A 72,089-nucleotide genomic window follows, 5' to 3' on the forward strand; every position below is an offset into this window, starting at 1 on the left:
TATTTGTAGTATTTTGTATAACATCATTCAGTTATGCCAGCATCATTTGTTGAAGATGCTTATATTTGATCTTTTGTCAAAAATCAGGTATACAAAGGTACATTGATTAATATCAGGTTTTAAATTTCATTTGTCTGCCTTTGTATATGTGAGCCAATACAAGTGGTTTTTAGGACTTTGGCTATGTAATAGAGCTTGAAGTAGGGGATGGTGATACCTTCTTAAGTTACTTTATTATACAGCATCAATTTGACTATCCAGGGTCTTTTCTGTTTCCAATACTGTTGAGGGGGACTGGCGTGAACAAACCACATTAGTCTGCAAAGATTCCACATCTTTTCATTTTCTGAGGAAACAAAAATAGAAATCCTTTTCCCCAGTAACTTGTCCTTCATCTTAAATTTTGGAGTCAAAGCATTTTTTTATTTAATTTATTATTTAACATTTCGATCCCAGTTCCTCCTCCCACCCTCCATCCATCCATCCCTACTTCCCTTCCTTTTACCCTCTCTGCACTTTCACATGCCCTCTAACCACCGTCCCCTCCAATCCCCCACCCCAATTCCATATGTAGGGGAATGCCATCCAGTTGGGGTCATGTAGATCTGACAGGTTATGTGAAGTAGGGACTAGTGCTTCTCTCCTGTCTCTAGATTAAGGGAGTTATCCCTCCATGGGGTATATGTTTGCAAAGTCCTTTTGTGCACCAGGGATACATCCTGGCTCCACTGTCTGAGGTTTCTTAGACTGCTCAGTCCTTCTGGCTGAGAACCATATTCAGGGGGGCCTGAGTCAGTCCCATGCTGGCTTCCCAGCTATCAGTCTAGTGGCCATTAGCTCCTCCTTCTTCAGGTAAGCTGTCTGTTTGTGTTTCTGCCGCCTGGTCTTCTTCTCTCCATCTGCATCTGGTTTCTAGTTCGACTCAGTGTTTATGTATGGGTGTTTGATACTCTTTCCAACAGGCATTAGTTGAGAGCTCCATGGAGAAGTTAGTTCTTTATCTCACTCTCCAGGAAGGGCATTTATGATAACCTTTTCACAGAAGCTCAAATTGTTAGTTGGGAGCAGTCTTGTAGTTATCTAGAACTTTCTTTGTGTTCAATTTTATCTTCAAACCAATATTGGCTCCCTCTTTTATGTTCTCTCTCTGTGTCTCTGTCTCTCTCTCTCTCTCTTGCCTATCTTCTATTGCAACCCGACTCAATATACCTGGTCGCACATGTTTTCCTTTCCTCCCCCTCATTTTCTACTACTCTCTCCATTCGCACCCCCCCCAATTCACATGAGCTTTGGGGAACTTGTCCCTTCCCAGTTCTGTGAGGGACTTTATATGAATCTCTTAGACTACACCTTCTATCCTAGTTCCTCTGGTGAGGTGAATTATAGGATGGTGATCCTTTGCTCTAGGTCTAAAATCCATATATGAGTGTGTACATACTGTGTTCCTCTTTTTGTGACTGGGTTATCTCATTCAGGATGATTTCTTCAAGTGCCATCCACTTGCCTGAGAATTTCAAGATATCATTATTTTTTTCTGCAGAGTAGAATTCCATTGTGTAGACGTGCCACATCTTTATTAACCATTCTTCAATTGAGGGGCATCTAGGTTGCTTCCATGTTCTTGCTATTACAAATAGTGCTGCTATGAACATAGTTGAACAGATGTCTTTGTTGCATGGATGTGAATACATTGGGTATATGCCTAAGAGGGGGATTGCCAGGTCCTGTGGTAAACTAATTCCCATTTTCCTGAGGAACCGACATACTGATCTCCAAAATGGCTGTATGAGTTTTCACTCCCACCAGCAGTGGAGGAGTGTTCCACTTTCTCCACATCCTCTCCAACATAAGTCATCACTGGTGTTTCTAATTTTAGCCATTCTGGCAGGGGTAAGATGGTATCACAAAGTTGTTTTGATTTGCATTTCCCTGGTAGCTAAGGATGTGGAGCATTTTCTTAAGTATCTTTCAACCTTTTTGATTTCCTCTATTGAGAATTCTTTCTTCAGTTCTGTACCCCATTTTTTAATAGGGTTATTTGATGTTTTGTTGACTAGTTTCTTGAGTTCTTTGTATATTTTGGAATTCAGCCCTTTGTCGGATATAGGATTGGTGAAAATCGTTTCCCAGTCTGTGGGCTGCCATTTAGACTTGTCCACTGTGTCCTTTGCCTTACAGAATCTTCGAAGTTTGAAGACGTCCCATTTATTAATTTTTGTCTTTCAGTGTCTGGGCCCCTGGAGTTATGTTCAAGAAGCTGTCTCCTATAGCAATTTCTTCAAGCATACCTCCTAATTTCTCTTCTAAAAGGTTCAATGTGGCTGGATTGATGTTGAGGTCTTTGATCCATTTGGACTTGAGTTTTGTGCATGGCGACTGACATGGGTCTATCTGCAGTCTTCTACACACCCTCATCCAATTGTGCCAGCACAATTTGTTGAAGATGCTGTCCTTGCCCCATTGTATAATTTTAGCTGTTTTGTCAAAAATCAGGTGTTCATAGGTGTGTGGATTAATATTAGGATTTTCAATTCGATTCCATTGGTCTACCTGTCTATTTTTATGCCAATACCAGGCTGTTTTCAGAACTATAGCTCTGTAGTAGAGCTTAAAGTCAGGAATAGTTATGCCTCCTGAAGTCCTTTTATTGTATAGGGTTGTGTTGCCTATCCGGGTTCTTTTGTTTTTCCATATAAAGTTGATTTTTATTCTTTCAAGGTTGGTGAAGAATTGTGGTGGGATTATAATGGGGGATTGCATTGAATCTGTTGATTGCTTTTGGCAAGATTTCCATTTTTACTATATTTATCCTACCTATCCAAGAGCATGGGAGATCTTTCCATTTTCTGATATCTTCTTTAATTTCTTTCTTTAGAGTCACAAAGTTCTTATTATATAGGTCTTATACTTGTTTGGTATGCGTTACACCAAGATACCTTATGTTGCTTGTGGCTATTGTAAAGGGTGATGTTTCTCTGATTACTTTCTCTGTCTCTTTGCCGTCTGAAAAAAAGTAGGGCTACTGATTTTTTTTAGTTTATCTTGTATCCTGCTAGTTTGTTGAAGGTGTTTATCAACTGTAGGACTTCCCTGGTAGAGTTTATCGGGTCGCTTATGTAAACTATCTTATCGTCTGCAAATAGAGACAGTTTGACTTCTTCCTTACCAATTTGGATCCCCTTGATCTCCTTTTGTTGTCTTATAGCATTAGCTAGAACTTCTAGTACGATATTGAAGAGATATGGAGAGAGAGGACAGCCTTGTCTTGTTCCTGATTTTAGAGGAATTGGCTTAAGTTTCTCTCCATTCAGTTTGATGTTGGCAGTTGGTTTGCTGTATATTGCTCTTATTATGTTTAGGTATGTTCCTGTTATCCCTGACGTCTCCAAGACCTTTATCATGAAAGGGTCTTGAATTTTGTCGGAGGCTTTTCTGCATCTAGGGAGATAATTATATAGTTTTTCTTTATCTGTTTGTTTATATGGTGGATCACGTTGATAGATTTTCATATGTTAAACCATCCCTGCATCCCAGGTATGAAGCCTACTTGGTCATGGTGGATGATTTATCTGATGTATTCTTGAATTCGGTTTGCCATTATTTTATTGGATGTTCTTCAGGGATATTGGTCTGTAGTTTTCTTTCTTAGTTGTGTCTTTGTGAGGTTTGGGTACCAAAGATATTGTGGCCACATAAAAAGAGTTTGGCAATGAACCTTCTGTTTCTATCTTATGGAAGAGTTTGAGGAGTTTTGGTATTAGTTCTTCCTTGAATGTCTGATAGAATTCTGCGCTAAATCCATCTGGCCCTGGACTTTATTTTGTTGGAAGGCTTTCGATGACTGCTTCTATTTCATTGTGGGTTATAGGTCTATTTAAGTTGTTTGTCTGTTCTTGATTTAATTTTGGTAAGTGATAGTTATCCAGAAACTTGTCCATTTCCTTTGAATTTTCAATTTTTGTGGAATACAGATTTTCAATGTATGACCTGAAAATTGTCTGTTGTTACGTTCCCCTTTTTGATTCTGATTTTGTTAGGTTGCATGTTCTGTCTCTGCTTTTTCGTTAATTTGGATAACGGTTTGTCTATCTTGTTGATTTTCTCAAAAAAAAAAACTCTTTGTTGCATTGGTTTTTTTGTATTGTTTTCCTAGTTTCTATTTTGATGGTTTCAGCCCTGAAGTTGAGTATTTCCTGGCATCTACTCCTGCGGGGTGAATTCTCTTATCTCTGTTCTAATGTTTTCAGTTGGGTTGTTAATTCTCTTATGTGACTATCCTCTGTTTTCTTCATATGGGCACTTAGTGCAATGAACTTCCCTCGTAGCACTGCATTCAAGGTGTCCCATGATTTCAGGTATGTTGTATCCTCATTCTCATTGAATATTAGAAAGTCTTTAATATCTTTCTTTATTTCTTCTTTGACCCAGGAGTGGTACAATTGCTCATTGTTCAGTTTCCATGAGTTTGCAGGTTTTCTGCTATTTGTATTGTTGTTGAATTCCAATTTTAAAGCATGGTGGTCCGATAAGATACAGGGGACTATTCCTATTCTCTTCTATCTGTTGAGGTTTTTATGTGGTTGATTTTAGAGAATGTTCCATGTGGAGCAGAGAAGATGGTAATTCTTTTGTCTTTGGATGGAATGTTCTATAGATGTCTGTTAACCCCAGTTGAGACATAACTTCTGTTAATTCTTTTGTTTCTTTGTTGAGTTTCTGATTTGTGGTCCTTTCTAGTGTTGAGAGTGTTATATTGAATTCTCACACAATAAGTGTTTGAGGTTTTATATGAGCTTTGATTTTTAGTAGTGTTTCTTTTATGAATGTGGGTGCCTTTGTATTAGGGGCATAGATGTTCAGAACTGGGACTTTATGTTTTTCGATTTCTCCCGCGATGAATATGAAATGACCATCTTCATCTCTTTTGATTAATTTTGTTTTGAAGTCTAACTTGTTAGATATTAGGATAGCTATGCCTGCTTGCTTCTTATTTCCATTTGATTGGAAAATATTTTCCCAACCCTTTACCCTGATGTAATGTCTATCTTTGAAGTTTAGATGTGTTTCTTGTATGCAGCAGAAGGATGGATTCTGTCTTTGTATCCATTCTGTTAGCCTGTGTCTTTTTATTGGTGAGTTAAGACCATTAATGTTGAGGGTGAGTAAGAACCATTGATTGTTCATGCTTGTTTGATTTAGGTTTGTTTTTGGCAGTGGTATTGTGAATAAATTAGTTCTGTTTCACCCTTGGTTTCTGGTGTAGTTGGATTATCTGTTGCCTACATTTTTGTGGGCGTAGTTACCTTCTTTGGGTTGGAGTTTTCCTTCCAATACTTTCTGTAGGGCTGGATTTGTAGATACTTATTGGGAAAATGTGGTTTTGTCATTAAATATCTTGTTCTCTCCATCTATAGTGATTGAGAGTTTGGCTGGATATAGTATCCTAGGCTGGCATCCGTGTTCTTTTAATACTTTTAGAACATCTATCCAGGACCTTCTGGCCTTCAGGGTTTCCATGGAGAAGTCAGGTTTAATTTTGATAGGTTTGCCTATATATGTTACCTGTCATTTTTCCTTTGCTGTTCTTAATATTCTTTCTTTATTCTCTATGCTAGGTGTTTTGGTTATTATATGTCAAGGGGTCTTTTTTCATTGTTCCTGCCTATTTGGGGTTCGGTATGCTTCTTGTACCTTCATGGGCATGTCCTTCTTCCGATTTGGAAAGTTTTCCTCGATGATTTTGTTGAATATGTATTTGGCACCTTTGAGCTGGGCTTCCTCACCTTCCTCTATGCCTATTATTCTTAGGTTTGGCCTTTTCATGGTGTCCCATATTTTCTGGATGCTTTGTGTTAAGGATTTGTTGGATTTATGAATTTCTTTGGTCGATGAATCTATTTCTTCTAGTTTATCTTCTGCGCCTGAGATTCTCTCTTCCATCTCTTGAATTCTATTGGTTATGCTTGTGTCCGTAGTTGCCAATTTTTTGCCCAGCTTTTCAATTTCCAACATTCCTTCCGTTTGTGTTGCCTTTATTTTCTCTGTTTCAAGTTTCAATTCTTCAAGTGTTTCCTTCACTTGCTTAATTGTTTTTTCTTGGCTTTCTGTACTTTCCTTAAGGAATTTGTTCATTTCTTCCACTTTTTTGTTTGTTTTTTCCTCCATTTCTTAAGGGATTTTCTCACATCATCTTTGATGGTCTCTATCATTTTTATAATGGTAATTTTTATGTCATACCCTTCTGCTTCCTCTGCTGTGTTGTTGTGTTCCATTCTAGTTGGTGTAGATTCCCTAGATTCTGGTGGTGTCATGTTTGTCTTTCTGTTGTTAGGTGTTCTCTTGTATTGCCTTCTTCCCATAGCTTCTTCCAGTAGGTGTTGGTGGTGTCCCCCCCCCTCTCTATGGTACTTCCCCGTTGGGTTTATGTGGGTCTGAGATTCAATATCTGTAGCTCTGTGTCGTCCAAGCTCTCTAGGAGGTTTCTCCGCAGACAGGGATCCAGGGATTTGGTCAAGGATGAGGATCCAGAAGAAGATGCCAGCAGGTACTCACAGTGGTCCTCTGGCCAATAGCTCTGGCCAATAGCTCTGGCCAATAGCTCTGGCCAATAGCTCTGGCCAATAGCTGGCAGAAGAGGACAAGGTCTGCTGGAACTTGAGAAGGTTTTGCAGGATAGTCAGATCTCACTGGAAACTGGCACTCTCCAGCTGAGACCTCGTTCTTTGGCAGAGGCCAGGATTTGGGGTCAAGTATCTTGCCAGCAGGAACTCAGAGTGGAACCGCAGAGATAGGCAGACCTCTGGGAAGGGCCCGGGACCCCAGCAGAGTATTGGAGGCGGGGTCAGAGACTAAGCTGGTGGAAATTACAGGTGGTCCCGCGTGGATAGTCAGGTCCCCTTTGTTCAGACTTGCTCAGAGAAGTCTCCAAAGTAGGGTGGACTCTTGGCTCCACCCTCTGTCCCAGTGCTCAACCAGAGTGTCAGGACCGTGGGTGGGGTAGGGCACAGGGTAGGGGGGGTAGGCTGGCATTGGGGATGTGTGAGGGTGTATCAGATCTCCAAGGGTTCTCTCGATGGGCACCAGAGACAGGAACAGCAGGATCAGGGACCAACCCGGGGAGTTCGGGTGGGGGAGGTGGGAAAGAGGTTGTAGGGAACAGGCAGCCCTGATTGGGCCCAGACTCACCTCTGGCCAATAGCTGGCAGAAGAGGAAAAGGGCTGAGATGGAACTTGAGAAGGTTTTGCAGGATAGTCGGATCTCACTGGAAAATGGCGCTCTCCAGCTGAGACCTCGTCTTCATTCTCGTTGAATTCTAGTAAATCAATAATTTATTTCACTATTTCTTCCTTGACCTGAGAATGGGACAATTGCTCATTGTTCAATATGCATGACTTTGTAGGGTTTCTACAATTTTTGTTCTAATTGAATTCCAACTTTAGAGCATGGTGACCTGATTTTTTCTCTCTGTTGAGGTTTGTTATGTTACCTAGTATGTAGTTGGTTTTAGAGAAGGTTTCCTGTGGAGCCGAGAAGGTATATTCTCTTGTGTTTGGATGAAATATTCTATAGATGTCTGATGAACCCATTTGGGAGAGAAATTCTGGTAATTGTTTTGTCTCTTTGTACTAATTAAGTCTGTTGGTCTTGTATAGTGGTGAAAGTTGGGTGATGAAGTCTCACACTATGAGTGTGCGAGGTTTTATGTGAGAAAATGTGTTTTAGCAGTGCTGGATTTTTCATGTGATGGATATGAAAATACCTTCGTCATCTATTGATTTATTTTGGTTTGAAATCAAAGTTTTTAGATATTAGGATAATTATACCTGCTTGCTTCTTGTTTCCATTTAATTGGAAGACATCTTACGAACCTTTTACCCTGATGTAATGTCTTACTTTGAAGCTCAGATATGTTTCTTGTATGTATTAGAATGATAGATTCTGTCATCATATCTTTTTTTTTTGTCTCTATAGTGATTGAGAGTTTTGCTGACTATATTGGCCTGTTTTGGTATTCATTAACTATTATTATTTGTACAACATCTATCCAGGACATTGGGAGTTTCCATGGATAAATCAGGGATAATATTGATAGGTGTGCTTTTATATGTTACTTGGGCTTTTCCTTCTATGCCCTTAATATATTTTTCTTTATTTTGTATGTTACTTGTTTGGAGAATTATGTAGCTAGGGAACTTTTTTAGGTCCAACCTATTTGCTGTTTGCTATGCTTCTAGTACTTTCAGTACTAGTGGCATGTGCTTCTTCAGATTGGGAAAGGTTTCGTCAATTATTTTGTTGAATGTGCTTTCTGCACCTTTGAGCTTGGCATCTTCAAATTCTGCTGTGACTCTTCTAGTTTTTTTTCACTTTGTCCCACATTTCTTAGAGATTTTTGGCTAAGGATTTGTTGGGTTTAAGATTTTCTTTCACTAATGAATCTATTTCTTCTAGATTATCTTCAGGGTATGATATTCTCTCTTTTATCTTTTGTATTCTGTTGCTTATGCTTGCATTTGTAGTACTTGATAGTTTACTCAATTTTTCTGTTTCCAGTATTCCCTCCATTTGTGTTTTATGTATTGTATCTATTTCATTTTTCAGGTCTTTAACATTTAATCTATTTGCTACATCTGTTTCGTGTTTTCTTCTGTTTTTTCTAGGAATTCCTTACTTTCTTCAAGAGATTTATTCATTTCTTACATTTTTTGGTTTGGTCTTTTCCTGTATTTCTTTCTATTTTGTTCTTTGTTCCATTTCTTTAGTGGACGTTCTCATATCCTTCTTGAGTGACTCTATCATTTTTATGAAGTTGTCTGTTAAGTTGTTCTCTTCTGCTTAATCTGCTTTGGCGTTTTCAGGTCTAGTATGTGTAGAGTTGCTACATTCTGGTGGTAACATGCTGGTCTTTGTATTGTTGGATATTTTCTTATGCTATCTTCTCATCTCTTCTTCCAGTGGGTATAGTTGGGATTACATCTCTTTCCATCCTTCCCTCTTGGTGGGTATATGTGGCTCAAGTGTTCCATGTCTGCACATCGGGATGATCAGAGCTCTTGCTGCTTTCTAAATAAGAGGCCACAGAAGGACTTATGATGTGAGGAAGGCAGAATTTGAGCGGTCTCTAGCATTCAGCCAGAGTGCAAGCAAAGAGGCTCAAAGATCAGAGTTTTGGCAAAGGGGCCCAAGGATACAGTGAAGGCAAGATGCAGATTTGTGCTCCGGGGATAGGTACATCCAGTAGGCTCAGAGCTGACCCAGGAAGTTCCAAGTAGATGGATAGGATATGAGACCTTTTCTGGAACAATTTTCACCCCCAACAGTGGCACAACAGGACAAATTGTGAGGTGAAGGCAGGCAGAGGTGGTATATGGACCATAACTTGGAAGTAAGCAGTAAGGAAAAGGGAATTGGGGGGGGGACGAGATGTGGAGGTAAAACAGGTATTTCTCAGGGAAGGATGTGGGAAGATTCAGCCTGTCTGGGCCCCAGACTCACCTCAGGTGGAGGGAATTCAACGTGTCTCAAAGATCAGGTGAGTGCAGGCTGAATCTCGTTCTTCATGAATAGGTTGTTCGAGGTGTTCAAAGGCCAACCAGGAAGTTCCAAGAAGATGGAGGTGACATTGTCTTTGCTCTGGCCAAGGGCTCACCACTACCAGTGTGTCCATTAGGTCCAAGAATCCCAACTATGTATTCTTTTCATACTTATTTGTGTTCTTTTATATTATGCTTACTGTAACCTTACATTAATAGTTTCTTGAGTCAGATTTTGGGAGTTGATGATGCAACATCATCTCATTACTTCATCATTTAGCTATGTAAATAGATCATTAAATCAGCGATAGGTTTAGGACTTTGGTGCCACCTCGACAGTGTTAATATAAAATAACAACTAATTAATAATCAATTTAATTTTTTAAATACATCATTATACCAGGAAGAGATCAGTCTGACTACTCTATGTGGGATTTAAATATGCACCACCATGTCTTCATTCAATCATTTTTCAGTATATGTTAATTATTTAAAGCGATGAAGATGTTCTTCATGACTGAAGTCTTGGCTTTCCTACCTGGGAGTTAATCGCGGGGCATTATTTATCTAAGTACTACTTCCTCGACAATCACTGAGATTGGTTCCGTCTTATGGAAGTTAAGTATGCAGGACTATCCAATTATTAACTTATTTGTTTGTGTAAATAATGATGGTGTCATCCGACATTTGGCTGCCATGCCATTGACACAGCAGATCAGTAGCAGAAGCAGTGCCCAGAGAATGACGGACATTGCGTTATCCAGTTAATACTGATTAAATAACTGTAGATTTTTAACGATCGAATGATTACATGATTTAAAATAAGTGTGTTGTTTCACATCATCAGTTTCTGAGAGCTTGCAACAGAACTGACCTATGAAGGACACAGTCACCACTAATTTTAAAAATGAAATAACTGAATAATCTACTGATCATTGAATCTCATCTAATGAACTCTGTCAGGATGCTAACATGACACACAACCAACAATAAATGACTCAAAATAACCATATTAGAAAGCACGGTACAGGACTTAATAGAGAACTATAAATTGAGGAATCCAAAATGACTGAAAGAAACATAAGAGAGTGCACAAAATCCTTAGTCATCAGCCAAATGCAAATCTAAACAAACCAGGGGTTCAAGTTCCTCCAAATGTAATAGAATGAGGAGGAGTTTATTTCATTTTCAACAAAGAGAAAAGGAATGTGGTAGAGGCGATTAATTGCATTGTTTCCATTGTAGAAATTAGAAAATCGAGCATAGAAAACAGGTTTAAAATACTCATCAGTGTACTTGAATGGCATAATGATGCTTTTTTTTTTCATGATTATGTCACTATAGGCATGTGGTAACTTGAGAGATTGGTAAAAATATATAACTCAAAAGAAAGAGCCCTGCTTTGTTTTTGTGAGAAATTCATTGAGGCTGTAAGTTTAGTTAATCGGTGGGTATGCTACTTTTAGCAGGTGGGAGGGGCACTAGAATGTGACAGAACGTTGGAACATAAATAGTGCCTGGCAACCCTTCTTGCACTCTGTATCCTGGTGTCATGGGCCAAGTACCAGAAAGCAGCTTCGAGGAAGTGTTTTCATGGGACATTACAGCCTCCCAAGATAAGTATCCCCTAAAAATTTTGATGACAGCATTTGATTCGCAAATATCTGTCAGGGACAAAGTTAGGAAAGTTGTAGACATGGGCAGAGCATTTTCAGAATGATCTATATATCTTCCAGAGAGGTAGGGATGCTGGATTATTGAGTCCAGAAGATTGAATGCTGCTGTCTGAGAAGTAGAAGGACTTCAACAAAGCCAAAAAGGTGGTCTGGTTTTGACTACATGCTATTCCTCCCCGTCTTCACATTGGTTGTGATCTACGATGAGAAGAAGTAGTGGCACAAGGAGGTCAGTACCATCACTGAGACCTCGCAACAGGATGACTGGTTACCAAATTCAAGATTACCTAATTATAGGAGAACATAGTCTGTGGAGAAACAGTTCAAAGGCTTCTGTTTATGGATGCTCTCTCTCCTAAGAAGTAAAACTATGGAACAAAAGGTAATAAGACTCGCAATTGTCAATCAAAAGCTGAGTTTTCCATTGTTAACTTCCTTCAGGAAGGTGATAATCCATTTGTTAGAGTAGACTTAGCAATTATTGGATTTCAGTCCATCTCTTTTGAGGTAGCCGTCCAACCTTAAATATGTGATATCTTCTTAAAACTTTGCATACACAATGACATTTAAGCATTTAAACATTTTACTAAACTCTGTGATTAAATAAGGGATGAACCTGGGAGTTTCACACAATCATGTGGGAGTCAATTGAGACACAATTGTGTCGAGTATGGCATACCATTTCATTGTCTGATTAAGTTGTTGTTTGATTATTAAAATAGGAGATTAGATAATCCATGATCAGTGGACTGTGGTTCCACGACGTGGGAGGCAATTATTATAGACATCCCAAATATCAAATATGTAGTGAAAATATTTAAATTAGTCACGACAGCATCGTTCTCGGGTCTGGTTTGGAGCCTCCTTACGGAAGTGTATGATGTTACATGAACTCAATAATTGATTATTTAATAATATAAAACAATGATTATATCATCCATGACACCTGGAATTTTTTGCCACAGATCATCTAATTATATGCTTAACGTAATTAAATTGACAATTCATGTTAATACCTAAGATAATGTAAATATGTGTATAGCTATGTAAACCAAAAATCCTCCTTTATATGAAGAGACCTGTAAAGCTCCCTCTTGTGGCTAATGTGCAATATCATCACATTTTATGATTCATTTATTCAATTGAGGATGATGACATGCTTCATGAATGGAGTCAGGCCATGATTCCCTCCAAGTGAAATGCTATATCACCTCTTTTTTTTGACAGCTATTAAGGACTTATTTATTTAATTCTTTAAATTATTTAAACCACAGACAATGCCATCGCCGATTATGATTAGGGTGCAAATATCTGTCAGGGACAAAGTTAGGAAAGTTGTAGACATGGGCAGAGCACTTTCTGAATGATCTATCATCACCCAGAGTACTAGGGATGCTGGATGATTGAGTCCCGAAGATTGCATGGTGCCCCCGAGAAGTACAAGGACTTCACCAAGGTCGGCATGGTGGTCTGGGTGTTGACTGCCTGCTCTTTCTCCACATCTTCACATCGGATGTGATCGAAGATGAGAAGACATAGTGGCACAAGGAGGTTGATACCTTCACTGAGAACTCGCAAGAGGATGACGACCCAGAACATGCAAGGACATCTCTCTTTCATCCTTGCTGGTGATGCCCCTTCTGCAGCCATCTTTTCAGCTGATATCAACATTTTGGTTAATACTGCTATGCCAGGAATGGGACCATTATCTCAGGTCCTGCCGCACCAAAACAGTGATTCAGGCGCTGGTGATGAGGTCAGGCCAAAAGAATTCATCAGGCAACACAGTGTGATTATTTGTGTTATTCAGTGATTCCTTATTATGTAATAGTAGATTTTTAACAATAGAATGATTACATGATTTACAGAAAACTGTATTGCTTCACATCATCATTTTCTGAGAAGTTGCAACAGAACTCACCCCTGAAGGACACAGTGTCCACCGATTTTAAAAATGAAATAACTGAATAATATCCTGATCAGGGAATCTCATCTAATGAACTCTGACAGGCTGATAACACGACACAGCACCAAAAATAAGTAACTCTAAATAACCATATTAGAAAGCGGGGTACAGAACTTAATAGAGAACTGTCAACTGAGGAATCTAAAATGACTGAAAGAAACATAAGACAGTGCTCTAAATCCTTTGTCATGAGCCAAATGCAAATCTATAATTCAATGAATAAACATTAAACTAGTGGATGGTTTTTTCTACGTGAAGCCTAAAGATTGCTCAATACTGAGAAGTTACTGAGATGTTAATCATAGATTTGAACAATAAAATGAATGAAGAGATACTTTCTTATAATTTACCCCTAGAGAGATAACAAAATGATATCAACATTGATTTAAATAAATAAATAATGAAATCACAAGAGACAGTTTAATACCAACAAGGTGGCTCCTGACTCCACTCTTCCTGGAGTAGAAAAAGACAGATTTGAATAATGAAATAATCAGATAGTTACATCGTCTGTCACACTTGATTCACACAAGGTGGGACCAAATTTCAGGGTTCTCAGATTATATAATGAAACAATTTAATAATTACATTTTTACAAATGTAAATCGTTGACCTTTTTCATATCATCAATTTCTAGGCAGACTTGTCAGATATGAAAAAGTATGCCCATGATAACAGGATATAGAATGCAAGCAGGGATGCCAGGCAAGATTTATGATCCAACATTCTGTCACATTCTATTGCACCTCCCACATGCTAAAATTAGAATACCCACCTTGCAGCCCAACTGGTTTTCTCACAAAAACAAAGCAGAGCTCATTTTTGAGTTGTACATATTTACCAGTCTCTCACGCTACAACATGCCTACAGCGATTTAAGCATGAAAACTGTGGCAAGCCACAGCCCTGAGGTGGTGTGTAGCTGGATGCCATGTAGTCTGACTTCAGCTGTAAACAAGCCAGCCCCAAGGTTGTGCCTGGGTGGATGCCAGGTAAGTCGAGCTCAGCTGTAAACAAGCCTTTTTTAGAAGTGCTTGATAGATCTCGTGTGCTTCCTCCTTCTGTGGCCTACCCAGGATCGCCAGGTGGTGTGAGCTGACTGGGCAGTGAACACATATTTAAGGGCTTGCTGGGGCTGGGAGGAGCAGAAGCTGATGTACAAAGTTCCTAAAGAAAGTGCTTCAAGCAGAGTCGTGGTCCTGTTTCCTTGCTGGCAGAGGTAGACGCCAGAGAAAACAAAAGCATCGTTATGCAACTCAAGTACTTTGATGACTATTCAAACCTATTTTCTATGCTTCTATTTTCTCATTTCCAGGTTGGAAACAATACCATTAATCGGCTCTACCATAATCCTTTTCTATTTACAGAAAAGAAAACAAACTTCTCTTCATTCTCTTACCTTTTGAACAGCTTTATCACATAGTTTCTCGGAGTAGTTCTGATTTGCATTTGGCTGGTGTCTAAGGATTTTGAGCACTGTCTTATGGGTCTTTCTGTCGTTTGTGATTCCTTAATTGATAATTCCCTATTAAGTCCTGTACCACAATTTCTAACATGGTTATTTAGAGTTGGTGGGTCACGTTATCAGCCCGAGAGCGTTCATTAGCTAAGACTCTCCGATCATGAGATTATTAAATTATTCAAGTCTGAAAATCGGTGTTGACTGTGTCCTTCATGGGTCAGTTATTTTGCAAACTCTCAGGAACTGATGATGTGAAACAATAGAGATGTTTAAATCATTTAATCATTCGGTCGATAAAAATCTATTATTATGTAATGAGTACAGTACTCACTGGATATCACAGTGTCCATCATCCTCTGGTCACTAGTTCTAGGACCAATCTCCTGCTGTGTCCATCGAACAGCAGCCAAACCCATAACGGATGACACCATCATTCTTTACCTGATCCAATAAGTCAATAATTGGCTAGTCCTGCATACTTAATTTTCATAAGATGGAACCAAACTCCAGGAACTTAGATAATTAAATGATATCACACGATTATCTCCCAGGGAGGATTGGCCAGACTCCAGTCATGAAGGACAACATGTTCATAGAATTCAATAATTAACATATAATGCAAAATAATTGAAAAATTACATGGTGGTGCATATTTAAATCCCGCATGGAGAAGTCAGATTGATCTCATCCTGGAATAATGATTTATTTAAGAAAGTAAATTGATAATAAATTAGTTGGTGTTTTATATTAACTCTGACAAGATGGCACCAAAGTCATAAAGCTACAGCTGATGTAATGATCTATTTAAATGGCTAAATAATCATGTAATGAGATGATGTTACAACATCAACTCCCAAGATCTCACTGCAAATGGGACTTATGGTTCATAACATCATCGTTATTTTAAATACGTTAATTAAATGATGAATTATTACTTAATTTCCTAATTGTACAGTTCAATAATAGTCTTCGATGATGTGATTGTCTGCATGCCTGACTCCCATAAGGAGGCTCAAAACTCCAGTGATCAGTGAATAAATAAGGACAGAATTTCATATTTCAATGACAAAATTTGAACAAGTGGATCATGTTGGATACCCGACTCCTACATAGTTGCTCAAATCTAAAGTTATCATTGAGTTTTAATTATAGAGTTGAACAAAACAAATGAATGAATAATGAGATAATTTCTCATAATTCACTCATACAGAGATATCAAAATGATATCACAATTGATTTAAATAAATAAATAAATAATGAAGTCACAGTAGACAATTAACACCAGAAAGGTGGACCCAGACCTCACTCTTCCTGGAATAGAGAAACACAGATTTGAGAAATGAAATAATCAGATATTAAATCGTCTGTCACAATTGAATGATACAAGGTGGCGCCAAACTTCAGGGTTCACTGCTTTTATTATGAAACAATTTAAGAATTACATCTTTAAATATGGAAGTGCTAAAAATTTTTTGTATCATGGATTCCTGAGCAGACATGCCAGACATGATAATGTACGGTGTCATCACGGATTTTTATAATTCCATGAGTCAATAATCTGATAATCATACGGACTTGCCTGATGAACTCTGCTGGCCTGGCATCGTCACCCATGCCTGAATCTCTGTTGTGGTGCGGAACGACCTGACAGGACGGGCCCGTACCTGGCGAAGCAATAGTAGCTAAAAATGTTGCTGTCAGCTGGAAAGATGGCTGCAGCAGGGGCCTCAACAGCAGAGCTGAGAGATGTTCTTCTGAATTCTGGGTCTTCATCCTTTTGCAAGGTCTTGGTGATGGTGCCACCCACTTTGTGCCCTTACTTCGTCTAATTGTAGATCACAACCAATGTGAAGATGTGGAGGAAAAGCAGGGAGTCAACAGGATACAGAATGCAAGCAAGGTTGCCAGGCAATTTTATGAACCAACAGTTGGTCACATTCTAGTGCCCCTCCCACATGCTAAAAGGAGTATACCATCGATGAAGTAACTTTACAGCCTCACTGACTTACTCACAAAATCAAAGCAGGGCTCTTTCTTTTGAGTTATACATATTTACCGTACTCTCAAGCTACAACCTGCCTATAGTGACATAAGCATGAAAATGAAAGCATCATTATGCCATTCAAGTACAATGATGAGTATTTTAATCATTTTTTCTATGCTTCAATTTTCTAATTTCTAGAATGGAAGCAATACAATTAATGGCCTCTACCATAAACGTTTTCTCTTTATTGAAAAAAAAATGCTCGTCTTCATTCTCTGACTTTTAGAGGAGCTTGATCCCATGGTTTGTCAGCGTTGTTGCGATTTTCATTGGGAAGATGACTAAGGATTTTGAGCAGTGTCTTATGTTTCTTTCAGTCATTTTGGATTCCTCAATTGACAGTTCTCTATTAAGTCCTGTACCCTGATTTCTAATATGGTTATTTTGAGTTATTTGCTGTTGGTGGTGTGTCATGTAATCAGCCCGACAGAGTTCATTAGGTGAGACTTCCTGATCAGGAGATTATTCTGTTATTCCATTTTTAAAATCGGTGTTCACTGTGTCCTCGATGGGTCAGTTCTGTTGCAACCTCTCAGAAACTGGTGATGTGAAATAATACAGTTTTTTTAAACTGGGAAATCATTTGATTGTTAAAAATCTACTATTATGTTATCAGTAATCACTGGAGAACGCAGTGTCCCTCATTCTCTGGGCACTGCTTCTGGTACCGACCTCCTTCTGTGTCAATCACTCAGCATCCAAATGATGGATGACACCGTCATTACATCCGCAATCAAATAATAAACTTTTTTCTTAATTGAAATTAAAATAAGCTCCTCTTCATTCTCTGACCTTTAGAGGAGCTTGATATCATGGTTTCTCTGCGTTGTTTAGATTTGCATTGGGCTCATGACTAAGGATTTTGAGTAGTGTCTTATATGGTGTAGGGACTAAGATTTTTCTTCTGTATCTATGTTAAGGGAGTATCCCTTCATGGAAGATGTGATCTGAAAGTCCTTATGTGCACCAGAGATACATCCTGGTTTCAGTCTCCATGGTCGCTTAGACTGTCCAGGCATTGTTAGACTCATGTTTAGTGGGTCCTATTCAGTCCCATGATGGATTCCCAGTTATCAGTTTGGTGGCCCATTACCTCCATTTTGTTCAGATAGATGTGTTACTGCAGCCTGGTCTTGTCTTCTCTCTCTCTCTGCATCTGGATTCCAGTTATTCTAAGTGTTTACTTGTGGCTGTTTCCTTCTGTTTTCATCAGCTACTAGATGAGGACTCTATTCTGGTGAATAAGTTACCCATCAGTCTCATTATCAGGGAAGGCCATTTATCGTAGCCTTTCCACTGTTCCTCAAACTGTTAGTTGGGGTCAGACTTTTAGATCTCTGGACATTTATCTAGGTTCAGTTTTCTCTTTAAACCTATTATGGCTCCTTCTTTTATGGTTTATCTCTGTGTCTCTCATTCTATCTCTGTCTCTTTCACTCTCTCCCTTTTCTCTCGTTTATTCCTTCCCTGATGCAATCTTCCCACGTGCTTTTCTCTCCTCCTCTTCTGTTTCTCCTAGGTCCTTCTCTATTCGTTGTCCCTTCCAACACCCCATATGCTCAGGAGATCTTGTCCCTTTCCTATTCTGTGAGGGACCTTATATGACCCTCTAGGAATACGTCTTGTATCCTAGTTTCTCTGCCATAGTGAATTTTATACTGGTGATCCTTTGCACTATGTCTAAAATCCATATATGAGTGAGTACATACCATGATACCATGCTCCCCTTTTTCTGACTTGGTAACCTCATTCAGGATGGTTTCTTCAAGTTCAATCCATTTGTCTGTGGATTTCAAGATTCCAGTGTGTGTGTGTGTGTGTGTGTGTGTGTGTGTGTGTGTGTGTGTTTGTGTGTGTGTTTGTGTGTGTGTGTGTGTGTGTTTGTGTGTGTTTGCAGCATAGTATTCCATTGTGGAAATGTGCCCCATCTTCTTTATCCATTCTACAGCTGAAGGTCATTTAGGTTACTTCAATGTTCTTGTTATTACAAATAATGCTGCTCTGAACATAGGTGAACACATGTCTTCATTGCATGGATGTGGATTATTTGGCTATATTCCTAAGAGCGGGATTGCCAGGTAATGTGGTAGAGTGATTCCCATTTTTCTGAGGAATTGCAACACTGATCGACAAAACGGTTGTACATGTTCGCATTCTCACATGCAGTGGAGGAGTGTTCCCCTATTGCCACATCCTCTCCAGCATAAGTTGTCATTTGTGTTTTTAATTTTAGCCATTTTGGCTGCAGTAAGATATCTCAGAGTTGTTTTGATTTCATTTCCCTTATAACTAAGCATTGTGAGCACTTTCTTAAGTTTCTTTCAGCCATTTTGGATTCCTCTATTGAGAATTCTCTCCTCTGTGTTTTTTTATTCAACTTTTAATAGTTTTATCTTTTAAAACTGGCATATCCTGTATTGTTTCAAGCATTGGAGAAGAGAGGCCTATATATAGCCACAGATAAAGTACAAATCTCGGATACTGGACATTTTTTAGGCTCCAAGATCTTACCAGATAAGATTGTGCCGCAGAGATTTGAAATCAGAAAGGATTTTCTACATACTCTTAATGATTTTCAAAAGTTATTGGGGGACATATATTGGCTCAGACCTTTTCTAAAAATTCCCTCCACCGAGCTTAAGCCTTTGTTTGATGTGTTGGAGGGAGATAGCCACATTGCATCCCCAAGAGAATTGACTCCCGCCGCAAGACAGGCTTTACTAAAGGTGGAAGCAGCCATACAGATGGCTCAATTGTCACGCATAGAGGAAAATAAACCGATTACTCTATGCGTGTTCAGGACAAAAGGTCTTCCGACCGCAGTATTATGGCAACAAGGTCCTTTATTATGGATACACCCTAATGCTTCTCCCATGAAAGTTATTGATTGGTACCCGGGCGCGGTGGCCCAACTGGCCATGAGAGGATTAAAGCCCTCCGTCATGCACTTCGGCATTGAACCTAATTTGCTGATTGTACCCTATAATGCTGTACAGGTTGCCACCCTTGCCACTACTTCAAATGATTGGGCTATTTTGGTCACAACCTTTGTTGGAAAGATAGACAATCATTATCCTAAACATCCACTTTTACAATTTGCCCTTAACCAGCCTATGATTTTTCCAAAAATTACCTCAAGTCATCCTATTAAAAATGTACTGGTGGTGTATACTGATGGGTCTAAGACAGGATTGGGAGCTTTTGTGGTGGAGGGCAAAATATACTCCAAACAATTTCAGGAAACATTGCCTCAAGTGGTGGAATGCATGGTAGTTTTGGAAGTACTACAAAGGTTTCAAGGTCCATTGAACATCGTGTCAGATTCATCTTATGTAGTTAACGCTGTAAAATTGTTAGAAACGGCTGGCATTATAAAAATGACCAGCAAGGTTGCAATCATTTTTCTGGACATCCAAAATTGTCTGCTTGCTAGAGGGCAGCCTTCTTTATTACTCACATAAGGGCAAATTCCGGGATACCAGGACCCATGGCCTTAGGTAATGATTTGGCTGACAAAGCAACTAGATTGGTTGCCATGGTTCTAGCCCCGCCACTAGAGGCTGCCAAGGAATTTCACAAGAATTTTCATGTGACTTCTGAAACCCTGCGACGCCATTTTTCAATCACTAGGAAGGAGGCTCATGAGATTGTTGTCAATTGTCAACATTGTTGTCAGTTTCTAGCTGCACCCCATTTTGGAATTAATCCTCCAGGCATTCATCCCTTACAGGTTTGGCAGATGGATGTGACCCATGTCTCATCCTTTGGAAAGTTACAATATGTGCATGTATCAATAGACACCTGCTCTGGCGTTCTCCATGCCACACCACTCACTGGGGAGAAAAACTCCCACGTGATTCAACACTGTCTTGAGGCATGGAGTGCCTGGGGTAAGCCTAAATGTTTAAAAACTGACAATGGGCCTGCCTATACTTCTCAAAAATTCAGACAGTTTTGTGCACAAATGCAAGTCACACATGTCACGGGCTTGCCATATAATCCTCAAGGACAAGGCATTATTGAGCGTGCACATCGCACACTCAAATCATATCTCCTTAAGCAAAAAGGGGGAATAATGATGGGTTTGCCCCCTGTGCCACGGGTGGCTATAGCAATGGCACTTTTCACCATGAATTTTTTAAACATGGATGAACATGGTCGGTCTACGGCAGAGCGACATTTCTCAGACCCATGTCGACCTAAGGAACTGGTAAAATGGAAAGATGTGTTAACCAATGAATGGAAAGGCCCGGATCCTATTCTAATAAGATCCAGGGGAGCTGTTTGTGTTTTCCCACAGAAAGTAGAAAATCCTTTCTGGGTCCCAGAAAGACTCACTCGGATGGTCCTGGAGCAGAAAGATGTGGAGACCTGAGGACAAGAAAAAGGGGAGCCGACTGCTCCCCCTGATGTCACTGATGATACTCAGCATCCCTGTTGTCCAAGGGGAGCCTCGTTGGGGAATCATGTCAATGTTCCCACTTCCAATGCCAGTGATGTATAATGTATAATTCTTTGCCACCAATAGGGAGCTGGGTCTAGCCTTTTTGCCTAAGGACAGTTTCGGAGGCTCTGGATAAACAGACTTCAGCCAATACTCAAATTCAGGGGGGCTTGATGTTGGTGAACCAACGTATAGATTTAGTACAGGAGCATTTGGACATATTATGGCAATTGGCCCAATTGGGCTGTGAGCAGAAGCTCCCTGGTTTATGTGTCACCTCCATTCAATATGAAAATTTTACCAAAGCAGCTAATTTGTCTAAGAGTCTTTCTCAGTTCATGTTACAGAATTGGACCGCAGAATTTGAACAGACCCTCCGAGAATTGAGGACCACTATTATCCAGATTAATTCCACCCGCATCGATCTGTCCCTGATGGAGGGCCTATCATCTTGGATTGCCTCGGCTGTTTCCTATTTTAAGGAATGGGTGGGGGTGGGGTTATTCTTTGCAGCCATCTGCTCTGGTCTGCTGTTGCTTCTTTGGCTGGTTTGCAAAACTCAGGAATCAGGCAAAAAGAGATAAGGTGGTTATCGCCCAGGCACTTACCGCAATTGATAGTGGAACGTCAGCTGATGTTTGGCTGTCTATGCTTAACAATAGGCCGCCGGCTGGATAGCTCTTGCACACCCGGAGCCTAGGCTCATTTCACAGGGTAGAGTGTCTGGCTTGAGCAGCCCATGAGGGATGTTGAGCAAGGCATCACACAGAGAGTTGCTCAATAGGCAGGCCTCTCTGGGAGGCATGTTGTCCTGCATAAGGGTTGCCTGCCCTAGTTCCCCTTTCCCAGAAAAATGGCAGAGGACAGGTTGGGAGTGCCTCGGGTCAAGCTAACAGCCTGATGGCGACTCTTGTACACGGTCTTAATGTTTATTTGGGAAGGTACGACCTCTGCCTCTATCCCTCAACATATGGGTGACCTATTTGCTTGTGAAAATATAAAGCCTTATCATTAAATAAGAAAAAAGGTTAGATGTAGGGAGCCGTCCCTACATTCTCCATTACAAGATGGTGCTGGCATCCGGCTGGCAGTTGGCATAAATAAGCCTGTGCGCGTGTGCAAGGAGATTTCTGCCGCGCCTCTCCCGTGGCGTCATTTGGCCTGATGAGCGAGCAACCAGTCAGGGAGTGACACGTCCTAAGCGAGGCTGAGTTTCTATATAAGGGTGTGGGTTTTTGCTCCCGGGGTCTTCGCTCTGCAGTTGGTGTAAGCTTATGCTCTGCCTCTCAAGAAGCATTAAAGCTATTATCGCAGAAGGATCCTATCTGTATGCCGCGTCATTCTTGCTGGCGAGACGGTAGCGTGGGACACAGGTTAGCCAAATAAGACTTGTTTATGACAGAGACACTCACCATTGGGAAAGTGGAAGGCAGAAGCCAGCACCATCTTTAAGGCATGGCACCTTGCAGCTCTCTACAGTTCCCCATTTTTGTTTTATTAATGCAACAGGCAAGGGTAGTGTTCTGATCTCCAGTAACTTAGTGGATATTGTAAAGACACTGAATCCTGGTAGTCAGCCAAGTCAGTGGAACACCCGTCTGGTATCTTTTTCCTGGAGGTTGGGTCTCAGACTCCAACCCACATGCAACCATAATTGCCCTTCTCAGAGTTGCTTGAGTCCTTCCGGAGACAATTTGGAGTGTAGTGCTAAGCCATACAACCTGAGAGTGAAGGATCAATTCTTATTCACGACTATAAGCCATGCCTGGGGGTACTACCCTGCGTCAATGGCTGTAAATGCCTGGAAAACCATAGCTGCATGCTGCCTCTGAGCAAGCCTCAGCCTGCAAAGGCACCACAGGCCCAGAAGGGAGATAAGCAGCCAGAGTATAGCTATGTCTCCCATTCCCTCCCATTCTTTCAGGTGGTTCATGGCTTAAGTGATTCATGTAGATAGTACCTCTGCAACCGAGATGTCGAACCGGGTGTAATACACATGCATGATGGAAAGTCTCTGGTCATGCATTAACTTATCAAATTGCCTAAAAATACTGAGAAAGCTGGTTAGGCATATTGGTAGTCACTGAATACCTTTGATATGGCACAGAGGTCACACATAGCTCTGTCATCTTCCATTCACATCCTATTTGTGCCAACAGCTACAAAGTGTCTATTTGCTCCTGCACCAGATCAATTCTTTGCTTCATGATCATAAGGCCTCCTTTAACTGAGCACCAATTGTGGACTGAGCATCCAAGTTGGTAGCCACATTCTTGGACAATTCATTTAACTTAGAAGCTGCCTGTACTGGTGTGCTCATAGCCACGGCAGCCGTGACTGAACCACAACTGCAAAAGAGCCCAATATGGCTGCTGTAATGCCAAAATCTCTCTGACGTCTAAACAGTGTCATAGCACTCGGGGCATCAACATGCATGGGAATCCATCTGCTAGCTTGAGGAGGCTTAGGATTGAATCATTCACCAAAACGCTCAGTGGCAGACCAAGCAAATTCAGCCACCCCATGAACTACGCCCCTTTTCATAAGGAAATGGGACAAATCTGTGCAGCTGCCATTAATGCCACACAAGAGCCAGAGATCAAAAGGGTTGGAAATATCCACCTGCTGCGTATCCCGATCAGTAAAGTTTCTCCCAGCAAAGGTTTTATTGAAGATAGTACTAATTCTTGGTGAGAAGATAAAATATCCCTTGCTCTCCCAAACAACTTCTTTTGATTGACATCCCGTCCAGGGAAGGAATCCACCTCCTTGTTTACTCAAACAATGAGGGGCCCACTTAGGCTGATGGGGTCCTGGCTTATCAAACTCACTTTTAGCAGGCCACCATCCACTTACCCAGGAGGCGTTGACCAACCTAATAGGGCCTCCCGTGGTGGGCACATCAAGCCAAGCTGCAGATTGATTAAATAACATAATGCACTGACTCTTATCACTAATATCACATAAAGGCAGGCCACCATCCACTTACCCAGGAGGCGTTGACCAACCTAATAGGGCCTCCCGTAGTGGGCACATCAAGCCAAGCTGCAGATTGATTAAATAACATAATGCACTGACTCTTATCACTAATATCACATAAAGGCATAGGCATCCTGTTAAAACAAAACTCCTATTTTCATTTATACTAGCAATCTCACTATCATAAGGCAAATAATGTAACTCTAAGCTTCATCTACACTGGTGGCCAAATCAGGCTGATGATCAACAGCAACAGCAGGCTCTTCATGTTTGTTGCACTTTCTTACAATCCTCTCTGGGACCCACAACAATTCTTGGCGATCCTGGGGGAAAGCACAAACAGACCCTCTCACCCTTGCCAACACCGTGTCAGGACCATGCCATAACCCGGTGATCACATCTTTCCATTTCACATAGCCTTTTAGGCTCCCTCCTTGCTGCTGATGACGATCAGCAGCAGAAAGGCCATCAACATCCAAAATTAATAAAATAAAGGTAAAAAGGGCTAAAGATATTCTTTCCTTGGGAGTTCGGCCTTGGCCTACTCCCCCCTTTTGTTTTATTAAGCATTCATTCTTTTAGGGTGCGATGAGCTCACTCTACAATCCCTTGTCCTTGAGGATTGTAGGGTAATCGATGGACAAGCTGAACTTCCATTTGTTTGCAAAAGGAAGTAAATCTCTGAGACGTATAGGCTGGCCCATTATCAGTTTTTAGCTGTTGCGGTTTTCTCCAAGCCGCCCAGTCTTCCAGGTAGTGTCCAATGATATTGTGGGCTTTTTCTCCACTGAAAGGCGTAGCATGTACCACACCTGAACAAGTATCCACAGACACATGTACATATTTCAAAGCTCTGAATTTCTGAAATATGCATGATATCCATCTGCCATATCTTTAGAGGCATTAACCCCCTAGGGTTTACCCCCACAACAAGTGGGTGTTGGTATATTATACAATGTGGACAGTTCAAAACCACCTGTCTCTTGACAAATGGAATTTCTGTTGAAGAGTCCTTGCATTCACATGAAATTGCTGATGGAATTGCCTAGCCTGATCTAAAGATGAGCTGTAAAAAATATATTCCACCATTGTGCATTCATCAACAATGTAATTTCCTTCACTTAAGGGCCCAGGCAGGCAAACCTGTATGAACTCTAATATGATGAATATAAAAGCATTTCTTTCTCAACCTAATAAATCTTTGTAACGCTTGTAAGAGTGAACAAACAACACTACTAATTTTAGTAGGGCCTGCTAATTCCAAAATTTTTACAGCATTCACCACATATGCTGAATCTGACATCAAATTAAATGCAAATGGGCAAATTTTGAATACTTCAACGACAATTTTCAATTCCACAATGTGAGGGGATCCTGCCTGAAATTGACACAACACAGGAGGTTTATTTGCAATCATATATGCCCCACAACCAGTTTTTGAAACATCAGTAAAAACATTTGTTTGGCACTCTACTAAGTGGGACTCAGGAAGTTACTTTTGGAAAAATCACAGGATGTTCCAAAAAAAATATTAAATGATGTTTTCGATAATGATTATCTATCATTCCTTCAAACCCACATTGCAATATGGCCCAATTATCGATAGTGCCACACAAGATCTTAACCTGGTGACCGTAATAAGGCACCATAAGTAGCACTGGGGGGCAGTCCAAAAAATTGAATGTTTGGTTGAATTCCACTATGAGGCAAACTAGCGACTGCTGTGGGATAACGTTCTATTGCTTTTGCTGGGGCGATTTTGGGATGAATCCAAATCAATGATCTGTCCTGACATAACAACCCTGTAGGCTGATTATAGGTAGGGAGAATGCATAATGTAATAGCTTGACCTTCCTTCCATCTAGATAGAAATGCATTTTGTAGTCTTTCCTCAACTTTACATAAGGCTTCTCTCGCTTCAACAGTCAATTGCCTAGGAGAATCAAGAGCTGGTTCCCCTACTAATATATTATATAATGGCTTTAATTCATAATTTGGCAACTTTAAATAACTCCTAATCCAATTAACATCTCCTAATAATTCCTGAAAGTCATTTAACGTTTTCAAATTATCCTTTCTCAACTCAATTTTTTGAGGAACAATTTGTCTTTCATACACTTTGGCTCCTAAATAATTAACAATATTATCCTTTGAACCTTTTCAGGGACTATAAATAACCTTTTCTTTTCCAATAATTTAACCAAATCTTCATAAGCCTGATCTAAAATTTGTTCATCCTTGGCCGCCAACAATATATCATCCATATAATAAATGCATTTCAAGGCATGAAATTTCCATCTTAACACTAGGAGTCATGCAGTGTCTATTCAGGGCTTCAACTTGGGCTACAATAAAAGAAACTGAAATCCCATATGTTCTCACAGACTCAGCCAAAGCCTTGATGACCTTGAAGTCTAAAAGCTCCTCATATCTATTGCCCTGGGCATCCTGGAAAACTGGAAAAGCTAGACCAAGGTCTGTTTACACTGCTCTCCAATCCTCAGGGCAAAAAGAATGCCGTGTCCTTCGGCCCCATCCATCCTCCATCTGATAAGGGGAAGCCGCCAATGGCTTTATTCCAGGGGGATCCTCCTCCTCCTTTCATCGCCATTTCTCCTTCTTTTCCCCTCTCCATTCTCTAAGGGATTGTTTATGAATCTTTTCTACAAGGGCCTGCAATTCCTCAGAGTCTGTTTCGTCCACTTCAGACTCTCCTGTGGTCTTAACTTCTTCTGATCTTTCTTCTTGTAGCATTTCTATCACAGCTTGCACCTTTTCCACTACCTCTCTACAGCATTTCTGGTACTCAATGCAGCTATGCACTAACTTCCAAATGGGTGTGACTCCAGGCTTTAGCATCCCTTGTTCCCAAGCGAAGTCAAGATCCCTGCCTAACTTGTCCCAGCACACTAACCGTAAGGTCTCCCAAAACTGCAAACCAAGGTGCAATGGCATCACATTCGCCCAGAAACCTCTCTAATGTGCATTTTTTAAATTTAATTTTCTTTGACAAAAGTAGCTCCTGAAGAGCCAGAAAAATTGGATGAGACTAAGATGTCACCATTTTAAAAAAATTTACTTTCGGTTCACTAGAACCTCTTGCTCAATGCCTGAGACTTTATTGCCATTTATCCCTGAGGTCCTTATTATCCCACTCTTCCTAGGGAACATTATTGCCACATATTTCTGCGGTCTTTATTGTCCCTCCTTACCTTGGGAACTTTCCAGTGCTGCCCTGACTGCAAGAAGTTCTGATCTCCTACCTGGTAAGGGCCACCAGCTGTCACGCCCAACCTCGGCCTGCAATGAAGACAAAACTCGGGCCAGATCTTCAAGTAGTTTATTCAGGATCCTTGAACATGCTTCTTCTTCTGACTCCAGGGAAATGCCTGCACTGGTTTAAATCCCCTTGCACCGACGAACCCCAGTGAGCCACGGGGACCCTGCAGATAGGCTGCTCTTATAAAGAAGCAAGGAAGCTCAACAGGCTTGGCCAAATAAGGACTTTTTTACAACAGAGAGTGCTCACCATCAGGAAGGTGGAAGGTAGAAGCCTGCACCATCTTAAGGCATGACACTTCGTAGCTCTCTACACACTCGAAATATAATAATCAAACACCTAGCATGCAGAATAGAGAAAGAATATTAAGAGCAATGAAGGAAAAAGACAGGTGACATATTAAGGCAGACCTATCAAAATTACCCTTGAGTTCTCCATGGAAACCCTCAATGCCAGAAAGTCCTAGAAGTATTAAGAGACCACAGAAGTGAGCCCAGGATACTATACCCAGAAAAAAATCTCAGTCACTATAGATGGGGAAAACAAGTTATTTAATGACAAAACCAGATTTTCCAAATATGTATCTACAAATCCAGGTGTACAGAAAGTATCGGAAGGAAAACTCCAACCCAAGAAAATTAACTATGCCCAGGAAGATTGTAGGCAACAGATAATCTCACTACACAATTAAAATCTGACCAAAATTCTTTACTGATCATGAAAGGATCATATTCAACTTTATATGGAAAAACAAAAGACCCAGGATAGCCAAAACAACCCTGTGCAATAAAAAAATCTTCAGGAGGCAGTACCATCCCTTACTTTAAGCTCCACTACAGAGCTATAGTCCTGAAACAAGCTTGGTATTGGCACCAAAATAGACATGTAGACCAATGGAATCAAATTGAAATTCCTGATATTAACCCACACACCTATGAACACCTGATTTTTGACAAAGCTGCTAAATGAATACAATGGGTCCAGGACAGCATCGTCAACAAATGGTGCTGGCACAGTTGGATGATGGTGTGTAGAAGACTGCAGATAGACCCATGTCCATCACCATGTACAAAACTCAAGTCCAAATGGATCACATACCTCAACAACAAACTAGCCACATTGAACCTCTTAGAAGAGAAAGTAGGGGTTACCCTTGAACAAATTGGTATAGGAGACCACTTCATGAACACTCAGAGACACTGAGAGAAACAATTAATAAATGGGACCCCTTCAAACTTAGGAGCTGCTGTAAGGCAAATGACACAGTCCACAAGACCAAAAGGCAGCCCACAGACTGGGAAAAGATTTTCACCAATCCTACATCCGACAAAGGGCTGATCTCCAAAATATACAAAGAACTCAAGAAACTAGTCAACAAAACACAAAATTACCCTGGGTAAAAATGGGGTACATAACTGAAGAAAGAACTCTCAATAGAGGAAATCAAAAAGGGTGAAATACAATTAAGAAAGTGCTCTAAATCCTTAGCTATCAAGGAAATGAAAATCAAAACATCTTTGAGAAACCATCTTATTCCACACTGTGTGAGTCTTTCAAACCACCATTGCCCTACTAAATTCTTTTATATTTGCATTTTCTTTCCTGTAGATTAAAAAAATAAATCCCTCAATTATGTAACTTCTGTATAACTACAGAGAACAATGATTAAGTATCTTTAGCTACAATGGAGGTCACTTAGACACTTCCTCTGTGACACCTTTTTAAAAACAAGGCCATAAGTGGTCTGGTGCCTCAACATTGAACTACCTGTAATTCCAATACTCAGGAGGCTAAGGGAAGGAGGCATCCAGAATTTGAGTCCAGTTTAGGCAACACAGTAAGCCACTTTCTCAAAACACACACACACACACACACACACACACACACACACACACACACACACACACACATTCTGACAGGCAAAGTTGCATACTGTTGTCATCCAGCACTTAGGAAGTAGTGGTAGGAGAATCAGGACTGCAATGTCCTTTATGGCACATAGAGTGCTCAAGATGAATGTGAACTGTATGAAACCTTGTTTAAGGAAGGTAGACACCCAAAGACTGACACAAAAACTTCACCAAAAATAATCCTTACCATGTTTCATATCTATTCTTACTCAACAAAGTATTGCAAACAATATCCTCATTATTTTAAAAACATTTTAATATTGGGAGTATTTTGTGAAATGAAAAAATAGAAACCTTGCAAGGGCAACATTGAACAGCAACAAAAGCAGACGTAGGATATATACACACTCACATACATAGGACACCTCTAAAAAGAAATATCAATCCCTAAACCTAACAGGTAGATATCAAGTATCATTCTTTCTACAAATGCACTTTAAAGATGAGTAGTGTGGTACTGTAAGGATGGAAAAATTTAGCCCAATTTTCCCTAGACTCTGCCCCCTAGCAGTGAGCAGGCAAAAGGTCATTCTTGACTGTTTTATGACAGGGTGGGTTACTGACAGCACCTGTGAGTGAATGAGAACAGGAAATGAGCCGTGCCACACTACCCAGGAGGCCTATCGAAAGCAGACTTCCTAGGCTAAGTGTGGGCTTGACACACTACCCAGGAGCCCCAGCGAATGCGGACTTCCTAGGCAAAGCACGGGCTTGGATAGTTCAAATTGATTCGTCCATACTGGATGCTATTGAGATGATTGGTTTTTAATGCACGGGCTTTGTTGTAACCCTATAAAAGCTGTCTGAACCCTGTACCCAAGGTTCCCAGTCCTGTACCCAATGTGGAGTATGGCTTCGGACCCCAGTGCACTGGAATATAAAAGACCTCATGCTTTTGCATCAAGACCGCTCCTCGTGAGTGATTTGGGGGGCCGCCTTTCCTGAGTCGGGGCGTGAGGATCCATGCCCTCCACGGGTCTTACAGTACCTGTAACCATGATATAGCAATCCTAGCTATCCCAGAAGGTGAGACAGTAAAGTAGGCTACCATATACCACTACCATATACCATATACCTAGGAGTTCCACACCAGCCATGGCATCACCACAGAACTGAAAAGAAAATTTAAAAACTTAGGTAAGTACTTTGCTGTCAGTCAGGCAAAGAATGGAAGTGTTGATCCTCCATTTACTCACAATTACTTTGAGACAAATGCAGATAATTAAGAGAAATATATCACACCATATGCATGCCACCTTCATGAATCCACTTTATAGCTGAGCCTCCAGTGCTTAAATTCAGTGATGAATACTCAGTTAATTACAAACTAGTATGCTATAGCATCTCTAATACAAAAAGGAGCTACTGCACTTCCCCAGGTATAAATCTCAAGTCAAATTCCAAAGTGCTGCAAAATAGGTATAAACTTTAGTCCCAAAATAGACAGCAGTGGTTGCTGTGGTGGAACCAGGTGCACACACTCTAGTCCCTGAGAGACAGTCAGCTGTGTCTCCTGTTGCTAATAGTAAGGGAGATGACAGCTGAAACCCATCATTGAATTCAGCAGCTTGCTCTGAGTTCAATGAGGACTTTGATAAAGGGCTTCAGAGTGGTGGCTTGGAGTGTGCTCCAAAGAGAACTGGTGGGAAAGAATTGGAGACCAGTGGCACCTCCATAGCGGTTGGCTTTTTAGGACACCAGAGATTATCTGGCCGGTACACGGAAGGGAGAAAATCAACTAGAAACCACAATACAAGGGGAAACCTCTCCTGGAGTTGGAGGGCTGGATTACTTTGAATTTAATAAAATGGAGAGGTCAAGGTGTCCATGGAGGAACAGGAATTCTGTGCAGGGTCATCCTCTCATTTCAACCCAAAGGGAGATGTGTCTCTGTGTGGGGATGAGGAAATGGGGCAGGTGTTACTGGAGGATCTTGGAGTCTACTGCTGATGTCTAACGTTGTTTGGCCATGCATGGTGATTTGGTGATTATTTTCTTGAATTCTTTGTATATTTTAGACATCAGAACTCTGTCAGATGTAGGGTTGTGAAGATCAATTTCCAGTCTGTGGGCTGCCATTTGGTCGTGTCCACTGTGTCCTTTGCCTTACAGAAGCTTTTCAGTTTGAAAAAGTCCCACTTACTAATGGCCGATCTCATTGTATGTACTCCTAGAGTTATGTTCTGTGGTCTCCTCTACCAGTTGTTCAATGGTACCCTCCTTTCTATTCTAAGAAGTTCCATCTGGCTGGAATTATGTTGAGCTCTTTGATCCATTTGGACTTGAGTTTTGTGCATGGCTATAGACATGGGTCTATCTGCACTTTTATACACACCATCATCCAGTTGTGCTAGCAACATTTGTTGAAGATACTTTCCTCCCTCCCTTTTATACTTTCAGTGTTTTGTCAAAAATCAGGTGTTTGTAGGTGTTAGGGTTAATATCAGGATTTTTTATTTGATTAAATTGGTATGCCTGTCTATTTTTGTGTCAATACCAAGTGGTTATCAGGCCTATAGCTCTAAAGTAGAGCATGAAGTTGAGGATGGTGATGCCTCCTGAAGTTTTTTTGTTGCACAGGGTTGTTTTGTCTATCCTGGGTCTTTTGTTTCTTTTTTTTTTCACATAATGTTGAGTATTATCATTTCAAGGTTAGTGAAGTATTGTGCTGGGATTTTATGGGGAATGCATTGAATATGCAGATTGCATATTCACAAAACACATAAATATTAGTTTTTATAACAACAATTAATAATAAAAGAGATAATAAAAGTGCAAGTATAGGAATATACAAAGCTATAGTAGCATATTTGAATCTTTTTACTGAAGTTATATTTTATCTAGAAAAATAATTACATCAATAACAAATAGTCCTAAGCATTAGGAAAATTATTTCTCTCAGTCTCTACATCCCTAAGTTACTTCTTGAACTTTTTGTACTTTTGTTCCCTCTTGTTGTCTCCCATCTATGTTTTGGAACATTCATTGTCAGATGTTGAAGTTCCCATTGAAGCTATCATACTCCGTTTTATACTGGTATAGTATATACATTTCATTAGATTGCATAAATTAAAGAGTATTAATTGAGACATACTTGTAATGAGAAATCAATGGGGAAATAAATGTATTCTTTCTCTAGATTTAAAAAGCCTATACATTTGGGGAAGATATTTAAATCCATGGTGAGTGTTCATAGCTTCCACAGTATAGAAAAACATATGAAACCATCAGTGAATATTTATCCAAGAAATTGCTTAAAAACAGGAAGCCCCTTGAGGAACACTATGGACCAGGTCAATCCCCAGAGGATATTTAACTTAAGTAGTCAAACAAAGGTAGGGCAATGGAAGGGGACTTCTATTAGTATGTATGAATGGAAAACAGAAATTACTTCACCTAATGCTAAAGGCACTTTGTAACTGCATATACCATCTGCCTTCAGGCTCCCCATAACTGCACTTACTCCCTCCCTTCAGGGTGTATGCAAACCTGTCTAGGACAAATCTACTGTTATTTAGATAGGAGACATTCATCATCAAGGCACAGACATCCTGTAGCAGGAAAGGTAATGTCTAAAGGACAAAAGGAGTTATTGGAATTCAATGAACTCATGCAAATTTGGAATGCATACCCATATACGGGTTGAGAAAAGTCAGACTGGCAGACTAAATTCCAGGACTGCCAAAGCACACAGAAGCCATGTAAGGATATAGATGATGAGATCTACTTTTAACTGCTTGGTGGCAGTGAATATGTTTAATCCCACGACAAAGGAGGCTCCTGATTTTCTGTGGTTGACGCCAGCCAGGTCCACAGAATGAGTTCCTGAGCTGCACAGATAAACCTCTTTTGAAAAGGAAAAACTGAAAGACCTAAAAAGTAATGTTAATGATGGACTAACCTCGAAACCAATATCTGTTCATTGGAATTTGCTAGCTTCCTCTCACAAGGCCCTGAGATAAGAATTCACACTGCCCCTCCTTTCCTGTGAGTCAACAGGTGGTAAATAGGGTCCTTAGGAAACAAAGAGTTAGCTGTAACTCTCCTTTGCCCAGACAAGTTTAATTAGAACACCCTGAGGCCCTAAGGTCTGCTGACCCTAATAGCAGACCATCAGGGCCTCCAAGGGTCAGGTACTCAATGGACAGAGGGTCCCACCCCCTCCATAAGTTGTGGGTTTGCCTTTAAAAACACCTAGGTCCAGGGGAGGGGGCTTCTCTCTTGCCTGTATGCTGGAGGAGCCCGTTTGTGCAAAAGTTTCCTGTTCATTAAAACCTCTTGCATTATGCAGCAACAGGACTGGATATTGAGTTCTTGGGATATTGACCGAACCTGGAAGACTCCTCATTCTGAGGGTCTTGCATTTTGGGGGCTCATCCTGGATTTGGTCGATCCGACAGACTCAATTCCATTGCCAGTTGGAGGTAAGAAAGAGCTTGCAACCTACATGTTTGATGTATGTCTGATGCATCTGATGTTACCTGTTTTTGACTCAAGTACTTGAATCTGTGCTTGGCCTGCACAGAACTTGTACGTTATGTGTTTTTTACTTGAGTATTTGAATCTGTGCCTGGCCTGCACAGGACTTGTATAGGACCACAGGGGGAGACAGACGTGTCCTGAGACCCTTGATCCTGCCCTGGATGAAAGTCCCGGGTTGTTTGGAGGAGGGAAGGAGACGAAGTTTCTCTTCTCCAGGGGATGGCCGGCCTCTGGACTTGTTTCCCTGCCGCTTTGTAACTTTGGTTTAGGCGCAGTTTGTCTACCGTGCAGATTTGTTTTCTTTGTCGGATTGTTCTGTGTTTTTGTGTCCCTCTGTTCCTACTGTTTGTGTCCATTTCTACTCTCCCCATGGGTGAACAACTAACTACCCCAGATAAGTTTGACTTTAGATCTGCAGGAGAGCAGGGCCTGAGGGCTGGAGACCCAGCTAGACAATGATCATGCTCGTCCCCTGCTCTCAGGAATGTGGCAGGTCAGCCAGAGCCACTGGGGCTGAGCTTCAGCAGAATGGCTGGACAGCCATGGGCCAGGCATGGCCTGGGCAGAGCCATGCTGGAATGGAGGGACAGGGTTATGACATAAGACCCTGCCACCACACATATTTGTTTCCCAAAATCAGCTTCCAGGGCTGACCCTTCTCCCCAGATCTTTGTAATTGGAAAATTAACCACCCCCTTTTTGGAGTTCCTTATGTTCTCTCTCTAGGCTCTTTGAGATGATTATCAACAGCCTCTGCTCGAGGCTAGAAAAATATCCCTGGAGCTGATGGGCGGCCAGTGCAGCTGAAAAATAAACAAGATTGACTTGGGATTCCTTTTGACTCGCCCCAGTTGGGAATTCAACACTGCTAAAGGTAGGGGGAGCTTAAAAATCTATCACCAGGCTCTGGTGGCAGGTCTCCGAGGTGCTGAGAGATGGCCCACCAATTTGGCTAAGGTAAAGAGAGCACTTTTTGACCCTACTTCAGAAGCCAAGAGAGCTTCGGTGGCTCTGGTCTTCATGTGAAATTGGGCCCCAGATATTAGGAGAAAACTCCAGAGACTGGAAGGGTTAAGAGACAGAAAAAATGTATTAAAGGGACAGAGAAGAGAAGGAAAAAAGACAATAGAGAGACAGAGAGCAGAGAAAAAGCATGGCACAGAAGATAGAAAAGAATTTGACTAAAATATCTTGGCCACAATGGTTAAAAAAAATAGAGAGAGATAAAAAATTAGGAAATTTAAAACAGGCTAGGGAACCTGGGCAACAGGACCCCACTTGACAAGGAGGACCAATGTGCATATTGTAAAGCAAAAGGACATTTGGCAAATGACTGTCCCCAAGAAGACAAGCTCTTGAAGGTCCTAGACCTAAGAAAGGATAAAATTAAAGAGATATGGGGTTTGGACCCACTCCTTGAACCCACTGTAATACATGGACTACCCGAAGATCAGTGGACCTTGGCGTGGGCCAGGTACCCCACTTGTTCGAGGTTACATCCCACCAGCCAACTGCTTTTTGCCTTTGAATGGAAGGACTCTGACACATGCGGAACTGGGCAGCTCACCTGGATCCGACTGTCCCAAGGGTTTAAAATTCCCCAACGATGGCCAGGCAAGTAAGAAAATTTCTGGGGACATCTGGGTTTTGCAGGCTGACTAAGGAAAAAATTCTTCTGGACCCCAGAGCATCAGGAGACACTTGATGCCATTAAGAAGGCCCAGTTGAAAGCACCCACTCTAAGCCTTTTAATGTAACTAACCTTTTACCCTTTATGTGGACAAGCATAAGGGGGTCACCTGGGGAGTTTTGACCAAATGCCTAGGGCTGTGGAACAGACCAGTTGCTTATCTGCCAAAGAAGCTTGATCCTGTAGCCAGGGGAGGGCCTGACTGTCTAAAAGCTATCGCTGTTGACAAGTTGACTTTGGGGCATAAAGCAACTATAATAGCCCCCATGCATTGGAGAGCATTGTCTGGCAGCCGCCAACTGATGATGATCAATGCCAGCGTGGCTCACCACCAAAGCCTGCTTCTCACTGAGAGACTGAGCAGATTATGTTCGCTCCACCAGCCAGCCTCATCCCACCACTCTTCTGCATGAGGAGACTGTTGAACCAGGGACTCCTGACTGCCATCAACTGTTGGTTAAAGAGACTGGAGTTAGCAAAGATCTTAAGGACATCCTGCTGGCTGGGGAGATGTTGAACGGTTCACTGCTGGGAGCAGTTACGTTGTAAAAGGTAAAAAAAAGGGGTAGGGTGGTGGTACTGCTAGACAAAGAGAAGTCCATAAACATTAACAGGCAGCAGGTATGCTTTTTCATCTGTTCATGTGCATGGGACTGTCTCAACCATGTGGCTAAAAAATTACTGAAGAAAATTTTCCGAAGATTTAAAATACCTAAAGTAGTAAAATCAGACAATGGTCCAGCTTTTTTGTTGCCCAGGTAAGTCAGTCACTGGCCAAGATATTGGGGATTGATTAAAATTGCATTTATGGGAGATGCCATTCTGTATATGTTTCTCATACTGGTTAATAAATAAAGCACCGTTGGCCAATAGGAAAGGAAAATAGGAGGGACTAGGAGACAAGGAGGAACAGGAAATAGTAAGGAGAGTCAGGATGGGGGTCAAGATGGAGAGTCAGGAGAGAGCAGTATGCGGCAGCCGGCTCCCGATAAGAAGAACACATGGACACACATAGATTAACACAAATGTGTTAATAACTAAGGCAGAGCTAGCCGATAAGAAACTAGTACCTGGCCAACAGTATAATATCAAATACAGAGTCTCTGTGTGTTATTTGGGGCTGGCGCGGCAGCGGGACAATACCAGGCAGCGGGTGGAAAAACCAAACTCCTTACAAATGGCGCCCACGTGGCTAATAATAACTTCCACTTAAAATTTAACAAAAGCTTTAAAAAGGGTTTTACAAACAAAAGAACAGAGACAAGCAAGGTTTCTTGGTAACAGCATTTTTCTCGGTTAAACTCTGCTTTGTGAGAGACAAGCAGATATTCGCACGACTCCTTTAAGGGAAGGTTCCTGACTCATTATAAGGGACAAAAAACCACACATCTTTTAAGAAACTCTGCTAACAATTTATTGGTGTGTATGAGAGATGGCAATGGCAGTGACAACATCTCCAAGCCGGCAGCATGCAGACCAAGGCAGTGAGTGCAGCTTTCAGTGCTGGCGGTAAAATAGCAGCCGCCAACTTTTATAAACCGTGGCAGAAACAACAATGACTTTCATTTTAATAATGTTGTTGTTTAACAGATAAAGACTTGAGGCCAGACGAAGATAAAGACTTACAGTAAAGACAGATTCATATTAAGAAAAACCTCTAAATGTTTACAATGTGTTTTAAAATATACGTAGACTTGGGAGAGAAAAGAAATAAAATGGTTTTAAAAAGAGAGTGAGGAGCTGGGTGTGGTGGCACACGCCTTTAAACCCAGCACTCGGGAGACAGAGGCAAGCAGATCTCTGTGATTTCAAAGTAAACCTAGTATGCAGAGTGAATTCCAGGACAGATAAAAGTTACACAGAGAAACTCTGTCTCAAAAAATGAAAAAATAGAAAAAAGAGTAATAATAAAGCCACTTAAAGATGAAAAGCTCAGAGAGAATCTGGATACTGTATGGTATTATATTGTCTTTGTATTGTTTGACTGCTGAGGAAACAACTGTTAAAACAAATGCTGCTGAATTAATTCAATTTATATATTTTAAAAATGCTTTGACTCCAAAATTTAAGTTCAAGGACAAGTTACTGGGGAAAAGGATTTCTATTTTTGTTTCAACAGGAAATAAAAAGCTGTGGATTCCTTCCAGACTAATGTGGTTTGATCAAGCCAGACCCCCTGAAACAGCGTTCCTGGTGATCCAACATTCAAAGCAGCTTGAACGAGGCAGCCTTGCAGACTACAGCCATCTTCTTAGGATCCCCACGACAGCGCCCCCTATCAGCAGGCTGTAGTTTGGAAAGAACGATGCCCAAATTCCCAAATATTGTTTATAAATGTTTGTTTTCATTTAAATGGACTTGGTTATAAATGGTTAATGATCATAGCCAATTCTTTTTAAAGGTAAAAAGGGAATTATGGTATAGATATGAATACTTTGTTTTGGAATGGATTTTCATTTATTGATACAATTTAAGGTCAATGTTGTATATGTATGTTTCTCTTCTTGTTTATGTATTGTGTTTATATAGCTCATTTAAAAATGTAATGTATAATTTAGTACAGATTTTAGATAGTTACCTATAATAGTCAAAACATAGCTAGGTGAGTTAGGTTTTCTAGATATGCAGAGATGTATTTGAGATAGATAGATATTCTTCAAATCTTTCAAAGACCTACAGAATATGGCATTTAAAATGGTTTAGGATTTTTCTTGACAATGAGACATAATTGTTCCTGGCAACACCACCTGCGTCAGAAAGGAAGATGAAGATGGACATTGAAGAAACTCATTATGGAGTTTACTTCCAATATGGCAAGACTAGCCATTTGGACAAGATACTGCTCTTGTCTGGACTGTTTGACTTTATGCTGTATAAACTGGACATGCAGGACCCAACGAAAAGTGACTGCTGATTCAAGATGGACATTGCTACAGAGATCCTGCTTCATGGAAGAGTCTGTGAGACAGTCTGCAGGACACAGAGAAAAGTGACTGACAAACTGCCAATACAAGAAGACAGTTTAAAGTTTCCTGCTTTGCTGAAGAGTCTGCCAGACACACTATGGCCTATGGGCTGAAGATGGAAGATTACAAAAGAACTTCAGGTGACTGAAAAGGCAAGATGTCTCTGTCATTTCTAGAGTTTATAGACTACCCTTCTGTGGTCTTTGAAGGAGTAGAAGACAGATAGTTATAGTTATAGTTTTCCTTAGTATTAAAGATAAGTTACTTTAGACACACAAAGATAGGATAGATGATGGAATATTTTCTTCAAATCTTGCTAAATGTTAATGGACTAAATAGTGTTAACTGTGATTATTTGATAACTGTTATGTGATATATTCTGCTATATTAAGGTTAAAACACTTCTTTTTATTTAGACAGAAAAGAGGAGATGATGGGAGATGTCATTCTGTATATGTTTCTCATACTGGTTAATAAATAAAGCACCGTTGTCCAATAGGAAAGGAAGATAGGAGGGACTAGGAGACAAGGAGGAACAGGAAATAGTAAGGAGAGTCAGGATGGGGGTCAAGATGGAGAGTCAGGAGAGAGCAGTATGCGGCAGCCGGCTCCCGGTAAGAAGAACACGTGGACACACATAGATTAACACAAATGGGTTAATAACTAAGGCAGAGCTAGCCGATAAGAAACTAGTACCTGGCCAACAGTATAATATCAAATACAGAGTCTCTGTGTGTTATTTGGGGCTGGCGCGGCAGCGGGACAATACCAGGCAGCGGGTGGAAAAACCATACCCCTTACATTGCATTGTGCATACAGACCCCAAATCTCAGGTAGAAAGCATAATTGACCGCAGATACTGGCATTAATGATCGGATAGCTCTCCTACCCTTTATACTTTTCAGGGTTAGAAACACCCCTGGACTGTTTGGGCTGAGCCCCTGTAAATGGCTCTGTGGGGGCCCTCCACTGGTGGAAATTACCTCTGTACATAGTGCTGATGTGCTGTTCTCTTAAGCCTCTATTTGCTAGGATTAAGATGCTTGTGTGGGTGAGACAGTGAGCATGGAAGCAACTCTGAGAGACCTACGTGGCAGGAGATTGGAAGTTTCACATCACTTCCAAGTTGGAGATCCAAATTACATTAGATGTCACTGCACAGAAACCTCGAGACTCCATAAAAATGCCCACTTAGCGGCTGGTCCAGACTATGTCCTCCTCCTCTGGACCTACCACCACGCCACTCCAGGTTATAGGATCCAGGGACAGCCTCTTACAACTGCCCATTTTTATGTCTCTCTTGTTGCTTACTATTGAAAAAATTGTTACTTTTGTTATGAGTGCTGTCCAGATTATGGTGCTTAGATAGCAGTACAGGAGCCTCAGGAGCCAAGAGGAGGCTGCTTCTTAATTTCCATACTTAAAAGATTAGAACTATTGACAAGAGAAAAATGGTGGAATGAAAGACCTAAAAAGTAATGTAAATGATGGACTAACCTGGAAACCAATATCTGTTCCTTGGAATTTGCTAGCTTCCTCTCACAGGGCCCTGAGATAAGAAGAATTCACACTGTCCCTCCTTTCTGTCCCTCCTTTCCTGTGAGTCAACAGGTGGTAAATAGGGTCCTTAGGAAACAAAGAGTTAGCTGTAACTCCCGTTTGCCCAGACAAGATTAATTAGCACACCCTGAGGCCCTAAGGTCTGCTGACCCTAATAGCAGATATTCAGGCCTCCAAGGGTCACATATTCAATGGACAGAGGGTCCCAACCCCTCCATAAGCTTGTGGGTTTACCTTTAAAAGCACCTGGGCCCAGGGGAGGGGGCTTCTCTCTAGCCTGCTTGCTGGAGGAGCCCATTTGCGCAAACGTATCCTGTTCATTAAAGACTCTTGCATTTTGCAGCAACTGGACTGGACATTGAGTTCTTGGGGTATCGACTGAAACTGGAAGACTCCTCATTCTGAGGGTCTTACAGTTACATTCTATAAATTGTTGAGTTTCTGGAGATAAAATATTCTGAAAAAACGAAAAAAAAATTTAAAGCAATTATCAATTACACTAAATAAAGCAAGCATAACCTACAGGAGAATTTTCTACACAAAAATCAATAATCAACATCACATGAGCGAAAAGAAATGAAACACATAAAACCTAGATATATTGGACAGCACAAATGATCACAGATAAAAGCAATAATGCACTTAAATCAGATATTAAAAAGATACAGATAATTGATAGTTTTGAAAATCAAAATAACATATTTTTAATATGTTGACAACTTGCCTATACTGACTTCAAAAAAAGTCACACTTCCCTAGAGAGAACAACAGGGTGAAAGCTGATGGATCACAGAAGCAGAGCAGCCAGCCACTAGAGTTATTACCTCTACCAGTGTTGAGACCAAAGTACCGATCCTCTTGTCGAAAGGCCTTCTCGATTGACTGCTGTCTTTATGAAAGCTCAGAATGACTGCACAGACTGAACCCTCTCCCTGCAAGCCCTCCTGTCTCCTCCCAATTTATATTCCCCTCTCTGTCCAGTCATATCCCTCCTATCTCACCATGGACAGTGCTGGGATTAAAGACATGCCATGTCAATGCTGGGATAACATTTCTGTTAGAAGTTTCTCTTTTAGACAGTTTCTCTCTCTCCCTCCTTCCCTTTTTCTCTCATTTTTTAAAAGGCTTTCCTTCTTCCTCTCCCTTTGTATCTCTGTAGATATCTCCCTAACTCACTCACTTTTTCTCCTCTCTTTCTCTAGTAGACCAGAGTGGCATTGAGCTAATAGATGCATTTGTCTTTCTTCTAAGAGCTGGGAATAAATCTGTGTCCCACTGCTACCTGTTTATGGATGACCGTGCATACTTCATTTCCTGCCTGTATGGCTAACTAATGGCTTAGGTGTGTGACTAACTTGTGACTTAGTGTATGTAGTAACTAGTGGCTTTGTGTGGGTGGGCTAACTAATGGCTTATTTGTGTGGCTAACTAGTGACTTGGCACTTAACCAGGTGTGTAGCTATCTAATGACACATCTCTATGTGGCACTTGCGCTGCTGTCAAAGCCTGATAAGCTGAGGATTGTGTAGATGTTAAGAACACAGTACTCTTGCTTTATATTAAGAAGGTTCTTCATTATTTTCCTTTTAATCTGGGGGCTAGCTTATATATCACAGCAACAGATTGGGGAGTGGGAACCAGAGCCTATGGTTAGACATCTCAGGTTCCAAGAACAGGTTAGTGTGCATTCAGGGCTGCAGAAGCCAAAGGAACATTAGCATTTTGCATTAGAAAACATGTCTCCTGTTTTCCAGCTGTTACAACTGCCTGCCCCCAGGGCAGCAAGAGGGGGAGTAAATTCTTAGCCTAGGTCTTAATTCTTATAATTCCCCCTTTTTTTTATTTTCTATGAGAGACCCATAGCTTAGGTATTGCAGGGTATGGCACCCCTTACCCATCTGCATGGGCCCCAGCAACCTCATGTTTTATGCTAGGGGCTTCACTGCAAGTTGCCCATCATGGGGGTACCTCATTTCTGCAGCATCTGTAACCAGACCTCATGACTATTGGGAGAGCCATGGGCCAGATTGTATTTCTTTTGTGAAAAGAACTGTCAGATCATGCATAGCACAACCACTACTGGCTCCAACTTGCTGAGAGACAATGTGCCACTCAAAATCTGTAACCAACCTCCAATATGGGCCATGACATTCCACCTGCCATCTGCTGAAATAGGAGTAATTCAGGTCTTATTGACCTCTACTCTCTGGACAGTCAAAACACTGGTAAAATTTACAAAAGACAAGGCCCCACCAGCATTGAGGCTGTTGACCCTCAATGACAGAGACATTGCATTCCAATCAAGGTGACACAAGAGGAATGACAGAGTGAAAGCAGGAGGCCTGCTACACCAACACAAAACCCCAAATTGTTCCTGAACCAAGGCAGTTTGCTGATTTAAGTTAAGAGTCAAAACTGAATATGAGAGTCCAAATCGAATATGAGCATTCAGGCAGGGCATTCTGCTCAGTTAGGGCTTCGCTGATTCTGTCTGCCAGCTGTTTAACAGTCTCTGCATTGGCTACGAACTGAGCAACAGCAATCCCCGCAAGGACAGCAGCAGTAGCCTACACAGCAATGACAGGAATGATGGCAGGGCAATATCAAAGTCTCTTCTTGGATGTAGAGGATAATTTCTTCTCCCCCATGTCAGTCTTCCATTATCATGGGGGTGAGGTCAGGAACTGGAACTACCAGGGCTCCAGTGTCCCTCAGGGGCCAGAAATTGCTCGGGAAACAGGTTCTGGAAGAACTACTGAGAGATTTTCCCTCCCCCAAGGACCCATTAAAGGTGGACCACAGTGTCTCCAAGGCAAGTGCCTTTGCATGTCATGACTTCCTGGGGATATTCCATCTTAGGGTTCCGGATCTAGGGGCCACATAGCAGCATTTTTCTGTTCCCACTGGAAGTTTATGGTATAGGACCTCTCGGAGTCCCCAGAAATGGCTCATGCTGGCATTGTGGTGAAAATCAGCAAGGGAGGCATTACTCAAACCTATGCATGAAACCGAGAATCACCCCTTGGGCAATTGATAAAAACTAAGCCAAGAATCCCCTGTGTCAGGAAGGTCAAATTACTGAGTAATGAAGTTTCTATTGGCACATTGGCAGCCAGTATTCCCAGGGAATGTTCTCTCCTGACTAACTGGCATCAGGATGTGGAGTTCCTCACCAAGGCCCAAACCACTTGTTCCTCCATGGGCCAGGGATTCCACTACAGCAGGATTAGATTCCTGGTCAGGATCCACAGGACGGACATATTGTTCTGGCATCCAAATAGGTTTCTCTGTTCCTGGGGGATAAAAACAAACAGCCCCTTGGTCCCTAGCTAATAGTGGTGGTGGGCGGTTGCCATTGTCCTGTAATTATGTCTTTCCATCTAACCCATCCAAATGTTTGGAAGAGTTTGTTCAAATGTCTTTCCATGGCAGGCAAGTTATTTTTATCTACAGTCAAAAAATTTAAATTATAAAGTATACTGGATGATTGAGAATTGGGGGAGGTCCTATATTCCCCCTTTTTTTATTTTATTAAAATATTGGTTAAGAGTGGCATGAGTGCGTTCCATGATGGCTTCTCTCATAGAGTTGTGTGTGATGCCAAATGCATGATTAATATGATGTTCCTTGCAAAAGGCCAAGAAGCGATGATTAGCATATGTGGGACCATTGTCTTTTTTAAGGTATCAGGGACACCCATATAGGCAAATGTTGGGAGCCGGCCTTGAGTCACATGCTGTTGCAGAATTACTTACACCTTAAAAATCTAATTGAACCTTATCTTGGTAAAAAATAAAACTGCTAAAAAAAAAGCAGTCTGTTCCATTCAACCCATGAACTGAGGTGAACCACGATGCCAGGAACTGAGATAAATAGACATTTATGGCCTGGGACAATACCAGAGCCCCAGAGTCAGCACTGCTACCCCTCCCCATTTCCTCCCTGCTTTGCTTTAAAAACCCCTCTTTGTGCCTAATAAAGTTATACCTTGACAAAGATTGCTTGGTCTCGTTCCTTCTTTCTCTCCCATTATTTACAGGTTCTAGCCCACCACGACCCACGAATAATTAGGCCCCACTGGTCAGGGCAGGCAAAGGCCTGTAAACAATGAGACATGACATCTTTACTCTTTTCTCCACAGGTTAGAGATGCAAAAAACCACCTTAAAATATGTATCCACAGAAACTTGCATATATTTTAACTTTCTTGCTTAAGGCAGGAGAGTGACATCCATTTGCCAAATATTGTATGCATTCTCATGCAGCAGGCATTAAGGAGTGAGGAGAAGTGGAATCAGAATCTCCTTGTAAAATATCAAATAAGGGTCTAAGCTGTCCAGTGGTTAGGGCCAAACTAGATCAAACCCAATTTGTATCTACCAATAATTTTTGAAAATCATTAATGTTGGTCAGTTTATCCAGGCTTAAAGTATTCTTTTGAGGACTGATACCAGAATATAACAATTGGTGACCCAGGTATTGATAGAGAAATTCTTGTTGCACATTTTCTGGGGCTATTCTTAAGCCAGCTAGTTGAAGATTATGTTGTATTTCTCCAAAAGCCTCTTTCATTTCCTTAGAATCCGGGCTGGCTAAAAGAATATCATCCATATAATGTAAAATATACAGGGATTGAAATTTCTCTGTAATGGAGGCAATGGCCAATGCTACATAAATTTGACAAATAGTGGGTCTATTGGCCATTCCTTGAAGCAACACCACCCATTGATATCTCTTATAAGGCTTTTTAAAATTAATAGAAGGTATGTCAAATGCAAATCTCTCACTACCCTCAGGATGCAAGGCAATGCTAAAAATGTAATCTTTTAGGTCTATAAATAACAAATGATAAACTTGAGGATACCTACAGGGGATAGTAAGCCAGGTATGTGGCTCCCATAATTTGCATGCAATCATTAACAGCTCAGAAATCTTGTAGGAGTCTCCATTTTCCAGATTTTTTCTTTAAAACTAAGATTGTAGTATTCAATGGGGAAGTAAAAGGAACAATATGTCCTGCCTCTAATTGTTCCTTTAGAAGTTGATATGCAGCCTGTAATTTCTCAATAGATAGTGGCCATTGCTCCACCCATACTTGGTCATCAGTTTTTCAGATAATAGAAATGGGACCAGGCTGCATAGCAATAGCCCCTAGGGAAAATTTCCCAGCTCAGAGCGATCTCAGGCTCTTTTGATAATTAAATTTTTAGATACAACAGACTGAGGGTCACCTTGGGGGAATTTACCCAGTCCTCTTCTTTGTATATAACCTTGGTCAGCCAGCATAATTTTCAGAGGCCCAGTAGTAAGAACTGTTACCATGCCCAAAGCACAACTCTTCCCCAAAGATTAACAGATATATGACTTAAAACAAAAGTTGAAAAAAGACCTGTATGTCTATCAGCTGACCATTTAGGAAACTGAGTACTACATTCTGGAGCCACAGCAGTTCCTTTTGAAATGTCCTGGTTGTCCACATCCAAAGCAATTCTTTTGTCTGGCTCCTCCATCCTTCCCACCTATTTGCATGACTGAAGCTATAACCTGGCCCATAATGTGATGATGATCTATGTCCCAACATATGCATACATACTCATTAAGACTTTTGGCCTTATGGGGACTTAAAGCCTCTTTACAAAACTTGTTTGCATTTTCAAATGGGAATTGTTTATCAATGGGCATGGCATTTCCAACATCACCAAATAAGTTGCCTGGCAGCTGTAGGAGGCGGTCTGAAAAATCTGAATAGGGCTCAGACAGTCCCTGCCATACCTTAGATAGTTGACCTCCTGCAGCCTTATGGGACAGGGCTTTCCAAGGTCTAGTAGCAGCAACAGAATTTTGTGCATGTAGTGTTGGGTCAAAAAGAATTTTAGCTGCAAGTGTAGAATATTGTCTAGTGCCTGTGAGCATATCTAAATTCCTAGCAGGAAATCCAGTAGCAGCATTACTTTGTGTGGTTTCCTTGCAAAATTCTTGAAATTCGCCTCTCCAGAGCAAATAGTCACCAACACTCAGCACAGCCCTATAGAGCTACATCCAATCACTTGGGGTGCAATTTAATGCTGCAAAAGAATCAAAAATTGTCTGAGTAAAAGGAGCATGGGTCCCCTAAATAGTGAAAGCCTCTTTAAGCTGTTTTATATCCTTAAAATTTAATGGGCTGTTCTCCCTTACCATGGTATCCTCCAGATTCAGTGTCTCAATCACTGGACACATTTGTCTTTCCTATTCTAACGCTTCTATCTTGGTTATTAAATCTTTGGCCTCTTCCTCTAACACTTGACGTACAGAGGACCTCATAATTAGAATCACAAAAGGGGTTGTGCCTTGGTGGTTGGCATATGCGTTCACCAGCTTCAGTTTCTGATTCCAAAGTATCCCCTTCATCAGTTACAGCATGACTATCATCTCTTAGTTTGGACCCCTTTTTTCCCCTGATAGATTGTTCAGATTCTAAATCTTGTAATTCCTCAAAAGTCCTATTCATCTCTGCCATTTTTTTCTTTTAAATTTTTGCAATGAATTCTTTACCTGTCTTGTTTTAGTCCTATTGCCCTGTCTTTTCAATTGGGCCACTAATAGTTCCCTGTGCATTTCCTTATAGTTACTGGCACTCATCCTTCAATACACCCTCATTCACTTACTTTTGCAGGCCAGCCTTCGATGGTGATCTCATAGATGGTCCTTTCTTTCCCAATATTGGTGGGACCTACACTTGTAGCACCTTTGCCAGGATGTGTTCCACAAATCGGGTGAAGGCCTAGAGATTGAAATAAAGACAAGACTGAGCGTCATTCATTCAATGGCTATGACAGAACACCAAATGCCCAATGCAGTTTACTGAGGGGAAAGAAAGGTCTTAAATACTGACTTACAGCACAGTGGAAAATTACAGGAATTTTAGGCTTAGCTCCTCCATACAAGGTGTATGTTGTCATGAGGTGTGCTGTCATGAGGTGTGCTATCAAAACAGGAGGAATACCAAAATAGCCTTGGGGCAAGGAGTTCTAGACAACAGCTTCAGGCTTGCTTAAGTTCTCTCAGGGGTCCATGCAGAGTACTACATCATAACTGTGTAAACAGGAAGTGTGATAAACAAATTGTTAATGTCGGCTTCTTTGACAATATAGTCATATAATTCTGGTGCTTCCCACATTATTTCATTGCATGGACATTATAATGTATTAATCAAGTTTCCTTAGAAGGAAACTGAATTGGAAGTTCACATAGACATTTCCTTGGCCCTTTCAAAAGCATATAGCACTGAGAAAAAAAATCAAAACGAGTAGACATAAAGGGAGACACAAGCTAGCAGATCAACTATACTCATAAAAAAAATCAAATAAATTTTATGATAGGGCCAGCCTCTCACAGCAATATCCTAGCCCCTGGTACCTACATCTGTCTTTGTTAGGATTTTATTGCTGTGAAGAGATACTACATACCATGGGAACTCTTAAAAAGAAAGCATTTAATTGAGTTGTCTCACTTAATATTTCAAAGATTCAGTTAATCAGCATTATGGGTGGGGCATGGCAGCCTGCAGGTGAATGTGGTACTGGGAGTTAGTGTCTTTAAATCTTCACTCAGAGCCAACAGGATGTTCACCAACACACTGGCCAGCATCCTGTATATAAGAAACATCAATGCCTGACTCCGCCCACATCCAGTAACATACTACTTCTAACTAGAAAAGCCTACACCCACAATGCCCCACCCCCTAATACTCTTTTAGTAGCACTCAAAGACTGTGGACTGAGAGTTGGAGGACTTTCCTTGCATCAGACTAAACCCTGTGAATATCTGTGATAATTATTTGAATTGATCTGTTCAAGGAACCCTGGCAGTGAAACCAGGAGCTATCCCAGATGCATGAACTGGCTGTTTGGAACCTACACCCTATGGTGAGACACCTTGTTCTGTCGTGATACAGGATGGAGTACTTACAGCCTTCCTCAGCTTGGTATGCTAGAATTTGTTGACTCCCAAAGGAAGTTCTTATCACCTGTGAGGATTGGATGTGGCTTATGAAGGGGAAGATGTTGGGGAAGGAAGATGGGGAAGAAGGTGAACTGTGGATGGTATTTAAAATGAAAACTAAATTTTTAAAATAACATTTAAAAAGAAGCAGTGTATTATTTGTATCATGTACCCAAAGTGACTAGTTTTGTTCTCATTTCCCTATAAGCATAAGGATGGAAAAATTTAGCTTAACTCTTCCTAGACACTGCCCACTAGCAGTGAGTAGGAAAACGGTCACATTCTAGACTGTTTATGACAGGGCTTTTTATGACAGCACCTGTGAGTGATTGAACACAGGAAATGAGCCTTGTCACACCACCCAGAAGCCCTAGAAAAAGCAGACTTCTTGGGCTACGCGCAGGCTGGGATAGTTCAAATTGATTGGTTCGCACTGGATGCTATGAGATGATTGGTTTATGATGCATGGGTTTTGTTGTAACACTATAAAAGCTGTCTAAACCCTGTACGAGGGTTCCCAGTCCTCTACCCCAAGTGGAGTATGGCTGTGGAACCCAGTGCACTGGAATATAAAAGACCTCATGCTTTTGCATCAAGACCACTTCTCCTGAGTGGTTTGGGGGTGGGGCAAGCACCTTTCCTGAGTCAGGCAAGAGGGTCCATGCCCTCTGCGGGTCTTTCATAAGTAACAAGAAATGTTTACACCAAATTTTGTATATAGAGTGTAGAGCCCGCACTACAATCTGTTCCACAAATCGGGCGAAGGCCTAGAGATTGAAATAAAGACAAGACACTGGGTCATTTGTTCAAGGGAATGCCATATGCCGAATGCCGTTTATTGAGGGGCAAGAACGGGCTTAAATACCGACTTATATCACAATGGAAAATTACAGGAATTTTTTGGCTAGCTCCTCCCTGTGTTGTAACAAGATATGGTTGTCACAGGGTGTGTGTCACGAGGTGTGTGTCCCGAGGTGTGGTTGTCACGGGGTGTGTGTCACGAGGTATGTGTCACAAGATGTGTTTTCACGAGGTGTGTGTCACCGGTAGAGTACGAACAAATGCCTTGGGGCAAGGAGTCCCGCCAACAGCTTCAGGCTAGCTCAAGGTGCCGTGGGGTCCTACAGGTCCCCCTTACTTTAATAAACTAACACCTGTCTTAGGTGACAGAAGACGTCAGCATAATTCCTTACCCGTCATTGGAGAGGTCACCCAGGCCTGTAACCTTTCTGTCTTAGGTTGGATATTTGCCCCCTCTGCTATACCCGTCACTGATGAATAGTTTGTCAGACACGTGGAGAGAGGCATATTCTCTTGAGCCAAAGACAGTATCTGTCTTGATAGAAAGTTGGCCTGGGCCTTTTTAATGCTCTGGCAAAGTAGCACCAAGTGCAAGGGCTACAAACCCCAATGTTCTGCCCACAAGTTGAAGTCCTTGTAAAAGGCCTTCTGCATTGGCAAGTGGCACTCAGGTCTCATAGATGTTAATGATCTGCATGGCTAAAGCATGTGTACCAAATTCAAGATTACCTAATTATCAGAGAACATAGTCTGTGGAGAAACAGTTCAAAGGCTTCTGTTCATCGATGCTCTCTCTCCTAAGAAGTAAAACTATGGAACAAAAGATCATAAGACTCATGATTCTTCATCAAAAGGTGAGTTTGCCATTGTTAACTTCCTTCAGGAAGGTGAGAATCCATTTGTTAGAGTAGATTTAGGGATTCTTGGATTGCAGTCCATCTCTTTTGAGGCAGCCGACCAACATTAAATGTGTGATATCTTGTAAAAACCCTGCATACACAATGGCATTTCAGCATGTGAACATTTTACTACTCAACTCTGTGATTAAATAAGGGATGAACCTGGGAGTTTCACACAATCATGTGGGAGTCAAGTGAGAGTCAATTGTGTTGAGTATGGCAGACCATTTCATCCTCTGATTATGTTGTTATTTGATTATAAAAATAGGACATGAGATAATCCGTGATCAGTGGATTGTGAATCCAAGATGTGGGAGGCAATTATTATAGAACATCTGAATATCAATTATTCAGTCATTTTTGATTCCTCAATTGATAATTCTCTATTGAGTCTTGTATCCCACTTTCTAATATGGTTATATAGAGTCATTTGGAGTTGGAGGTGTGTCATGTTATCAGCCCGACAGTGTTCATTAGATAAGTTTCTATGATCATGAGATTATTAAATTATTCAATATTTAATATTGGTGGTGATTGTGTCCTTCTCGGATCAGTTCTGTCACAACCTGTCTGAAACTGATGATGGTAAATAATACAGTTTTTTAAAATCGTTTAATCGTATGATCATTAACAATCGATTATTATATAATCAGTAATCACCGGATAATCCAGTCTCCCTCATTCTCTGGGCACTGTTTCTGGTACCAATCTCCTGCTGTGTCAATCGCACAGCAGCCAAACCCATAATGGATGACACCATCATTAATTACATAATCAAATAAGTAAATAATTGGGTAGTGCTGCATACTTAATTTTCATAAGATAGAACCAAACTCCAGTGATTGTCAAGGAAGTAATACTTAGATAATTAAATAATGCCACATGGTTAACTCCCAAGGAGGAATGGCCAGTCAGGAAGGACAACATCTTCATTGATTTAAATAATTAGTATGCAATGAAAAATAATTGAATAATGACATGGTGGTGCATACTTAAATCCCACATGGAGAAGTCAGACTGTTCTCTTCCTGGAATAATGATTTCTTTAAAAACTTATATTGATAATTAATTAGTTGGCATTTTATATTGACTCTGACAAGATGCCACCAAACTCGTAAACCAATGGCTGATGTAATGATCTATTTCAATAGCTAAGTAATAAAGTAATGACATGATGTTACCTCATCAACTCCCAAAACCTGACTTCAAAAGGGACTTATAGTCGATAACATCACCATAATTTTGAATACGTTAAAAAAATGATGGATTATCATTTAAATTCCTACTTTAACAGTTAAATAATTAAGTGTAGTATTACATGATGTGATGGTCTGGCATGATTGACTCCCATAAGGAGGCTCAAAACTCCAGTGATCACTGAATAAATAATGACACATTTTCATAATTGAATGAATGAAAATGAATCAAGTGGATGTTGTTTTATACATGACTCCTACGAGATTGCTCAAACCTGAAGAGATCATTGAGTTTTTAATCATAGATTTGAACAAAAACATGAATGAATAAAGAAATAATTTCTCATAATTCACCCGTAGTGAGATAACAAAATTATATCACCATTGATTTAAATAAATAAATAGTGAAATCACAGGAGACAATTAACACCAACAAGGTGGATCCAGATTCCACTCTTCTTGGAGTAGATAAAGACAGATTTGAGTATTGAAATAATCAAATAGTTAGATCGTCTGTCACACTTGCATGACACAAGGTAGCACCGAACCTCATGGTTCACATTTTGTATAATGGATCAATTTAATAATTACATCTTTAAATATGCAATTCATTGAAATTTTTTGTATCATCAATTCTTGGGCAGACTTTCCAGACAGGATAAAGTATGCTGTCTTCACGGATTTTTAAAATTTCATAAGTTAATAATCAGATAATCATACTGTCTCGTTGATGAACTCTGCTGGCCTGACATCATGACCAGTGCCTTAATCTCCATTGTGATGTGGCAGGACCTGAAATGATGGCTCCATACCTGGCATAGCAAAAATAGCGAAAATGTCATTAGCTGAAAAGAGGGCTGCAACAGGGGGATCACCAGCAGAGCTGTGAAATAGCAGTTCTTCCGTGTTCTGGCCCGTCATCCTTTTGCATGGTCTCTGTCCGTGATGGGGCCAACTTCCTTGTGGCACTATTTCTTCTATTCTCAGATCACAACCAATGCAAAAATGTGGAAAAATAGCAGGGAGTCAAACACTCAGACCATCAGGCCTGCCTTGGTGAAGTCCTTCTACTTCTCGGAGGGCACCATTGAATCATTTGCACTCAATCATCCTGCATCCCTAGTACTCTGCATGATGATTAGATCATTGAGAAAGACTGTGCCCATGTCTACAACCTTCCTAACCTCGTCCCTGACAGTTATTTGCACCCTAATAGGATTCAATGATGTCATTGTTGTTTAAATGAATTAAATAGTTAAATAAGTCACTACTAGCTAACTGTCACAATAAAATGGTGGTGTGACATTTAACTGGCAGGGGAGAATGGCCAGACTCCTGTCATGATATATGTCATCATCATCACTTGAAACCATTAATCATAAAATGTGATGACATTGCATATTATCTACCCAAGAGGGTGCTTTACAGGACACTTCATGGAATAGAGGATTATTGGGTTACATAATTATAAAATTTTTTCATTATGTTTGGTATTAACACAAATTGTCTATATAAATACTTTTATTATGTAATTAGATGATCTGTCCCACTTGACCCCACAAGGTGGCACCAAATTCCATGTGTCATGGACGATAAAATAATTTTTTTTTGTTTTTCTTTTTTTATTTAATATAACCAAATCCATTTAAATAAAAACAAACATTTATAGCATTATAAGCTTTAAACAGAAAAGATAGCACCCTAATTGTTAGATGTGAAGGGCAAAGCTTCTGGAAGGCACTGGACAAACTGAACCTCTTCTTTGGTAACTTGCCATCCCTGTGCACCAAAAGCATAACGGAGCTGACTACAAAGAACTTAATTCACCATTCTGCATAATTGAAATCCTTTCCACAGAAGCAGCCCACAAGGAAAAGTATTCCTGGGCCACACCCTGGTTGGGGAAGCTCCTAGGACCACAATGGGCGTAACAGAACACTGAATTTGGCAGCACATTCCAGCCCAGCATCCTCCTGGAAGGCCTGTAAAACAGACATTCATGACTCTGCATCCAACCCTCTGAATCCACTCACTCACCCTGCTGTAGCTTCTGTTCTCCTCCATTCCCCACATCAGCACTCACAGAGCAGCTATCAATCCTCTGGTGCCTGTTCTGATATAAATGCAAGCCTGCAGCATGGCTCCAGGAAGTATCCTTCCAGACCTGAGACTGGTGGGTTGGCTCAGTGTACTTCATTAGCTAGTGAGGCTTGATTGACAAGAGCTCTTCCTCATGGGTTAGAGTGTTCTTAAAGACACACCAAGCCCAGCACCTCCTTTGGCCCTGGCTTTTACTCCAGACCTAGACATTTCAGAGATCTGCACAAATAGGAACTTATTTTGTTTTTGGGTTTTTTTGACAGAATTTCCCTGTGTGGCTCCTGCCATCCTATACCTTGCTTAGGAAAATGCGCTGGTAAATTCCTTCCTAATTATTAATATTAATCTTATTGTTGTTGTTTTCTAATAGATTTTTTATTAACTGTCTAATATTTATTTATTTATTTATTTATTTTGATTTTTTGAGACAGAGTTTCCCTTTGTGGCCCTACTGTCCTGGAACTTACTCTGTAGGCCAGGCGGACCTCTAAATCAGAGAGATCCACTTGAATCTACTTCCTGAGTGCTGGAACCAAAGGCAAAAGCCACCACTGCATAAATTTCGATGTCACTTTCCCATGTCATCAGTAGACGACCCAGCTCTGTTCCGGCAGAGGAGAATTTCAAACTTTCTTTCTCTCTCCACGCAATGTGCAGAGCTTGCAATGGCCATTACAGAATTCAGACTGAAACGATTCTCTTCTTCAACCATAAACATATATAAACAAAAAGCAAACTTGCTTCAAGAATAGAATGTGGAGCTATGCAGTGGTTAGCCATAGAGGACAGGCCATGGTGGAGCACACCTTTAATCCTAGCACTTGGGAGACATAATCAGGTGCATGTCTGTAATTTCATGGCCACCCCAAGCTACACCACATTGATCCAGTCTAAAAGAGAAAGAGAGACAAGTGGTGGCTCATTCCTTTATCCAGGAAATTGGGAGGTAGATATGGCTGGGAGGAGAAAGAAATATAAGGAGGAAGAAGAAAAAAAGCTCATTGTTTTCTGAGGGAAGACTCCTAGTATCAGAATTGCCTGCCCCTTTGGTATGAGTACTTTAGTAGAAATAAGAGCTAGGGCTTGGTTGTTCTGCTTCTCTGATCTTTTATCATTAATCGCATATCTGAATCCATGTTTTGATTATTAAGAACAACTAGAATTAGCTTTACAATTTCCAGTGCAGTGTGTCAAATCTAAACTGTAGTGTACAAACTAGAATTTATGGCAATAATATTGATAGTACTAATCTTTACCATTTTATCAAGTTTATTGCTATATTTTGTAGGTATGAGTTTGAGAGAAAATGGTTTGTATAAGTATAAAGCTTATGAGATGTAGATAATTATGTGAAGTTGAGTGTCAGTATCTGAACTCTGGTCATCCCCAAAAGATGTGCTGAGTCTCTTGTCAAGATACACAACATGTTTTATCTGATGAACCAAAACTCTTCCACAGATTAACAATAAAACAAAAATAAATAAAGAATTAAATAATGGTTTCAGAACATGAAGTATCAGAATTTAAGATCCTATACATGGTAAGTTTATAACATGAAATGAATACAATCCAATGACAATGAACAACAATTAATTACAAAATGCAGATTGCAAAGGCATAGTAACAATATTTTTTTGGAAATACTCAGAATGTTCAATGGAATTATGAAAACACAGTACACAAACTGACATAATATGATAACCCAAGAGCAAAGGTCAAAAAATATCAAGTATTAACATAAAGTACAAAAGAAACATAGCCAGGAAAAGTGTGATCTTGACAATGTTAGCCACATACCTATGAATCCATGTGTACAGAGATTAAATAAACACAGACTTCAACACTCCAATTAAATCAACTAAAAGTGACTCTTCAACACTTTTGACCCTGTAGCTATGGATATCTATTCCAAAGACAGGATGTCCCTGTTCTAGAGCTCTCCATGCAAAAGGAGCTGAACTTCTGGTATGGTTCTATAGACCTTTATGCTCCTTTATGGTTTCAGGTAAACCCAGCCGCACTGATGCACACTCCACAAACAACATGGGAGAATAATTTAAAATCAACATCCTGCCAAGTGGTTTATGGCCCAAGGTGAAGACCCTGACCTAACTCCCTACCACAAACCATACACACCTGAGATATCTTTGCAGAATAGAGACTCATTTTGTACACCGGAATTAAACATCAGTTAACACAGTATTGTAACTCTTAGTAGCAGAGAGTTAAAAACATTATAATCTTGTATTGCTGAGAGACATCCGCATCACCATTTTTTTTTACTACTTTCTAAAATATAAGGCAAACCTGAAAGTGGAATGGAATATTCAGCACTTCAAGAAATCAGTCCTTCAGTTATCCAGTGTCAGCCCCCACAGCACACCAACAGCACTGCATGCATGTGCACACTGGACAGTTATATAATAAGCAACACACCCTCCCATGCCAGGGCTGCAGTGTATGTGGATATGATGTAGTTATGATCTAAAAAAAATTTGGAAAGCTGAAAGTAGCTTTCTGGCCATGTGCTCCAGAGACTAGGGGTTTCAATTAGAGCACACCAAGGATTCCTCAAACCTTTTCTCTCAGACTGTACATCCAAATAAACAAAAAAAAATATAATAATACTCTTATTACATAGTCCACAAGAGTTCACCCAGACCAGTTTTGTCTAAATACTGTAATTATTGCAAATTGTATACATGATAAGATCTCTCATCTATCCAAAGTCTTGATAGCCCTCATCTGTGGATTCCAAGAAACTGCCCACCGAGCCAATGATGGATTTTCTAGGAATGATTATCTAATTCCACATTGCTCACCTCAACTACTGTTGAAGGAGGAAATCTCAGCTTCCATCCTGCCTCACCCTTTCTGCACTGTGACTCCACCAGTATCCAAGTAGGACATGAACTCAATCATTGCACAAATCCCTCTTCATTTATAAGACCCCACAATAATCAGAGATCTTGGGAGTTCACTCATTTTCTGGTCTATTTCCTTCTCCCTGACCAGGCAAAGGCCCAACTGGAACTTCCCAGCACTGTACAGGAGAAGCAGGATTAGGAGTTCAAAACAATTTTCAATTACACAGCATAAGACAATCCACAGTTAGAAGACACTTTGCTCTACACAGAAATCAATAATCAGCCTCACTTGAGAAAAGGAATGAAATAAGTAAAATCTAAGAAACATAGGAGTACAGCAAAATAGAGATAAAAACAGTAATATTTTTAAAGAAGACATTTAAAAAGGTACCAATAGCTGGGTGGTGGTGGCAAATGCATTTAATGCTGGTGCTCAGGAGGCAGATGGAAGCTTATCTCTGTGAGTTCAAGACCAACCTGTTCCACAAGATATACTTGTGGGACAGGCAGCAGAGCCAAAAAGAAATGGGGGGGCCTCTAAAAAACAATAAAGGAGAAAACAGAAAAACAATACAAAAAAAATCAATGATACAAAGAGTTGGTTTTTCGAGAAAATTAACAAGGTAGAGAAACCTTTATCCAAACTAACCAAAATGCATAGGGAGAACATGAAAATTAACAAAATCAGAAACAAAACATAGTACATAACAATAGACACTGAGGAAATCTAGACAATTTTAAGGTCATATTTTGAAAACCTATACTCCACAAGATTTGAAAATTCAAAGGATATGGACAAATTTCTGGATAACTATTACTTACCAAAATTAAATCAAGAATAGACAAGCAACTTAAATTGACCTATAACAACTAACAAAGTAGGAGTAATAATGAAAAGCCTTCCAACATAAAAAATCCCAGAGCCAGGTGTCTTCTTCAGTGAGGAATTCTACTGAAAATTCATGGAAGAGCTATATTAATACTCCTGAAATTGTTCCACACAATAGAAACAGAGGTTCATTACCAAACTCTTTTTATGAGTCTACAATCACCGTGATACCCATCCACACAAAGACATAAATAAGAGAGAAAATTACAGACCAATATCCCTCATGCACATTGATGCAAAAATACTCAAGAAAATATGAGAAAACTGAATCCAAGTATATGTCAGAGAAATCATCTACTATGATCAAGTAGGCTTCAACTCTGGCTTGCAGGGATGGTTTCACATATGAAAATATATCAAATATACCACTATATAAACAAACTGAAAATGAAAAGTCACATGATCATCTCCCTACATGCAGAAAAATTCTTTGACAAAATTCAAACATACTTTCATGTTAAAGGTCTTGGGGAGATCAGGGATAACATGAAATTATGTAAACATAATAAAAGCAATATATAGTAAACCCATAGCAAATATCAAGCTGAATGTAGAGAAGCTTAAGGCAATTCCTCTAAAATCAGGAAAAAGACTAGGCTGCCCTATCTCTCCATATCTCTTCATTTTTGTAATTGAAGGACTAGCTAAAGAAATAAGACAAGAAAAGGAGTTCAAGGGGATGCAAACTTTCTCTATGTTCAGATGATATGATAGTTTACATAAGCAACCAAAAAATTCTACCAGTGTTCTCCTATAGCTGAAAAATACGTTCAGTAAAGTATGAGGATACAAGAATAAATAAAAAAAAAAATCAATGAAATCTCCATTAAAATCCCCGCACAAACTTTCACTGACCTTGAAAGGATAATAACCCACTTTATATTGAAAAACAAAAGAACCAGAATAGCCAATACAACCTGTATAATAAAGGAACTTTGGGAGGGATCATTATCCCTGACTTTAAGATCTACTACAGAGCTATAGTCCTGAATACAGCCTGGTATTAGCACAAAAATAGCCAAGTAGCTCAGTGAAATCGAATAGAAAATCCTGATATTAACACACACATACGAACACGTGACTTTTGACAAAACAGCTAAAAGTATACAATGGGATGAGGAAAGCATCTTCAAAAAATGGTAAGGTTTTCCGTCTGCCGCTGGCCTTGTCCCGCTGCTGTGCCAGCACCAATTAATATACAGAGACTCTGTATTTGATATAATGCTGTTGGCTAGGTACTAGTTTCTTATCAGCTAGCTCTGTCTTAAGTATTAGCCCATTTCTCTTGCTCTATGTATTTTGACGTGGTCTCTTCTTACCGGGGAAGAGGGCAGGCATCTCATCACCCCAGTCTCTCCATCTTGCCTCCTCCTTCCTCCTTCCTCTTTCCTCCTTATCTCCTAGTCCCACCTATCTAGCTTTCCTATTGTCCAACAGTGCTTTATTCATTAACCAGTATGATAAACATATTTTCAGAATGACATCTCCCATCGAAATAGTGCTGGTACAACTAGATGATGGAGTGTAGAAGACTGAAGTTAGAACTATGTCTATTGCCATGCACAAAACTCAAGTGCAAAAGGATGAAAGACTTCAAAATAAATCCATCCCCACTGAAATACTTAGAAAAGTAAAGGGGAGGTACTCTTGAACAAATTGGTACTGGAGACCGCTTCTTGGACATAACTCCAGGAGATCAGACAGTGAGAACAACAATTAATGAATGGGACCTCTTCAAACTTAGAAGCTTCTGTAAGGCAAAGGACACAGTGGACAAGACCAAATGGCAGCCCACAAACCGGGAAAAGATTTTCACCAATCCAATATCCAACAAAGGGCTGATCCCCAAAATAGACAAAGAACTCAAGAAGCTAGTCAACAAACACCAAATAACTCTATTAAAATGGGGTACAGAACTGAATAGAGAACTCTTCATAGAGGAAATAAAAAAAATGCTGAAAGACATTTAAGAAAGTGTTCAACACACAAAGAAAGATCTAGAGAACTATAAGACTGCTCCCAACTATCAATTTGAGCTTCCATGGAAAGTCTATCATAAATGCCCTTCCCAGAGAGTGAGATGAACAACTAACTTATCCATGGAGCCCTCAACTAATGCCTGTTGGAAATAGGATCAAACACCCATACATAAACACTGAGTGGAACTAGAACCCAGATGCAGATGGAGAGGACAATACCAGGTGGCAGAAACACATACAGACAGCTTACCTGAAGAAGGAGGAGCTAATGGCCACTAGACTGATAGCTGGGAAGCCAGCATGGGACTGACTCAGGCCCCCCTGAATATGGGTCTCAGTCAGAAGGACTGAGCAGTCTAAGGGACCCCAGACGGTGGAGCCAGGGTATATCCCTGGTGCACAAAAGGACTTTGTGAACACATCCCTCATGGAGGGATAACTGCCTTAATCTAGAGACAGGAGAGAAGCCCTAGTCCCTACTTCACATGACCTGTCAGATCTACATGACACCAACTGGATGGCATTCCCCTACATATTGAATTGAGGTGGGGGATGGGAGGGGAGGGTGGATAGAGTGCATGTGAGAGGGCAGAGAGGGTAAAAGGGAAGAAAGGAGGGAGAGAGGGAAGGAGGGAGGGAGGGAAGGAGGGAGGCAGAGGGAACTGGGATCGACATGTAAAATAATAAATTAAATAAAAAAAATGCTTTGACTCCAAAATTTAAGTTCAAGGACAAGTTACTGGGGAAAATGATTTCTATTTTTGTTTCCACAGAAAATGAAAAGATGTGGATTCCTTCCAGACTAATGTGGTTTGATCAAGCCAGACCACCTGAAAGAGAGTACCAGGTGATCCTATATTCAAAACAGTTGGACAAAGCAGCCTTACAGACTGCAGCCAGGATTTCTGAATCTTCTTCGAATCCCCCATGACAGCGTCCCTTACCAGCAGGAAGTAGTTTGGAAAGAACAATGCCCAAATTCCCAAATATTTTCTATAAATATGTTTTCATTTAAATGGACTTTGTTATATAAAATAAATTTAAAACAATTAAAAAGAAAAGAAAGTGTTCGACATCCTTAGCTAGCAAGGAAATGCAAACTAAAACAACTTTGAGATACCATCTTACTCCTGTCAGAATTGCTAAAATTAGAAACAGCAATGTCAACTTATGCTTGAGAGGATGTGCAGAAATGGGTACACTCCTCCATTTCAGGTGGAACTGCAAACTTGTACAGCCATTTTGGAGACTAGCATGGCAGTTCCTCAGGATAATGGGAATCAGACTACCACGGAACCCAGTACTCTCCCTCTTATGTACATAGCCAAATGATCCACATCCATGCAACCAAGACTTGTGTTCACCTATGTTCATAGCAATATTATTTATAATAGCAAGAACCTGGAATCAATTTAGATGCCCCTCAACTGAAGTATAAATAAAGAAGATTTGCCACATTTACACAATGAAACACTACTCTGTGGGGGTGGGCAGAAACAACGAATTCTTTAAACTCACAGACAAGTGGATGGAACTTGAAGAAACCATCCTGAATGAGGTATCCCAATCACAGAAAGAGAAACATGGTATGTATTCACTCATATGTGGATTTTAGACATATTGCAAAGGATCACCACCCTACAAATCAAACTGCCAGAGAAACTAGGATAGAAGGAGGATGCTAAGAGTTTCATTTAAGGACACTGACAGAAGCAGGAAGGGACAAGTTCCTCAGAGCATATGGGTATTGGCGGGTAGTGAGTGGAGAGGGAACTAGCACAAGGAAAATAGGAGGAGAGGAAAGACTGTGGGTCTAGGAACATTTGGTCAGGGGAGGAATAGACTTGAGAAGAGAAGAGAAGAGAGTGGAAGAGAGGAGAAGGGAAGAGAGGAGAGGAGAACGGAGGAGAGAAAAGAAAGAAACAGACTATAAAAGAGGGAGCCATTATAGGTTAGAAGAGGAAACAGAACCTAGAGAAATGTACAGAGCCCTACAAGAATGACCCCAACTAACAATTTGAGCAATAGTGTAAGGGCTACCATAAATTCCCTTTGTTGGCAATGAGATCAATGACTAACTTATCCACCATCATGGAGACCTCATCTAGTAGCTGATGGAAATAGAAGCAACCTTGGACAACTAAACACTGAGCCAAAATTGAATCCATATGCAGAGAGGGAGTACAAGACCACATTGCAGAAACCCAAAGACACGGCTGATTTGAACAAGGAGGAGCTAATGGGGCCCCAGACTTAAAGCTGGGAATCCAACATGGGACTGACACAGACCCCTGAACATGGGTCTCAGCTAAAAGGCCTGTGCAGTGTAAGGGTCTTCAGAGAGTGGGACCAGGAAGTATACCTGTTGCAAAAAGGACATTGGGGGGAAATCCCCATGGAGGGATACTCCATTAACCTTGAGACAGGAGAGACATTTTAGTGTCTACATAAAATGACTTGAAGGATTTAGATGACCCCTCCTAGCAGGCATCCACCTACGTGTATAGTGTCAGTTGGATGGGAGGGGAGAGTGGCTGGGGGCCCAGGTAGTTGGGGGAGGAAGAAGGAGGGTGGGATTAAGTTGGAGAGAATGGGTTTGATAAGTATAATAAAAAATTTTTACAAATTGAAAACATTAAAAAATACCAATGTAATTTTAAAAAAAACAAAGTTAACATACTTTAATAATTTAAAATTTTTACCTCTATCGACTTTGAAATATCACACCTCCACATAGAGAACATCACTTCCAGCACAAGTTCTAATAGATCTTAATAATAAAAACTCACAGTAATCTAACAGGGAGGGGAAGGTGAAAACTGAAGGATCATAGATTCAGAGCATCTGGCTACTAGAGTTGTTATCTCTACCTATTCCTAGACAAGCGATGTGTTCCTGTCCTCACACTGCCTCTTCAGATTGACTGCTGTCACTTCGATCCCTCAGACTAACTTCTCAAACAAAATCATCTCACGGCATGCTCTTCTCACTCCTCTACCTTATCTTCCTCTCTCTGTTCATCCATGTCACTCCTACCTCGAAATCCCTGCTGCTGGGATTAAAGGCCTGATTCCCAAGTCCTGGGTCCACCTTAGTGTGAGTCTTTTAGACAGACTTAGTATGGGTCTAACTAGTGACATAGTGTGTGTGTGTCTAACTACTGATTTAGTGTTTGTGGATAACTAGTGATAGTGTTTGTAGCTAACTAGTGACTTAGGTGTGTAGGTGACTAAATACTAAATTCTAACAGGACTGGTCAGCATACACATATCTTTGTGTGTTTTAGAGGCAGTACTACCTCAGTTAAATTCTACTTTATGAGACATAATATCTCCAAAGCATTTTTAAATCCTTTGTGTTACAAATTCTACTCCTTTACATCACTGCTCAATAGTGAAGTGCTACCTTTACATGAGATTTTACAACCTGCAGAAAATTAAAAATACATGGATCTTACACATAAAATTATAATACAAAGGGCTGAACTTCTAAAAGGTACTTAATGAAAAGGTCTCTGGAAGTTTGTTGCCACGCTTTCAGTGGGTGCACCTGAAGTATGTAGAAGTTGACTTAAAAGTTGTTTCTAGATTGCGCTGTATTAGCAGAGATGTCTCTTTCAAGTTTCTTGGGTTTGTTTTGCCTGCTACTGTCCCTGAGTCGATGGAGTCGCTTCCTGCCCGATTGTTTCCTGTTCTCTCCATCAAGATTCAATGCAGTAATGGCTTAATTCACAGTGGCAATATAAGCAGAGTGAACTTAGAGAAATCCTGTGTTTCAGTGGAATGGAAAGAAGGAGGTAACCCGAAGGGCTAAGAGATTGATTTTCATGATGTGGTTGCAATAAAACCAGAGCTTTTACAGCTTCTTCCCTTACACACAAAGGACAATCTGCCACTGCAGGAAAATGTGGCAGTCCCGAAGCAAAAACGCAGATCGGTCAATTCCAAAACTCCAGCTCCAAAAGAAGGTCTTCGAAGCCAGTCCACTCACATACCCGCTATCCCAGAGGTTCAACTTGCCACTCAGGAGAATGAGATGGAGGTGGAGCTTCCCGTGGCTACACATTTTTGGAAGTGGTTCTCAGTTGTCGCTAGCCTTCCTAGGCCCTCCTGCTCTGCAGTGACAGAATTAACATTGTCGACGGTCAGCGAGGAGGCAGAGGAGCAAGTCCACCCCAACCGAAACATATCTGCAAACCCTGGGAATTCAGTTCAGAGGAAATCATGTATTGTGAAGGAAATGGAAAAAATGAAGAGCAAATGGGAAGAGAAGAGAACCCAGAACTTGGAAATAAGAATAAAGCCAGCTCAGGATTATGATAGCAGCTTTGCAAACTGGGAATTTTCCTGGATGATTAAAGAATTCTGGATTACTATGGAATGTCACCCATTTAATCTGACTGATCCTATTGAAGAGCACAGGATCAGTGTGTGTGTGTTAGGAAGTACCCACTGAAGAACTGGCCAAGAAAGAAATCGATGTGATTTCTGTCCCCATCAAATGTTTCCTATTTGTGCATGAACTCAAATTGAAAGTGGAGTTGACAAAGTATCTGTGATGACCTATCAGCCAGACTATGACTTGGAGACCTTCGTGAACAAAGCAGAGTCTGCCCTGGCCCAGCAGGCTAAGCACTTCTCAGCCTTGCGAGAGGTTATCAAGGCACTGCGTGTGGCCATGCAGCTGGAAGAACAGGCTAGCAAACAAATAAACAGCAAGAAATGGCACCATGATGACTTCAAATAAAGATCTGTTTGGTATCACACCAGCCTCGTCCCCTACCCAGAAAACTTTAAGCACCTTTTGGCTTTGGTTAGGGACTGAGTTGGATGGGTTTTGGTAAATGCCAGGTAAGGAGCATCAGGCCCAGGAAAACTAGGAGAGAATTGCTGTTCTCTTCCTCAGTTTGGAGCAGGAGGAAGGAGGTTTTGTGACTGCTTCCCATTTTCCACATATCTATCAGAGGGGGGTGCTGTTTGGATAGTTTCCCTGCCCCTCTGGAACAGCTGCTGGTAGAAAACCTGCAAGGTCCAGGCTCTAGGAGAGAAATGGGTCCTCATCCAGCTTCTACTGCATCTGGCCTGCAGTATCTCCCTTGGTCTGAGCACTCTCGTGTTTTATGCTTTCAGAAAAAAAGTTTTTGATACCTCTTTGTTTTAGTTTTAGAAGATCTCTGTTTCCAGTTGTATGTATTTTTGCGTTGTACCTAACCAAATAAATAAATAAATAAGATGTTTCTATACACACCTCCCTGATCCCAGTGCTCAAAGCAGATACAGCCCACAGAGTAGTTATTTGGAGGACTGCCTCTAGCTTCTGGTAATTTCAAGGACTGCATGAGAACACAGGGGAAAGGTACTCTGTTTGCAGCTTCCCACACAGATCCAGGGGATACCTGCAACATTGGATCCATCACCTCACCATCTCCCACTACCTATCTGAGGATGGCAGCCCCTCACCATGCTGTGGGTTACCAGTTTGCCCTTCCTCAAAGCACAGCACACAAAACCACTGGCTCCAGTTTCTCTTCAAATCTAGACCAGAAGGGCCCTGCACTTCTTTTGACAGGCAGGTCACAAAGGGGCCAGATTGGCTAGTAAGGCGTGAGTGATAAAAGCACCTCCCAGGTGGTTGCAGAGAGCTTAATGACAAATTGCAATGGTTACTGATTGTCTTCTACCCCAAAGACTTTTCTACATCAGCAGTGATGTGCATTTCTATAGCAATTTTCCTACAGCTGACCTGTGCTATCCTTCTGTAATACATCCTGAATCCACTGCCAGAGGTCCTTGAGACTTACTAGGCCTTCTAAATGAGATGCACTTTAAGGAGTTTTAGGTCAGTCATATTACGGTTTCCCAACTATCAGACTGGGGTTCATGAGCTCTGCATTGTTTTGCTTAGGTGATTCTGTAGGTATCTCCAACCTGGTCTTAACCCCTGTACTTATCACTCCTCCCTCTCTGCAACTGGATTCCAGGAGTTCCACTTAGTGCTTAGCTGTGGGTGTCTGCTTCTGTTTCTGTCAACTACTGGATGAAGGCTTTAGAATATCCTATAAATTAGATATCAATCTCATTATATGGAAAGGCATTTAAGGCAGCCTCTCCACTATTGCTTATATTCTTATTTGGGGTCATCCTTGTAGATCTCTGGACATTTTCCTAGTGCCAGATTTCTCTTACTACATATTATATCTCCACCAATATGGTATCTCTTTTGTTGTTCTCCATTCTTTCCAAAACTCAGTCTCCTTCATGCCTCTTCTACTCCTCTCCCATTCTCTTTCTCCTAACTCTCCCTCCCCTCACCCAATGCTCACAATTTTCTCAGGTGACCTTGTTCCTTTCCACTACTCTGGGGACACAATGGCAGGACATTCAAGGGTGAATTTTGAAGTAAGATGAATCCAGGGGAGGTCTCCCCCCATTGACACCCTGAGGGCAGGGCTTGGAACAATGCTACCAAAACACTGCCAGGACTCGAATCATCCTCCCTCCCACTGCAGCTCAATGTTAAGGCTGAAGCTTTACACAACCTGCTTTGTCCATCTCTCAAGGAACAGATGCTGATGATCTACAGGATGGTGCTAAGGGAAACATTGTAAACCACACCTCCTGCTAAAAACGATCCGACCAACTCCTGAACCCTTCATCTCCATATCTTCCGTGGCAAAAAGGAAGAAGCCATACTTAAACCAATATCTGCATTCCCAGGGCGGCTGGGTTGTTGCGTGGAAATCCTAATGGCTTCTATATCTACTGAAAGAGTTTAGAATGTTTGGTAGCCCTGATCCAAACCTGCCCTCAAGTTCTGTGTCTTTTCTGCTCATTTAGTCTTGTAACTCAGGCTTTTGTAGCCACCAGTCATAGGGGAGGTTTCTTCCCCAGGCTTATATGCTGTGACTTTGGTACAGAGTATGAAACCAGAAGGTGGAGAAGCTTGGGTTGGCATCTCTCTTGCTCCCATTATCTCTCTTTCCTCTCCCTCTCTCTCTCCTCATGTTGTCTTTCTTTCTCTGCCTCTCTCTGTCTTTCTCTGTCTCTCACACTCTGTCTCTCTCTTGGGTTGCAGATTACATCAGAATGGCTGACCAGTTTGTCATTTATCTTGGTTGTAGTGAACTTAGTAAGAACCATGCTCCACAAAATCCATTTTGATTATTGAAATTAAAGAAAAGTATGATGGCTAAAATCTTCACCAAATTGTTTGCATGATTTTGATTTCCTCTTTCATGAACTCTTCCCTATCACTTCATATAAAGATGATAGATAAAGGATAGAGACAGCGTTATAGATATGGATGAGAAAAAATATGGAACGTTCAGTGCCAGGACCTATGTCAGGATTTTGACAAAATTCTGTAGTTCCTGCTACAAGAATAACTCAAGAGGTTAATATTCTTGGGAACAAGTATGAGCAAACACAAATCAATACACTGGCATTACATGATTAAAACTATATCAAATCTTTAACCAAACATATTTTCACCTGTGAATATACAATATTGTGAGCCCTCATTCCTGTAACAAGGTACTTAGGTGTTTAAAGTCTTAACAGTTTCCTCCAATATGAATTGCTTTATGTAATACAAAAAAATGTGTAGGATTCGATTTACAGAAATCAATCTTCTCAATGAGGCTTTTTATGTTGTTAAAGTAAAGAGTGAAAGGGCCCCCATTGCAGGGCCTCAGCTGGAGAGTGCCAGGTCCCACTATCTCTGGCTATCAGTGCAGAAACATCCAGAGTATCAGACCTGAATTTGTTGTCCATTGCCAGGCCTTGGCTAGAGTCCTCTAATGGATTTTCGGGCCCCTCCCTGAGAACCACCTGTCTCAATGGGACCACTCTTGAGTTCCTGCAGGGTGGATCCTTGACTCCCATTGTAGGGTCTCTGCCAAAGAGGCATCAGCTGGAGTGTACCAGGACCAGGCTAGATCTTCCTATCAGCTTAAGGAACACCCTGTGTCCCAGCCTTCAATATCTTTGACTTGCATCGCCAGTCTTCTGCTGGAATCTGAACTTATAGCTCCATTGCCAGGCCCTGCCTGTGGAGAGGCCTCCTAGAGATCTTGGATCATCAAGAGTTACAAACATCAATCTTCTGACCCACCAAAACACACCGGGGAAGAAACTATGGGAAGATGGCAATATAATAAAACACCTAACAACAGAATGACAAGAATAACAGCACCAGAATCTATGCAATCTACACCAAATAGACTGGAAAACAACAAAGCAGATGAAGTAGAATAGAACGAATTAAAAGTTCTTGCCATAAAGTATGGTAGAGGTCCTCAAAAAAGAGGTGAGAAAATACCTCAAAGAAATGGAAGAAAAAAAACAAAAATGAAAAAAATGAACAAATATCTTGAAGAAAGTAGAGAAAGCCAGAAAAACAATTAAGCAAATGAAGTAAATGGTTCAAGACTTCAAAACAGAAATGGAAACAATAAATAGAACGTAAACCGAAGGAATGGTGGAAATACAAAAACTGCGCAAACTATCAGGAACTACAGATGCACACACAACCAACAGAATTCAAATGATGAAAGACAGAATGTCAGGCAAAGAAGATAAAGTGGAGGAAATAAATTCATTGACCAAAGAAAATAGTAAATCCAACAAATCTGTAACACAAAACATCCAGAAAATATGGGACACTGTGAAAAGGCCAATCCTAAGAATAATAGGTATAGAGGAAGGTGTGGAAGCCCAGCTCAAAGGTGCCGAAAACATATTCAACAAAATCATTGAGGAAAACTTCCCCAATCTGAAGGACATGCCCATGAAAGTACAATGAGCATGCCAAACAACAAAAAAGACTCCTCGACATATAGTAATCAAAACATCCAACATACAATAAAGAAATTTCATTAAGAGAAGCGAAGGAAAATATTCAGGTAACATTTAAAGGCAGACCTATGAAAATTACACCGGACTACTCCATGGAAAGCACCAAGGTGAGAAGGTCCTGGACAGATGTTCTACAAGTACAAAGAGTCCATGGATGCCAGCCCAAGCTACTATTCCCTGCAAAACTCTCAATCACTATAGATGGAAAACACAATATATTTAATAACAAAGTCAGATTTTCACAATAAGTATCTACACATCCAGCCATACAGAAAGTATTGGAAGGAAAACTCCAACCCAAGAAGGTTAACTATATCCACAAAGTTGTAGGCAACAGATAGTATTGCTATACCAGAAACCATGCATATAAATGAGGTCAAATATATTCACAATACCATTGCCAACAAAAAATCTAAAAGAAACAAGCATTAACAATCCATGGTCCTTACTCTCTCTCAACATTAGAGGTCTTAACATGCTTGTAAAAAGGCACAGGCTAAGAGGGTGGATATGAAGACAGAATCCATCTCACTGCTGCATATAAGAAATACATCTAAGCTTCAAAGATAGACATGACCTCAGGATAAGAAAAGATCTTCCATGTTGAGCCCAGTTAGGAATAGAAGACAGACAGAGAGAGACAGACAGAGAGAGAGAGAGAGAGAGAGAGAGAGAGAGAGAGAGAAATAAAAGAGGGAGCCAATATTGGTTTCAAGATAAAATTGAACACAAAGATAAGTCTAGAGAACTACAAGACTCCCGCCAACTAACAATTTGAGCTTCCATGGAAAGGCTGCCATAAATGCTCTTCCCGGATAGTGAGATCAACAACTAACTTATCCATGGAGCCCTCACCGAATGCCTGTTGGAAACAGGAGCAACCACCCATACATAAACACTGAGTCGAGATGTAGAACCCAGATGCAGAAGGAGAGGACAAGCCAAGCTGCAGAAACACATAGAAACAACTTAACCTGAACAAGGTGGAACTAAAGGGCCCCCAGACTGATAGCTGGGAAGCCAGCATGGGACTGACTCAGGCCCCTCTGAATATGGGTCTCAGCCAGAAGGATTAAGCGACTAAGGGATCTCAGACAGGGGAGCCAGAATGTATCCCTGATGCACAAAAAAAACCTTGCTAACAAATCCCCCATGGAGGGATAACTGCCTTAACCTAAATAGAGGAGAGAAGCCCTAGTCCCTACTTCACAAGACCTGTCAGATCTACATGACCCCAACTGGATACATATTGAATTTGGGAGGGGAGATAGGAGGGGAGGGTGGCTAGGGTGCATGTGAGAGGGCAGAGAGGGCAAAAGGGAGGGAGGGGGAACTGAGATCGACATGTAAAATAATAATTTTTTTAAAAAAATGCTCTGACTCAAAAATTAAAGTTCAAGGAAAAAAAAAAAAAAAGACCTTCCAATCAAATGGACCAAAGAAGCAAGTAGGTATGGCTATCCTAAAATCTAACAAGTTAGACTTCCAAACAAAATTAATCAAAAGAGATGAAAACAGTCATTCCGTATTTATCACAGGAGAAATCCATCATCACAAAGTCTCAATTCTAAACAACTATGATCCAAATACAAAGGAAACCACATTCATAAAAGAAACACTACTAAAACTCAAACCTCACATAAAACCTCACACACTTATAGTAGGAGACTTCAACACACCACTGTCCCCAATTGATAGGACCACCAGTCATAAAATTAAAGTAACAAAAGAATTAACAGAAGATTCATCTCAATTGGGTTTAACACACATCTATAGAACATTCCATCCAAACACAAAAGAATATAACTTCTTCTCTGCTCCACATGAAACCTTCTCTAAAATCGACCAAATAGTATGTAGCATAACAAACCTCAACAGATGCAAGAGAATTGGAATAGTTCCCTGTATTTTATATGACCAGCATGCTTTAAAATTGGAATATAACAAGAACACAAATAGCAGAACCCCTACAAACTCATGGACACTGAACAATGTTCAGTTGCACAATACCTGGGTCAAAGAAGAAAAAGAAATTAAGGACATCCTAAAATTCAACAAGAATGAGGACACAACATACCTAAACTAATGTAATGGGACACCTTAAAATCAGTGGTACCACAGAAGTTCATTGCACAATGTGCCCATATGAAAAAAACAGAGGATAGTCACAATAGAGAATTAACATCCCAAATGAAAGCCTTAGAACAAAAAGAAGCAAACTCACACGGGAGGAATAGTCACCAGAAAATAATAAATTTGAGGGCTGAAATCAATAAAACAGAAACCAGGGAAACAATGCAAAAAATCAATATAACAAAGGGTTGGTTTTTCAAAAAACCAATAAGATAGACAAACCTTTATCTAAACTACTGAAAAAGCAGAGAGAGAACATGCAAATTCACAAACTCAGAATTGAAAAGGGGGACATAACAAAGAACACAGAGGAAATCCCAGAAATGTTCAGGTCATACTTTGACATACTTTGACCTTTATATTTACAACAAAATTATGATGACCAAGAAGGTATACAATATTGGGGAAAGGATAAAGGGGAGATGCAGAGACAAAGACAAGAACAAAGGCAGGAAAATATAATCAACTTTTTATCAAAAGACCAGAGAAAACTCAGCCAGGAAAACTAAGATTTTGACCAATGTTAACCAGCTACCCATCATGCTAGTTGTTTAGATCTTAAATAAAAAGAATTCACAACTCCCACAAAATTAATTCAGAAGAATGCTCACTCTCTTTTGCTTTTGACCCTCCAGGTTCTGACATTTTTCCCAAGAGAGATGCCTCATGGTTTAGAGCTATCTCTAATAATGGGAGTAATCTCTATCTGTGTTTCTGCAAACTCTCATGGCTCCTTGTGGTTTAAGGCAAAACCAGCCCCATGGTGCCCACACAAAAATTAATAAGGAAGAATGATTTAATTTCTGCTTCCAACAACATGTATAATGCCACGACATGTGGAAACTGTCCTGTCCACCCACTAAACACCATGCACACTTGAGAAAAGAGCAGATAAGAAATTCCTTTTGTTCCAAGGAACTCAACTTTTCCTGAAATATGCTATGGTAGCTAGTAAGTGTGGAAAGTTAAAAGATCTGTGATCATGTATTGCTGAAAGAAGATTCCCATGATGTATTTCCACTGGTTTCTAAACTGTGTGTGACACATAAAGACAAATGTGGAATGCAATATTCATAAATTCCATAATCAAACTTTCCATTTTTCCCTTGGATGTTCCCTACACATACCAAAAGATACCTTGTCATTCATATTGAACACCGATATTTGTTTCCTTTTGGTTTGTTTGCTTTGTTTTGTTTTTTTCCTTTGTTTTTTCTTTTGGTTTTCAAGGCAGAGTACCTCTTTATGTTTGGGACCTACCCTAGCACTATCTTTGAAAATCAAGCTGGCCTCAAACGCACATAGAGTTTCTTGCCTCCCCCTTTCAAGTGCTTGAATAAAAATTGTGCACCACCATAGCCCAGTGTGGACACAGAGATTTCATTCAACCAAGGGAACCTACACTCACGGAGGATCAGAGGAAAAGGGCCATTGCCCAGGTAAGCACAGGGCAAATGTTCCCTTCCTGTCCCTGTAGCAATGACAGATAGGCAGTTCTGCTCCTCCTACTCTGAAGCTTACACACTGACAACGCTATGGGGCTGTGGATTTCATTGCACAGTCTACACAAAAGTCAGCAATTTGATTTCATTATCACATCAGTACTTTATCAAGATTATTGACTGTCCTTGTCTACGGACACCAAGAAATTTCCAGTCAGACATTGTGTAAACCATCTATAATTGATTATAGGCTCCACACTGCTATTTCCAACAAAAGAAAGCAAGAAATTGCACATGTTCCTTCCTTCTCCCACCTCTTTCTGCACTGTGCCTGCACCAGCTTCAAAGTTCTTAAATGAACTCAATTATTACATATTCGTGTGGTCATTTGCATTCCCAATACCAGCCAGGGCAATTGGAAAACAGTCAATAAGTAGCCTTTATTTCCTTCTTAATGAACACTCAAAACCTTTTCCTAAAGGAATTGTAGGAGTTTCTTCCCAACTAGGAAGCAAAGGCAGGAGTAGCTGTGATCAATGCAATTTTCAATGACATCATACCATGGGCTACACCCAGCTCAATATAACTTCCAAATTTTATCAAAAAAATCTGCTCTGTCTTCATTCACATAACATGAATCAATACATCCTGAGTTTTTAAGTTTTTAAATAAGAAAACCACTCAATCTATATTAGTTAGGGTTTTTATTGCTGTGTATAAGTTCTAAGACCACAACAACCCTTTTTGTTGTTGTTTTTCAGACAGGGTTTCTCTGTGACTTTTAAGGTGGTCCTGGAACTAGCTCTTGTAGAACAGCCTGGTCCCTAAATCACAGAGATCAACCTGTCTCTGCCTCCTTGGTAAAACTATCTCAGTCAGGGATTCCAACCCTAGTCTCCCCAGTGACAATCAGGGATGAAATAGTCATCACTCGACTTGCAACAAAGAAATCCC

Source organism: Phodopus roborovskii, unplaced genomic scaffold, assembly GCF_943737965.1.
Source record: "Phodopus roborovskii unplaced genomic scaffold, PHOROB, whole genome shotgun sequence".
NCBI lineage: Eukaryota > Metazoa > Chordata > Mammalia > Rodentia > Cricetidae > Phodopus > Phodopus roborovskii.